This window comes from Hemibagrus wyckioides, linkage group LG06 (assembly GCF_019097595.1).
Source record: "Hemibagrus wyckioides isolate EC202008001 linkage group LG06, SWU_Hwy_1.0, whole genome shotgun sequence".
Classification (NCBI taxonomy): Eukaryota; Metazoa; Chordata; class Actinopteri; order Siluriformes; family Bagridae; genus Hemibagrus; species Hemibagrus wyckioides.
The window spans coordinates 32,236,679-32,308,767 of NC_080715.1; the positions used below are offsets into that span (position 1 = coordinate 32,236,679).

The following is a 72,089-nucleotide window of genomic DNA, read 5'->3' on the forward strand; positions in this document are numbered from 1 at the left end:
ACCGTCCGTGTCCGTGAGTCCGTGTGTATGAGGTGGGGGATTTAACCGATGTTCAGCAGCTTGTTTCCCCCAGAGCTCGACCTTCACGTCCTGTCTCACGTCCTCATTGTTTCCCGTTCACCCCTCCGTCATCTTTTCCTCCTCAAAACGCTCTTTTGTTGTCTATCTCACCCCACTCTGGCATTTCGGGGCCCCATGTTGTCAGGGCCCTAAATGAGTCTTGACTGCCCTGTGGGCCACTGGAGAAGCACAAAGCACAATGTTTCCCTCGCTACACTGGAGCTATTGTGGCTGCCGACAACGCACTAATTGGCGATGACAATTAAGCCAGGCTGACACTCTGGTTCAATTTAGCCTCTCCTCAATAGAAATCACAGACAAATGAGTCAGGCTCAACACACACACACACACACACACACACCCTTATACTTTACACTAAAATAATCAACACTCATATGCACACAATGACTTCTATACACTTCTTTCCCACGTTTGTGTATTATTTGTGTTAAAGAGAGACATTGGTGAAAACTGGACACAGTAGACTGAACCTAAGCTCAGTTTTCTTTTCTCATGTCCACTCGATGTCACCGATTACCAAACAGCACTTCAACAAATTTTTTGAATGTGAAGCCCAAGCAAAAACAAATCCCCATAAGAAGGAACCTATTGTATGTAGACAAAAGGCAAGTGTGTCACTCTCTTGGCATGAAGACGTCATACCACAACATGCAAAAACACACAGTGGGTACAGATGTGTGTGTGCTGCTGTACCTTCAACCATGTCCTGTCAAACACTAAGAACTTAATGGAGCGTGGGATCAGCAGAGTGCCTTATTTCTAAGGAGACGCTGAAAACAACCAACAGCTTTGCCTTATGGAGAGTACACTCACTCACACACACACACACACTAGGCATGTTCCGGCCCATCGGCGGAGGCTACATCCTGGTGGATTACTGTGTCAGAGACAGAGCTTTAGAGCTCTCTCAGGATTGGACAAATTGTTGCTTAAGGGAAAGAAAAAAGGAGAAGATGGTGAAGATGGAGGGGGCAGAGTTAAAATAAACCTGAGGAGAGAGGCGTCTGGGTGGTCAATGGATATATCAAGCCGTGTTTGTGTGGCGCCTCCTGCTTTCCAAATCTGATCAGTCAATAAAAATTCCTTTTCATTAACAGCAGGACAGTTCAGTTCAGGCTGCAAGTCAAATAACAGGTTTGTATTAATGTGTATTAACATGTTGTAGTTTCTAACAACTAAACACAGGGACTGAGCTCCGAAACCAGAGAGGGAGAGGGAGAGAGAGAGAGAGAGACAGACAGACAGACAGACAGACAGACAGACAGACAGACAGACAGAAAGAAAGAAAGAAAGAAAGAAAGAAAGAAAGAAAGAAAGAAAGAAAGAAAGAAAGAATGAATGAATGAATGAATGAATGAATGAATGAATGAATGAATGAATGAAAGAAAGAAAGAGACAGACAGACAAAGAGACAGACAAAGAAAAAGAAAGAAAGAAACGGACAGACAGACAGAAAGAGACAGACAGAGACAGACAAAGAAAAAGAAAGAAAGAAAGAAAGAAAGACAGATAGGCAGAAAGAAAGAAAGAAAGAAAGAAAGAAAGAAAGAAAGAAAGAAAGAAAGAAAGAAAGAAAGAAAGAAAGAAAGAAAGAAAGAAAGAAAGAAAGAAAGAAAGAAAGGTTGATGGTGAAGATTTCTGTAAGATGTTCATTGAACATTTATGGAAGTCGTCAGCGCTTTGTAATGGTCAAGAGGTTTTCAGCTATAGGAAAGTCTTCAAGACAGTGGCCTTTTTTGTGGTCAGTGGCTTCTCTGTGACATTAAAAAGCTGCGTTCCTTCGTTTTTTTTTTGTCTTATTAACTTCAAAAAGAAGAAAAGAGAGGATGGTGAAGGAATGACCGTTTACAGCTACTACTGTATACTCCTAGAGCATTTTATTAGGAACACTACACTAATACTGGGTAGAGCCTCACTTTACACTCAAAACAACCTCAGTTCTTCATGGTCTGGATTCCACAAGATTTTGGAAACATTTCTTTGAGGTTCTGGTCCAAGTTGAGATGATTGCACTACAAATTTCCTGCTGGTTTTAAGATGCTGTGAATCTTTCATTCTACCTCATACCAAAGGTCATCTCCGGGATTCAGATCCAGTGACTTGAAGGAAAGCAGTTTGAGACGACTTTTGCTTTGTGACATGGTGCAACATCAGGCTGGAAGTCAGCATTTGAAGATGAGAAAATTATGGTCATGATGGGAAGCACACGGTCAGCAACAACAATAGTCAATAGTCTGTGGCATTCAGGTGATGACTGATCGGTATTAACAGACCCAAAACTCTACACCATTGCACCACCTCCACCAGACTGGACTGTTACACAAGGCAGGTTGGGTCCATGGATTCATGCTTCTGGTGCCAAATTCTGATCCTACCATCTGTGAGCTTCAGTAGAATTCCAGATTCATCAGACCAGGCTATACCTGTCCAGTTTTGGTGACAGATTGAAGTGGAACCTGGCGTGGTCTTCATGCTGTAGCTCATCCAACTAAAGGTTCAGTATGATCTGAGATGCTTTTCTATTCACCACAAAATGTACAGAGTGATTATCTGAGCTACTGTAGCCTTTCAGTCAGCTCTGTCCAGTCTGGTTGTTCTCTGTTGACCTCTGTGGTATGAGATGTGTGAAATAAAACACTTCAGGATGACAATCATAACTCCATGGCATCAGGCTGCATCACATCACACCACACCATCATGGATGTGGATTATTTTCCAATTACAGCACACCTTCTAATCTATTAATCATTAGGCTATAAACAAAATCTCAATTGCAAGGAACGATATTTACTGACGTAAATATATAAAGAAAACAGGACTTTGAGGCTGAGCTTATTTCTCAGGACCAATATAACCATGAATCCATGTGGAACTGCATCAGTCCCACAATGCAGCGGCTTAAAAAAAAAATTACAAGCCTCATGCTGCGGTCTCTGACAAGTCAAAAACCCAATACAAGCTTGTGGTTTTTAATTTGGGATTAGTGAGTGAGTCAGTATCTGGACCCTTTTCCTGCCAGGGCAGTTTATAAGCTCTGGACGTAGGCAGTGATGCATTTGTTCCATCCAGATACCAAACTCACCTTGGACCCGGATCAGGAAAGAAGCTGAAATCAGAGCCAGTTGTAGTTATTCCACTGAACCTGGACTTGAAAGACAGACAGACAGACAGAACGAGAGGAAGAAATAAAGACAGGTAGGAAGAAAGACAGACAGACAGACAAAGAAAGACAAACAGAAAGACAAACAGACAAGAAGAAAGAAAAACAAACAGAAAGAAAGACAGGAAGAAAGACAGACAGAAAGGCAAAAAAAGAAAGACAGATGAACAGAAAGACAGAGAGACAGAAAAAAAGACAGACAGAAAGCCAAACAGACGGACAGAAAGACAGACAGACAGAAAAAAAGAAGAGAGAGCCAGACAGACAGAAAGACTAACAGAAAGACAGACAGAAAGAGTTTGATGGTGAAGATTTCTGTAAGATATTCACTGAACCTGGACTTGAACCAGCTTCCATTTAAACTCTTCACAGAAAAATAACCCACACTTGTCAGGTAACTTACTTTATTGACGAAAAAAAAGAAGCAACCAACAGGAACATTTTTTTTTTGTAAATTTGCATAATGTTTGTGGTGTCAAGTTTTCAGATGACAGAATGGGAAGAAGAAGCAGAATCAGGCCCAGACACAGAGGAACATAAATAAAACATAAATATAATAAATACTGCTTCAATCAACTGCTGATACGGATCGCTGAACTTCTGTACAACAGAGCAGAGCGGGGTGGAGAAAATCGCCAGGAGATCGTGTTTCACCTGCACTCACCTCTACAAAAAGGTTCTGTGGTACAAAAAAGGCATGAAAGTACATCCACTTCTCAGATCCCTTCTTCTTCTTTCCGTATCACCATATTCAGTGCGTTTAAAATCCCTGAAGATAACTTTACAACAGTGCTAATAAGTTCAATTCCAGACTAATCTATAATACTTACAGGTTCGTACCATGTACAGATACACCTGAAACTACTTGTGGAACATCTTCAAGTCAGGCTACAAGCAAGCATCTATGGTTGGAAATGAAACAAAAAGGAAAAAAAAACTGGAGCTAACAGACCGACAAATCATTTCTGTCCTGATGGGCGTGGTCTCTTGCAGGGTGACTCCACCCACATTTACAGGTCAGAAGAATTTGGTTTGTTGTGGAAATCACAAACCCTAAATCCTACCAGATCTCAACCCAAATAAACACCTGTGCGAGACTTTGGAGTGACATGTTAGATCATCATCAAAACACCAATCACTAAATCGCACCCCAGTACAGTTCCAGTACCAGTCCCAGTACTGGTGGCTTAACAGCTCACCGAGTTGCTTTTTCCTGCAATTTGTCGCCATTGTTGATGATCATGAAAGCTCGATTTTGATGAACTAGTGCATCAGAATATTCACAAAGAAGCAATCTCTCAATCGAAACACATGAACTGGGATGGTGTAAAAGCGCCAGGACAGGCTTCGTGGTACTGCAGGTATTCAAACTGCCAGTGTTTTGTGCAAACCTGCTGAAGAAGTCACCGATTTCTGCAACAGAGGTGGGTCTATTAATCAAAAGCACTGGACCATTAAGGAAGTTTCAGTCCAGTAACTACAGATTAAGACCATTCATCTCCAACAGTAGTACTAATGTACAATACCACACCCTTATCCACAGGCAGATATACTGGGCTTGTAGTTTAAGGCAGGCAAAGTGTGTATGAGAAAGCGGTTTAATTAATAGAGTCAAATTTAGAACGATTATTAAAAAGTGGCAGAAAAACTCTTCCGTCTTTCAGTGTCCGGCTAGTAACCACCCCATTCTATTCAAAGTAAACACATGTATTCTTGGTGCAAATGACCCAAAGGGGGGAAAAAATCACAACAATGAGGAAGAAGCTGCTTTCTGTGAAATACATGATGTAAACATTATTACATACTAGTAAACAAATAAAAATAATTTAATACAAAAAAAAAGTATACTTCTAGGTTGACCTAGCTGCTCTTCTGTAACAGTGGGGAAAACGAACTCCATGTCTAAGTCCTCTAGACGTTATCTATCCATCATCACTACACACAAGCCAGAACAATAAATAATCTTAACCCTTCAGAATCAGGGAAAAAAAACAAACAAAAAACCCAAGAATTACACCGAGAGCTTCTACGTTGCTGGTCCGGTGTCTGGAGAGGAGCTGACCCATCCTGACCTCGCCTCCATGCTGGAAGTAAAGAAAAATGGTGGGAATGTGAAGTTTGTGGGATTTTTTAAAGCACAAGGTCACTTAGCCTAATCTAATTTGCATAGGGGGAAAACAAAAATCCAGGCAAAAGCATATGTCGTTGTGCATTGTCAAAGCATCTTCCCTTTGGAAAAGATGATGAGAACCAAGGGGTCAAATAAGGCAGCAAATAAAAGCAAAATGAGCGAGATATTATTGCCAGTGCTTAGTTCAAGTAGCCGGAAAATGGAGTGTGAACGCACACCCAGAGAGACGAGCGACTGATATCCATCCAGTCCTGTGGTAGGGGTGGACAACGTGAGTAACGAGCCCGTCAGCGGGCGGGTTTACTCCGCCATCCTTGTTGAACTGGGTCTACCAATGCTAAACAAAGCCCCAGTGCACTGGACTGTAATTTGGGAGCTTGTGGCTGAGGGTAGTTTGTAATCAAAAAGCCAGCGGTTGGCAAAGGGACCGTGGCTCAGCTGCATATAGGCAGTGGCACTGAGCAGCGCTAAACTTCAGCTCCAGCTGTACAGGATGAGACGCCAACCTCTCTGAGCGAGCGTCGCCTTCGACTCGAATAAGCCAAGAGTCACTTCATAGGAGTCCAAACCGTTGTGCATGTTTTGGGTGCGTGAGATTGTTTCTTAAATTCCTCTTTAAAAGAAAAAGAAAAAAAAGAGCAGGGGCATCCCCCAAGGCTTAGTCCTCTGTCCAGTGGTAATTATGGCACCAAGCTTTCTCCACTATAGCCAACTTAACAGTGTAAGAAACGTTTTTCATTTCTTTTTCCTGTACTGATAACAGAGGTTGTGCAGGAATGTGCAGAGAGGAAGACAGTCAGGTGTAATGCCGATGTTGGAGTCTATAGGTTGAATAATAACTTCTAAGACTTTTTCATCCTCCTAGATGGGATTTTCATCATCCGATTGTAGCGTGGCCATTAATGGATTAGATGCTCTGTTGTGCAGAGAAAATGATTTGGCCTTGGATTTCCAGAGACTGCATTATTTTGTGTCAGACTGCTAGAGTGTGTTTACACGCTAGTATGAGAGAGTACTCCACTCGGTTCCGCATTTGCCGGTTGGCCCGGCTGTCATTTGGTAGATGAAAGGAGAGGGCAAATTGGTATCATTATGAAACCTCTCCTCTTCAGGGACTGAAGTATTGTCTGCGTGCCCCCTATCTCTCAGGTGAGAGGAGGAGAGAAGGAAAAAAAAAGCTAGAGAGAGAGAGAGAGAGAGAGAGAGAGAAGACTGAAAAACAATAAGACCCTTCTTTTCCTTGTCGACAAACACAGAGCTCTTCTACAGGGCCCACAGAGTGTAGGAACTCGTGGAAGCACACATGCAGAGACTCAGCCGCAGTTGGCTGTTGGTCAGTAAAACAGGCCTGCTGGAGCGGCCCAGGAGGGAGGGAGATTCCCTCGCTCTCTAAACTTTGTCTCAGGTGTCCAGCTCGAAGCAGCAGTCGTCGTCGGGGCTCTCGCTGTGGTTGTGCTTCTTCCAGAATGAAGATGGCTTCTTGTGAAGCTCTCGACGAACGCAGCGTGGACAAGGCTGAGCACGCATCCGGCACTCGGTGTGGAACACCGCTCCGCATCCCTCACACCTGACCAAACACACACACACAGAGGGAGGGTTGAATACCTGACTTCCCACAACACTATTATATAGTAATTAAACACTTCTTAGCATTTTTAGCAGGTACAAGGAAATTTAACATGTTCCAACTTTTCATTTCAATGACCACAAACCAGTGCTCAGCAGAATGTTTTCCGGGTACTACGGAATTTGAAAAATGCTCCTCAGGGTTGTTATACAGCCCAAACAGGTCAAGGTCTATTAAAAATCTGAGCCTTGTGATAACACTCCACAGTTTACTGTAAAGCCCTTGACCAGAAACCCTAAAGTATTCAAATAGCAGGTGGATGCATGCATGATGAACACGGTGTACAGAAGGTGTTTATGAATTTACGACAGGGTGTACAGACACTTTCTTCTGCAGGTGTATTTAGTTCCTTAACACCAACCTCAGTATCGTGACAGCCTGCTATCGAGCATCAAACGGTTATAAACGCACCCATAAAGCCAAGGTTAATGTCAAACTTATTGCACACAACAAACAGGTCTGTAAGTGCACATGCTTGGAGACCAGTGGTCTAACACTTAAATGTGTAACTGATGTTCAAGCCTTACTTTACAGTGATATGGTGTTTAGTCACTGTTAAAATGATGCTGAAGTAAAGCAACCAATTTAAACAGAGAGTACACTATATTTCCAGCAACTAAACAATATCTCCACCATGTCCCTCTCCTTTGATGGAGGAAGTAAACCATAATGGTGTAAATGGGTGTGCATGACTCTAGATGCGTCTCCAGTCAGTAATATACCTATATTTTTAAAGCAGCGCACAACAAATGATCGAAATCTTTAACACGTTTACATTCACAAGATGTGAAACTGCAGTTGTGCCAAATGAGTGAAGAATGTCACACCAGTGGTGTGAAGTGCAGTCTGTATCTTATCAGTAGTTAGCTATAAAGTGGGCTGAGGGTGAAGGCGCTGTGGGGATTAACTGTGCCTTAGCATTGGGTGTCCCTTCACTGATCTGGAGACTGAACACTCCTTCATACCCCTGTCCCATGGGTGTGACTAACACATGACAGGATCAGCTTGACTGTTACGAGATCATATGAGGAACATTCCACTGCAGTGGTGTGGGTGGATCTTACAAGTTTACTTACACTAATAAACTGTCAATAATGAAATTATATGATATGCTGAACTTATGTCATTTATTAGCAAGACTCCTGAGCAGAAATTTTGCCGTTTGATATTTATCCAAATTCCTATGGTTACGAAAAGATTCCTGTGCACTCTAGACAACTTGCACAAATCCATGTATTGGATAATAAAGACAAAGAGAAGTAGAAGAAGAAGAACTGACCTCTTGGTGGCGTTCTCCTGGAACGGGTAGAGAATCTGGCCGTTGTGGCAGAGCTCACAGATGAAGCCCTTCTCTCGGCAAAGACTGCAGCTGTACACATGGGAACTGGCAAACTTGATCACTTTGGAAAGGAAGGGAGCCAGTTTTCCATCTATTACCTGTACAGAGGACAGAGAAAAGGGCAAAAAATGAGTCGAGTGAAGATGCATGGAATAGATGAAGGAAACATGTGACAGGAAGACACAAGCAAGAAATAGGAGCAGATTTCTGTCATGAATCAGACTACTATGATGATGATGATGATGATGATCTATCCTCCACAAACAGAAGAACAACTCACTGGAAATACCAGTCATGTGTGATTATATGGATTTTTAGTGGAAAGACAAACACTTCTTAAAAGCAGAGCCCAGTGGGAACCAAGACAAAGCAGCCAGAGTTCACATCAGGAATCCAGATCAAAACTAATGAATGCTTGTGAGGTTGGAGGGGTGGATGCGGGGGTTAACCGGGGCTCGAGGGTGGGTGGGAGAGTGGGGTAATTCCTTTTAGCAGACCGTTTGCAAAAAATAATATGTGAATGCCATTTACCGGCCGGAGTAGTTAAAAATCGGCACTGGGCTTTGAAAGCGTAGGTCTGAAGAAGGTGTATTGTAGACTGCTGAATGGGCCAGGGGAAGGGGCCCGGACCTCCAGTGCATATTCACCAAGGGGGAAGAGACAAGTGGCTACACCTGGCAGCGCTGTGGCACACCAATTAAAGGGCCTGCCAGCATTCTTCGGCCCTTACACAAGAAGCCAGCCAAAGAATGGCGGGACAGAGATGAGAACGGAGGAAGAGGAGGGGGTGAAGGGCTAGAAAGTTGGGGAGGTGGGGAGAGAGGAAGGAAAGAGAATAAAAGGAGGGACCACCGCAGTCTCCCACGAAGCACGAGCAAGCACACACACACACACACACACACACCCTGAGTGAAGTGAGTGATGTTAAAAAGGGGTTTGTGTGGCCGAGGGGGAGGCTGGGCATTGCAGTTATGGGTATGAGACAGGAACCAAGGGAAAGCACAGCAAGTGCTCGGGCAGTTCTTTACTGAACAAAGTGATTCACTGTGTTAGTGCCTTGTTCCTATCCAGTAGGACTAATTAAATGCTGTATGTGTCATATGACACATATTTGGCCGCCAATGGTATAAATAATAAGAAAAAGAAACTAGATAGCTAAAGTTTAATTTAAAAATCTTATTTTAATGTAAAAAGAAATAATCAGAAATGTTTTTCAACTATCTACAATCATATTATAATTTTATCTCTGCCTGGTAGCTGAGAGGCATTATCTGGAGTTATTAATACGTCAAATGTCAAAAAGTATAACGGGGTGAAACCGCTAGCGAGCAACAGGAGTGCACCTCGCCATCCATTCATCAAGCAGCTTTCATCTCAAACCCTGTTCTCTCCACTTCCCAGAGGTAGCGACCTCACCGTAGCCCCAAGACAGTCTTTCTCTACTGGACACGAGCAGAGAATTACACTGCGGCGTGTCGGGGGACTGCCGCGGCCCAGTAATCAAAGAGGCGAGGGCTTGCACACTCATACTCACCCAAGTAACAATGATATATATGGCCCCTAATAGGTGCTGACAGAAGAAGTAATTAAACATCTCAATAATTTAGCGAGGGCTGAGGAGCAGAGCAGGGTGAGCCCTCTCGAGGAGCTCTGCACCTGGGCCAGCACTGGTGTCGAGAAACAAGGGAGCTGTTAAAACATACTATAAAACTTTCTGATAGAGTCCTGAGGCCAGGAAAGTGTCCCCAAAGTGCTCCTGAATATTAAGAGACTGTGAAAAAACAAGCAAGTAGCTCGATGATTTATACTCCCAAATATTTCAGGCTTGTCACATCCACGTAGTGAAAATGAACTGCCTGCACGGGTGCTGGCTGCCGTTCCAGTCTTGCGACCCCCCACCCTTCAGCTCGGTCCCGCGTGTGCTTTGTTGTCCAGTGCCTAATCCCCTAAAAACTGCTGTTTAACGCGCTCTACTTTATCCCCTCCTCATCCCAGGCCCTAATGTCCTTGCCTGCTCCATTAACCGGCAGAGAAAGGGCCAGGATTAGACAGATAAAAAGAGGGTGAGTTCTGTTTGGATAACACCCTCCCTGCCAGGCCCTGGCAAAACAGGATTATCACCAGAGCACCAGCACGTTAGTAAGTGTGGGCAAGGGAAGGAAGAAGAGAGAAAGGAATCAAGGGGAAAAGAAGGAAATGTACATCTGGGTACATGAGACAAGCTCATGTTTCTGTGGGGAAAAAAATGTATGAAAGCACGGATGGATGACCACACACAGATATGTGAAACATTTGATCACAGTCAGCCACGCAAGGCAAGATATGTCACAATATATCACAATGGAAGAGGTCCAAGGCCCTATTGCTAATGAGCCTTGTCAAAACCGCCCAATTCAGCCTTCACACTAGAGCTGCCATGGGACCACCAGGGTTTTGATGAAATACAGTGACACTTTATTAAGTATACACTAAGTGTACACTTATTGGCCATAGTGTCATATACACCTACAATATAGATCACTTTGTTGGTATACAGTTACTGACAGCAGCTCATCGATTTCAGCCCACAATGTCCTTCATCTAATAACTGAAAAGGACCACCACTGAGAAGAAATTATTTGTGGTCGCCCATATTTTGATGCACAGCACCTCAGTCACACCAGCATCGCTATAAAGGGCTGGATCATTATGCATAGTGACAAATTCAGGGCAGTAACCGCACTGCACTGCATTCTGTATGTGCCTTTCTTTAGTAAATGAATAAATGAGCGAATGAATGAGGAGGGGACGAACTCAGTGGACAGTCCCAAGTAAATTAAACTCAAGGAAAAGTAAAATCCTCAGTGCTGAAACAATGAAAAGCATTGCCAGGAGGCATACCCAGAAGTCCATGAGAGATTCTGCAACTTTGTGCATATGTCAATGATGCCCCAAAGGCACTGAATGCCCCTTTGTGCCTCTCCAGTTGTTTATAGGTCATTGGCAAGGCTAACACTGTTACATCTAATATAATGCATAGAAAACAATTAGCATTTATATGCCACTCTTCATGTGGGCCATCATTGGCCACTCTTTAAACTCTTTCAGTTGTAAAGCTCAACAAAAGCTAATGCCTAAACAAGACCTGTATCTGGGCAGACCTTAGGCAAACAAGTATGACCAATGGACTTGATTTTTTTTTCTTTTAAATAAGCCAGCAATAAACTGGTAGTTGTTTGTTGGAATTGAATAGGCAAGTGCATGTGCTTGCGGTCTATAGAGTTTCTGGTGTCTACTTATTCAGCATTCAGTGACCTCGACACGCAGGGAGAACATTCCCGGGCCACGAAGGACCTGGCATTAGGCAGCCATGCTAAAAGAAAATGGCTCCTTAATAAGGTAAGCCAATTAGCATGCTGAAAGAAAGAGCGATGTGACGAGAATGAGAAATGTCCTCGAAGTCGGACCAAGTCAGTGAGGACAGAAAATAACTTCCAAGGATAAAAAAATGTCACATGGTGAAATAAATGTTGACAAATTGTGAAAAATAATTGTTGTAAAGTACTACAACCCAACTTTCTCAGTTTTACACTAAACTATCAACAATCATTCAGAAAAAACTGGAATGCTCCTCACTGTAAGAACTGATATTAGCCCATCGAAAAGTGCACTATTTGTTAAATTTCACACATGATCAAGAGGAACAAGAATGAAAGACAAAACCAACAGGAGAGAAATAGAGGGTGAAAGAGATGCAGAGGAGAAAAAAATTCAGTGCGGTAGTGTCAGGGAGTGGGATGTTTGGGAAGAATGAAGGCCTGTCACACTTTGTTTTTCTGCCTGTTGCTTCTGAATGCCACTAATTAGTTAGCTGTGTGGGAGGGAACACGGGGTGAAGAAGGAGCAGGCAAAGGGACTCTTACCTCCTGCTAGGAGAGCGAGTAAAAAGGAAAAGAGGGAATGAACACAGTCAAAGTAACAGTTAAGAGGAGGGGCAGGAGGAGGTTCTGAGAAAGAGTGACAAATATTCACACACAATTCCAGTATCTATTATCAAAAATTTTAAACTTTTATACACTGATCAGCCATAACATTCTGAGCACTGATTGATGAAGTGAATAAGACTGATGATCTCCTCATCATGGCACCTGTTAGTGGGTGGGATATATTAGGCAGCAAGTGAACATTTTGTCCTCCAAGTTGATGTTAGAAGCAGGAAAAATAAGGATTTGAGCGACTTTGACCAAAAGGGCCAAATTGTGATGGCTAGACCACTGGATCAGAGCATCTCCAAAACTGCAGCTCTTGTGGGGTGTTCCTGGTCTGCAGTGGTCAGTATCTATCAAAAGTGGTCCAAGAAAGGAACAGTGGTGAACCGGTGACAGGGTCATGAGCGGCCAAGGCTCATTGATAGATGTGGGGAGCGAAGGCTGGACCGTGTGATCCGATCCAACAGACAAGCTACTTTTGATCAAACTGCTGAAGAAGTTAATGCTGGTTCTGATAGAAAGGTGTCAGAATACACAGTGCTGAATGGGTCAGGGCTGTTTTGGCACCAAAAAGGGGGATATTAGGCAGGTGGTCATAATATTATGCCTGATCGGTCTACATTGTAGTAGATCTAATATGGGAACAGGGTTAAATGAAATTTTTAAGATTTTTTTTTTGGAATTTACTGGAATTATTCATGTTTAATAATTCTACAGTTATGATTATTGTTTTCCAAAAAAAAAAAAAAAACTATTCTAGATATTTTCAACTTAACATAGTAATATACTCGTGATTCTGGATCTGAGTCCATATCACTACAATCATATTACCTATCTTTTTAGATATAACTCAGACAAATTGGAGTATATATTACTGAATCTGAAAGATGTGTATAGAGAGTAACGGAGAAACAGAAGCAGATTTTTGTTTTTAGACAAATTGTGTAGAACATTAAAATTTCATAGAAGAGATTTCTTACAGAGAATTTAAAGCAGTCGCCGTTCTCAGGTTGTGTGCCAGCTCCTGGTGCCAGCACGCTGCTTATTTTCAGTGATGTTCTGTTCAAAGGAATTCTATAAGCTGACTGCAGTGACAGAATCACTCTGACGTGGTGATTTACTGTAATCAGGACAATGCAGCATCACTGATTCACCAGCATCATACAGGAAATCAAAAAAGACCAGCCTTTAGACTGTTTTCAACCTTGATCCTAAATTGTGTTTATACAAAAAGATTAAAACAACCAGCACAACCTTCAAGCAATCTGACCAACCACAGCACATCACTGAGCCACACATATGTATATCAGAGCCAAAAGTATACAGACACATGACCATGTGCTTGCTGATCTCATTCCAGACTCAGTCCCAAACTCCTTGCGGTTATAATAAGCTCCAGTAATCTGGGACGGCTATCCACTAGATGTTGGAGAGTGTCTGTGAAGATTTGTCTGTGAAGGCTGGGGTTAAGTCAGTGTTCCAGTTCATCCCAGAGGTGTTCAATGGGGTTGAGGTCAGGACTTGCTGGAGTTTGCTTTGTGCACAGGAACATTGACATGCTGGAACTGGTTTGAGCCTCTGGTTAGATCCAGTGAAAGGAAACCACAATTGGGTGTGATGGTCAGGTGTCCACATACTTTTGTCCAAATTTAGTGCAAGGTATGATGAGTAGTTCTTCTCTCAGTCATGTTTGCGTTTGATGGCAGAGAATATGGTGGCTGCAGTGCATGATGGTGCAAATGTGGGGAATTTGGCATCTCACACTTAAAAGTTGAACTTGAAACTCTCATCCATTTCCATTAGCTCAAAGTCCAGCCTTTATGATTCACCAACAGCCAGCGGAGTGTATCTCTGTTGTTCTGCATCAAAGCTTACTACATACTTCTTGGCCAGCTTAAAATATCTAAAAGTATGTCCACCTTCATTTTCTGCTAGTCAGGGTCACAGAGTGTGGTCACATTCCCAAAACAGCACAAAATCTAATCAAGGTGCTGTAGTTACCATTTAAACTAATCCGATAAAACGTAAGAGGATGAATACTTACACAAGATGGCTAACACTACCTAGCTATCTAACACTAAAATCCAGCTAACAAAAGCGTTTGTAGCTCAGAGCTGAGGCATGCAGTTGCTTAGGGGGCACGGTGAGTTGAAAGGCCGCCACCTACTGAGGGGCAAAATCCCCTTTCTTTTGTCACAAATTGAGGCAGAGTCAAATTGATCTTTGGCATGAATGTGTTTACAGGTCAAAACGTTTTTTAGTTGACCTGAAGTCCTGAAATACTCACACAGAGGTTAACTACTGATTTATAGCCTTGGAGGCCTGGGTGCATCTTTAGAGCAAACCTGCACTATAAGCACTGTAAGGACAGGTGAGTTGACCATATAAACAGAGAGCTTATGGCAATTAACAAATATTGTGTGTGTGTGTAATATAATACATTCTCACCTGCTGGAGGTCGGCCAGAGAGTACAGGTGAATGTGTTGTAACAGGTATTCCCTTGGAAAAATCCTGCAGAAACAGCACCCGAAATAAATCAGACAAATCCTCATGCAATACACCAAAGGGTATTTATTATAAGTGCAGTATTATATATAAATACTGTACTATTACACTGTCACACCACACCGCACTAAGATTAAAAAGGTACATGGACACGTACACCCTTCCCCATCCCAGAACAAACTCTATCCCATCATTATGCTCCGGTATCCATGACAACATGAGTCCAAATAACCGGGGAAATAGGGGTTAATTTAATTGAATTGGAAAAAGCCTGTGGAATAGCCATTTAAAAGCACTCTCCCTTATTACAGGTGAAGTGGGGCAGCTCACTCCTCTCTCTCTCTCTCTCTCTGCCTCTATCTCTTTCGCCGTCTGGCTGGCTATTATGGCCCTCTTCTCCCCTCTCTTCCCTTGAGCGTACTCTGCTCTCCTCGTTCGCTCTCTCTCTCCATCACTACGCCTACGCCTGCTCACATTACAAATCAAGAGCCCGCAGTGGCATCCGGAAAAAAAGAGGGAAAGGGAGACAGCGAGGAGGAGAGGGAGAGATGAATAAAGGCAATCGATAAAGATGATGGGCGAATGAGAGAGAGAGAGAGAAATGAAATGAGACTGACATGGATGGATGGATGGAGAAATGAGTGTGTGTGACAGGGCTAAGTAAAGTGAGTAAGCAGGTTCAACTGGGTGGGAAGAGACAAAGGAAATGGACACTGTGTGAGGAACAGAAACTCAAGAAAAGGTTAAGTGACTAGAGCAGCATTTACATCACGAATTACTTGAACATGTCATGTATTAGACTGTATTAATCAAGAACACAGCTATTAATGCATGAGCATAAAACCTGGCCAATTAGGTAAAAGAAAAAAAAAACATTTATAATGTTTCCAATAAAACTATACAGATTATTTAAAATTGATTTATTAATACAAAAAACCTGAATACTTTCTAAGGGAAGCAAAGAATCGATTTTCACTGCTTGACCATGCCTAATCTTGCTAAAATACACCGAGCAGCTACAACATTGTGAGCAGTGCCAGATGACCAACATGGTCATAATGTTATGCCTGGTCGGTGTACTCTTCCTGTGTTTGTTCAGATGGCATCTGATATTTAGCTTTTAAAATAATGGTGTATTATAGTTATATACTTCACTGTATTTTATCCAGAAGCCTTCTAAATAAACGAGACTCAGAAAATCCATGCTAAACAATAAGTATACTTTTGTCCCAAGCCTTAACCCTGACCCAAGAGGACAATTTATTCTACTGGCAAATCTTTTTGGTCCAACAGTACAGACAGTCCCTTCCCACCTGTAGGATGCTGCACTATCACCTGATGGGAACAGTAAGTTACTCAGCACACACACACACCTTGGATACATGTATTCCTGCTATAGAGCTGTATGCTTGAACAGACTATACTGGCCTTTTCTGCTTCAAGAGCCTGGATAACTGGACTGATTAAGCATGGGTCCTGTGGGAGACGGTAAGGCCTGTCGGTGCATCTCAAGCTTCTCTCAGTTAATAGCTCCCCGCTTCCACTCTGCGGCTGAGCTCTGTCATTAGCAAGGCTGCTGTACAGATGTTGGGGAAGAGAGGACTCATGGTAGAAACTGTGTGTGTGTGTGTGTGTGTGGTGGGGGTTGGCTGGCAGCGCGCGAAAGGGCTCCTAATGACACGGATGGGATGAGAGAGGGGACCGGCTGACAAAATGTGAGCAGCTAGGGAGTAATTTAGTGTAAGTGGTGAGGAGAGGAAGTTGAAATAGCTGAGGATGCATAAAGCCCCCCATTTTATCCAGGCACTGAGGGTATAAACAGTATAAATAGCTGATTAAAGATTTTCCGACATTTAAACCTACCAGATTTTATCTGTTTAATGTAAAGTTGGTGGTCCAGCAACAGCAGGTTGGATTAAACAATCCTGACGTCACATCTGGGTTTCTGGTATCACGCATGCTTCTGCTCGAGCACCAAGGCTTATTATTCGATTATTAGGACAACATCTGGATCAGCTGGTGTTTGAGGCACACCATACATTATCATCTTTTTTTGCCGGATTTTTGCAAAATAACCCTGAAGTCTGGTATCATATAACCAACCACGAGTCATTAGGAATCTGTAATTAGACACATTTCTTACAGTGGGATGTCATTGCTCTCTGTGTAAACTATTCATCATAAAGAGAGGAGTTTTCTTTAAACGTTAATGTTTTTGGAAAAGTATACCATTCACTTCTGGTTATTATGCCTAAAATGTCTGCATGACGTTACTAATGAAAGCAGCAGTAAATTAACAGCTAATGGTAATAGAGCAGGGCATTCGTTCAGAGCTCTGGTCCACTTCTCATTAGCCCCAGCTGCTATTACTGAACTCATCTCAGCCTAAGAGGTGTAATGGACGTAAGAGAGAGAGGCAGCAGTGTGTACAGTACTACAAAGATGAGCAGAGAGTCGGAAATCAGGCTATGCATCGATGGCATATCAGAGAGTAAAGCCGCTTACATAATTTGAGTTGTTTTTTGTTTTATTTGTACTTTGCTGAGAAAAGATAGATTGTATACAATTACATAATAAGCAAGCAATCAGGATGATGGCACTGGAAGCCAAATAGCTTAAGATAAGCTTAAGATACCTAAGCATTGATAAGCTTAAGATACCTAAGCATTGTTGCAGACCATGTACACCCTTTCATGGAAATGGTATTCCCTGATGGCTGTGGCCTCTTTCAGCAGGATAAAAAAATGGTTCAGGAATGGTTTGATGAGCACAACAACCAGTTTGAGGTGTTGACTTGGCCTCCAAATTCCCCAGATCTCAATCCAATCCAGCATCTGTGGGATGTACTGGACAAACAAGTCCAATCCATGGAGGCCCCTCCTCACAACTTACAGGACAAGATGTGCTAACATCTTGGTGCCAGATACCACAGCACACCTTCAGGGATCTAGTGGAGTCTATGCCTCAATGTTTTGGGCTGTTTTGGCAGCAAAAGGGGGACCGACACAATATTAGGCAGGTGGTCATAAATGTTACGGCAGTGTATGTACACTACACTGACAGAATGCATAAGCTGCCCCTTCTGCCCCTAACTTAATCCCCAGACAAGTGTCTGATTAGACTGGACCTGTTTATTGAAAAGAAAGTATGAGGCGTGAAAAAAATTTCAGGTTAGTGTTACAACATTCTTGTTCTCTCACATAAATAATTCTCCCCTCATACCAGTCTGTCATATCATAGCACCAGTGAGTCTCTCATTCTCTCTATATCTCTTTGGGTGTTAATAGTCAATCTCTCTCTCTCGCTCTCTCTTTCTCTCTCACCCACAGAGTAAATATATTCTCTGGGCTGCAGTGTTTGTTGGTGGTTGGTATCCAAGCGATACAGGGCTTGTCGACAATCGTAATGAGTCACAATGCAGGAGCTATTCAGGTAGCACTAACCCTGAGGAATTCTGGGTAAGGTATTTGCTACATGCTCAGCATTTGACTCAGATTTTTACTCACCAAGATCACACACTCACAACATACACACCTGGGATGTTTTTTTCCCGCACTGATGTGTGTATCGGTTTTTCTTCACTCATCCAACAACCTTGAGAAAGAAGGAACACCTACTCCTTTTTCCCTGTTTCATTTTACTTGTATGTTTAAAGGAATACAAAAGCTAAATTAAGTATAATGCATCCTTTTAGACAAGGGCACAAACAGGATATGCTTCCTCACCAGAGACACTGAGAGGACATGATAAAGTCTACAGCTTTATAAAGCCGCTCGACCCATGGATTCAGGTCCTCACCATGTACCCCCGGGCTAGCTAATGAATTTAGGACCCCTGTGTATGGACGAGAGGTTAAATAAATAAAGTTTGTCTATGTTTACGTTTGTTGTATAAAGTAAACTAAATGGATAAAATGCATTAGGGTTAATATGCGAGGTGAAATCAGTGTCCTCGCAATAGAAAGCATGCCGCATGGCTGTGTGTGTGTGTGTGTGGTGTCGTGCGCTCACGGAGGTGCATTATATCAGGCTGTGCGGTGTGCGTTCTGACGGCTCTCTCCGCTCTCTCTACTGCCCAGTGTAAACACTCTCCATCCTCTTCAGAGCCGCTGACGGGTGTCTGGGCTGGGCGATGGATGGCGGGGGTAATATTTTAGTGCCACTTCCCTCATCAATCCTGCACTGTTTAGAAATGCAGAGCATTAGCCCTTGCCAGCACACAGTCTGGCGGTAAACACCGGACCTCGAAGCTGCCTCGAGCCGCGGTCACCGCTGGCGTGGCCTGTGTGTAAACACCCTGGGCCAGATAAAGTCACCTCCTGCTGGTACAGCTGGGATACCTCCACAACTGAGGGATGATGCAGAGCTGGACCTCCAACAGATGGCCAAACCCAGCTCCCCCTTTGTTGAGCGCCTCGTCTGTACTTCAAACAGGCGCCCGCAGCCCAGGTCACCGCGGAGTTCAAAAGCGCCGATGAGGAATAGCGGAGCGTTCAATAATTCAACGATTCAACCTGATGTATTTGCCTGAGCAGAAGAGAGAGAAGCTGTGACTCGGTTCGGAAGTCCCGACTCTAAAACGTCTTTGAAAGTAGTAAACATTCCCCTATTACTGAGTCTACACTTACACTTCCTTTCCACATCCAGGCTTTAAATGCTTCAAGCGCCATTCTTTGCATTCCTTTTTCTTTAAGTAAGACCGACATCTTTCATTAATCAAATCTGAATCAGCGGCGATTATGCATTGTGTAACGCAGAGTTTATTATAGAGTTGCACAGTTTCGTCTCTCGTAGCATGAACATGTGTATGGGGAAGCACAACCGCATGCTCTCTATACATGAAGATGACCTTGAAGAGGGCGCAGAGGATTTGTCATCGAGACAAGCCTTTTAGTGAGGAGCCCTTCACATAAACATAGTCCCCTTATATTTCCACTCAACCTAGGCCTTAGGAATCCACTTAGGCTCCATAATTCTAGCTTACATTTCCTCACATGTACCTTCTGTGTTTCACAGCGTTCTATTGCTCCTGGTGTACGCATGCATTTGAATGGCGTCTCGTCACAAAAATGTTCTGCGTCTGTAGGACCCAGTTGGGATTTTGATCGTGGCTATTCCACTGTCACTATATTTTGACTGATGTCTGCCCCGTTCCCCTGCACATTTGAACCACCTGCCATCTGCCGTGCACTCACCTGCGCCGTAGGTCTTCGGCTACTGTGGCTCGGCAGCTGAATAAGTAAGCCCTGAGAGACTTGAGCTGCTGCCGCAGCCTGAGCACGGCGGCTAGAGGCTCCGAGTGTTCGTACAGACTGGGGTTCAACTGCTGCACATCCAGCAAGGGCTCCTCATATATAAACTCCAGGAACTCCTTAGCCTGCTTGGACACCTGCTCAAAAAGAAGAAATGTTTGATTTACAATTAACTAAACTGATATTATATATAAAAAGGTATAACATACTGCAAAAATACTGGATTGAGTTTACACTAGAGACGCATCAGAACTGGTACTGGTATATGGTATTGATCTAATATAGTGTTTATTAATGTGAGACATTAGCCTAATATACACTAACAAACACACAATGATGCAAAGAGGAGGAACTACAGCATCTTCCTACAATAAAACCTCTTACATAACAGCATGACAGGTTTACTGCTCACAGCACATGCTGGCTAGACAGGAATCGTCTACAGACAGTCCCAAAACGCATATCTCTACATTATTCTACACAATTCTGTAGTATAATAGTGTGAGTAGTGTGTCCACACTTCAAGTGCCTGGACAGATACACTCACTCATCTGAATAACTGAAGTGTGGAATGTTGGACACTTCATACACTCAACACTCACAGCTTTGCTAATATAGTGGAAGAGAGGCGGGGCTACCAGTCTACCTAGACACTGATGTCGGACAAGTAAAAATTTTCTTGATGGTCAACAACACTATGGTGGACAAGATGATTTGTAAATGTCTTTTAAATTAGCTCACGTTATGCAGTTTTGTCTTTCAACGTTTTAAAAAATTCACTGTATTCTGCTGAAGCTAGCGGCGTCGTGTTTGATGTCATTTGCCGTCGACCGGGAAACGGCTTAGATGTCGGATTAGCATAAAGCATTAGCGTTCGTTTGAGATGATACGACCCTTCTACAAGTCAAACACTAGACGCTGGAGTACATAGTGCATAGTGTTAGTGCGTAGTGAGCAGTACGTCATTTGGGACTAATGCTAGGTGAGAAAATCTGGACATCAGTCTCGATCATTGGTCAATCTCTACCAGTCATTGAATAATGAAGGAAAATAAACACAAAAAAAATGAAACAAGGCATTAAGCTAATGCGCGTCATTTAAAATAAGCCCTAAGTACATGAACATGCGCTTCTTATGAACACTTTGTACACCAAGGAAACAAACAGAACTAAATATAAATATAAATCTGCTGTTTTCAGACTGATTCATGATAAGTAGGTTACTCACTTTGGCATCAGTATCTGTATCAGTGTACCAGAAACAGGTACTCATAGTCATACGAGACGTATGGCTAGATTACACTGACTGTTTTTATGCTTTGGCATATTTATATAATTTTTTTCCCCTAACCCATTTAGCTGACTCCTAGTCAAAACTTTGCAGATCTGGTCAAGTTCATCCCTCCGAACCGTCCTCTGTGCAGCACTCGGTGAAAACCCAACCATACTCACATACTGACTGTACACTTTTATTCTGTAAAGGACGTATTTTCAGAACACCTTATGTTTGCCTGTGTCCCAGTTATGCAGCAGTCGAGCAGGAATAAGGAAGAGGTTGTCTTGATGGCAGCTCTGGCAATAATACCATCCACTGTAGCAGCAAACCTTGGCCTTGCCTCGTGACAAACCCACCGGTCTTTGACATCCTGTGGGGGGGGATAAGACTGAGGGTAAGCAACAACACAAAGACATTACAAATATACACAGAAATAAAGAGATAAGCTAGCTTATTAGCTATTGCGACATTGCGTAAAGTCATAACGGTAAACGATAAAGCTCAGTAATGAGCATGTCTCCCCCTGATAATCAATAATAAAGGTTGAGCAGGGTTAATACTAGACAGACTTGGTGTTTGTCTGTTAATATGTCTAGGTTTATGGTGTGTACCTTGGTCAGACAGAGATTTCCTGTGTTTCCGGAAAGATAAAACAGGCTTTGAATCTTTTGAAATCACTTCATCACTGATAAAAAGAGCAAAACTCACAAACTGTATAGCCACAACAACAGCTAAGTGAATACCATACAGTGTCAAATACACATGCCATGGAGATTGCAGTCCTGTTCAGTAATGCTGAGGCCAGCTAAAGCATGTTGTGCTTTGTCTTTCACGCTTCTTTCTTGCCCGTGTTTTCTTCAAACGTTTGGGATTTTACAAACTAAGAGATTCATCCTGACAAACCAAAACAGGTGATTGTTAGCTCGGCAGGTGTCCCCTATCCCAGCCATCTAGGAGATTTTGGGACAAGCGTGGAAGAAGAAAGGGATAGAAAGGTTGTGTGAAAAAAGAGTGGAGGGTCAGGGTACGCAGACAAACACTGCTGCCAGTGAAGCACGGTGTCTGCGGCGTACTTCACAGGCAGTGAGCGAGAGAGAGAGCAAGAGAGAGAGAGAGAGAGAGAGAGAGAGAGAGGGAGATGGTAGATAAGATATGGAGGAACAAAAACAAGGTGGAAAACAAGAAGGGAGGTCTACTGAAGTTTCCCAAGGAGGAGCCAGTGACCAAAGAGAAAACAATTCACTGATTAGTGTCTTGTTATGATTCTGGGATGTAGGAAAGAGGGTACGGAAGACACACTTTACTGAAAATCTGTATTCGTTTAACATCTCTGGAAATATTCTAGCATCATACAAGTTTTACAAGAAATACAGATTTCAGGTTTGGATTAGGGCAAGCTTCATTTTTTTGTCTTATTAACTTCAAGACAAAATAAACACCTGACTGTTTTTGGCTGTTCGTACATCGTCAATGTAAGCAATGACACAAATTAACTTGTTTTGCAGAAAAAGGTAACAATAAGCAAATAAAAAGTGCATCATGTTATAATCTAAATGAGTATCCCTTCTTTTTTGGGGATGTTTTCATCCACCAGGGATTATTTCTCACTCTTAATTTGGCCATAACTTTTACTGTATTTCGGCAAATGGGATGATTTTTGGTGACAAACCTTATTTTGACGTAGATTTCGGAAATATGATTTCAAAATTTTCAATAGGTCAATAATACACTGTGAGCAAATCCACTACCCATTTATTATGCCCGAGATGAAAACATGTTATTGGAAAATATTCAACTTCTGTGTTATAAAGTAATCAGGCATCCATGTCGACGTTTAATTAGGTTCATTTAAAAAGATCTATTTCCACTACACTACACGGCTAATGCTCTGTCTATATTCTGATGTTTAAAATTTTGTGGGATTTTGTGGCTGTTTAATGTGACGGTGTTAAAGTATTAAAACAGACTGGATGACAAGTCATAAGTTCAGCCCACACAATTTGTTTCCTCATTAAACAATTAACGACCCCCCCCCACACACACACACATGCATATATACACAAACACACACACCATTATAACTAGAAACCAAAAAAAAAAGACTATTATTTTAAACATACACATTCCATCAAAAATTGCACTGAGCTCAAACAGCTCACACGAAAATGTACTGGGGTTCCTCGCCGAATCTTCCATTCCTCTACCAGTCCCTAAACCAGTATGTAATGGGTTGTTCTAGCTGGGCTTGAAACCAGGCATCATGTACAGTCCTTCACTGCCAATATAAACCTGAGGTTTTCAGGGGCAGGGACCCCAGACTATAAAAAGTCTGAGTCGGTGTCCCCCTCCTTCTGCTTCACGGCCGATGGGAGCCGGATCGTAGAGCCGAGCCACAGACCACGCGGCGGGGTGTCATGTGTCACGGCTGCCCTGTAATCAGCGTACATGTGCAGCACCAACCCGCAAATACCGCCCTACTCTGAAAATAGCACGTCACTGTGCAACTCACTCCGCGTTCACTCGCTGGGAAAACTATTATTAAGAAAGCTTTTGCGTAAGGCATACGCTCGAAGAATTTTCAGTTGCGCTTTTCTGCAAGAGGCGAAAAACAAATCGGAAAGGGAGAGCGTGTCACCGAGGAGAATCGAACAGTAATGACAGGACAGCGCTTCCAAACTCCAATGGACGGCCATAAAAGCAAATCACTGGCCTTCATGAAGCTTCACAGGCTACAAATCACACGAACTTGGCGTCTTTGATTAAACATCCTCAATCCCAACCGTCAGAGAGTACAGCTTATTAAGCCGAGGTTTTCGCCCGTGTCCCAGAACAGACACCGATTGTATTCACAAATGTTTTTCAGCTTCCACAAGGTCCTTGATGGACACAAGTCCAAGAGATTTGGTGCCCAGAATCAGCGTCATTTCTGGGAAGAAACTTGCCACGGAGAGAGCACGACCTCTGTGTCTACAGATGTATACCGAGTACTGCTCTTCACCAGCTTGTGTATAAATCACATAAACACAGCCTTGTACAGAACAGTGCAGGTTTTTTATAAAGGGTATAATTAGCAAAGTTCATCAAACAGCCCTAATGCCCCCTTCGAAACTCGGACAAACGGAGAAATGGCGCATGTAAAAATGTCCAGGGCAAATCCCGGCGTGTGAGAAAACGATGTGTTTGATGTGCTCACATGGCCACTACACAGCGCAACCCTGAGACGGCCGTCCGGACAAAGCGAAAGAATCAAAAGCACTTCTAGGTGCGTCCTTCACAATGGTCGGTGGTGGAACAGACATGTCTGTTCTACAGGAGGATCTCGGTGGAGACCAGGTCACTCTGTTCCCCTTTTCCACAGAGGTTCCCACTTTTGACGCTTTTAAGTGAGCTCTATGGGAGCACGCCTGAAGAAGCGGTCAGGTTAGGAAGGGGGCGGGGTACTTCTCTGCCACACAAGAGTAAAGACTACCGAGCTGCTGCTTTGATGTCCTTTATTCAAGCGGACACCCACTCCAGAAAAAAGCTGTGTGTGATGGGGTGAGCATGAGGGCTGTGCGTGTGTGGTTTGTGTCTCCGTGAGTGTGTGTGGTTAAGAGAGAGAAGTGCAGTGACCATCTTTTTGATGTAAACAGTAGTCGCTAAGCCCCCCACCTGACCCTGTGCCTCACTCCAGCTTCCAGACTCGCTTCTATTGTCCAATCAACAGCTGTATCCATCCATTTGATCGGTCGTGCTTGGGTCCATCAACAGGGTCCTGCTTTAGAGTTGTGTGAAAAGTTCGAACAGAAAGATCAAGCAAACTGGAGAGAGGGAATGTGGAAACTCTCCAACACTGTAAACACTGCCCAAATGACTTGAAAAAAAAAATCTGGACATCACCTGTTTACATTTTTAAATAAATAAAGAATCTGGACATCGCCTAATGGCCAGGCAGTTCATATCAGTATATTATATTTAAAAACATCTTGGAGCACCGAGCATAATGTTTAGAACAATGTTAGAACCGTGCTAGAACCATGTTAGAACCGTGCTAGAACCGCTTTAGAACAGTTTTAGAACCGTGTTAGAACCATGCTAGAACCGCTTTAGAACAGTGCTAGAACCGATTTAGAACACTTTTAGAACCGTGTTAGAACCACGCTAGAACTGTGCTAGAACTGTGTTAGAACCGTGATAGAACCGCTTTAGAACAGTGTTAGAACTGTGCTAGAACTGTGCTAGAACCGTGATAGAACCGCTTTAGAACAGTGTTAGAACAGTGCTAGAACTGTTAGAACCGTGATAGAACTGCTTTAGAACAGTGTTAGAACAGTGCTAGAACTGTGTTAGAACCGTGATAGAACCGCTTTAGAACAGTGTTAGAACAGTGCTAGAACTGTGTTAGAACCGTGATAGAACTGCTTTAGAACAGTGTTAGAACCGTGATAGAACTGCTTTAGAACAGTGTTAGAACCGTGATAGAACCGCTTTAGAACAGTGTTAGAACCGTGATAGAACCGCTTTAGAACAGTGCTAGAACTGTGTTAGAACCGTGATAGAACTGCTTTAGAACAGTGTTAGAACCGTGATAGAACCGCTTTAGAACAGTGTTAGAACCGTGATAGAACCGCTTTAGAACAGTGTTAGAACCGTGATAGAACCGCTTTAGAACAGTGTTAGAACCGTGATAGAACCGCTTTAGAACAGTGTTAGAACCGTGATAGAACCGCTTTAGAACAGTGTTAGAACCGCTTTAGAACGGTGCTAGAACTGTGTTAGAACCATGCTAGAACCGCTTTAGAACAGTGTTAGAACCATGACCACAGAATTATCCCGATGTGTTTAACGTGAACTGAGGTTCTGTCTCTTTTTTTTTAAGTTACTAATGCTGCAAGTGTTTGTGTTGTGTGTTTGTGTGTGGTATATGTTTGTGTTGTGTTGTGTGTTTGTGTTGTGTTTGTATTGTTTTTTGTGTGTGGTATATGTTTGTGTTGTGTGTTTGTGTTGTGTTTGTATTGTGTTTTGTGTGTGGTATATGTTTGTGTTGTGTGTTTGTGTTGTGTTTGTATTGTGTTTTGTGTGTGGTATATGTTTGTGTTGTGTGTTTGTGTTGTGTGTTTGTATTGTGTTTTGTGTGTGGTATATGTTTGTGTTGTGTGTTTGTGTTGTGTTTGTATTGTGTTTTGTGTGTGGTATATGTTTGTGTTGTGTGTTTGTATTGTGTTTTGTGTGTGGTATATGTTTGTGTTGTGTGTTTGTGTTGTGTTTGTATTGTGTTTTGTGTGTGGTATATGTTTGTGTTGTGTGTTTGTGTTGTGTTTGTATTGTTTTTTGTGTGTGGTATATGTTTGTGTTGTGTGTTTGTGTTGTGTTTGTATTGTGTTTTGTGTGTGGTATATGTTTGTGTTGTGTGTTTGTGTTGTGTTTGTATTGTGTTTTGTGTGTGGTATATGTTTGTGTTGTGTGTTTGTGTTGTGTTTGTATTGTTTTTTGTGTGTGGTATATGTTTGTGTTGTGTGTTTGTGTTGTGTTTGTATTGTGTTTTGTGTGTGGTATATGTTTGTGTTGTGTGTTTGTGTTGTGTTTGTATTGTTTTTTGTGTGTGGTATATGTTTGTGTTGTGTGTTTGTGTTGTGTTTGTATTGTGTTTTGTGTGTGGTATATGTTTGTGTTGTGTGTTTGTGTTGTGTTTGTATTGTGTTTTGTGTGTGGTATATGTTTGTGTTGTGTGTTTGTGTTGTGTTTGTATTGTGTTTTGTGTGTGGTATATGTTTGTGTTGTGTGTTTGTGTTGTGTTTGTATTGTGTTTTGTGTGTGGTATATGTTTGTGTTGTGTGTTTGTGTTGTGTTTGTATTGTGTTTTGTGTGTGGTATATGTTTGTGTTGTGTGTTTGTGTTGTGTTTGTATTGTTTTTTGTGTGTGGTATATGTTTGTGTTGTGTGTTTGTGTTGTGTTTGTATTGTTTTTTGTGTGTGGTATATGTTTGTGTTGTGTGTTTGTGTTGTGTTTGTATTGTTTTTTGTGTGTGGTATATGTTTGTGTTGTGTGTTTGTGTTGTGTTTGTATTGTTTTTTGTGTGTGGTATATGTTTGTGTTGTGTGTTTGTGTTGTGTTTGTATTGTTTTTTGTGTGTGGTATATGTTTGTGTTGTGTGTTTGTGTTGTGTTTGTATTGTGTTTTGTGTGTGGTATATGTTTGTGTTGTGTGTTTGTGTTGTGTTTGTATTGTGTTTTGTGTGTGGTATATGTTTGTGTTGTGTGTTTGTGTTGTGTTTGTATTGTTTTTTGTGTGTGGTATATGTTTGTGTTGTGTGTTTGTGTTGTGTTTGTATTGTTTTTTGTGTGTGGTATATGTTTGTGTTGTGTGTTTGTGTTGTGTTTGTATTGTTTTTTGTGTGTGGTATATGTTTGTGTTGTGTGTTTGTGTTGTGTTTGTATTGTGTTTTGTGTGTGGTATATGTTTGTGTTGTGTGTTTGTGTTGTGTTTGTATTGTGTTTTGTGTGTGGTATATGTTTGTGTTGTGTGTTTGTGTTGTGTTTGTATTGTTTTTTGTGTGTGGTATATGTTTGTGTTGTGTGTTTGTGTTGTTTGTATTGTGTTTTGTGTGTGGTATATGTTTGTGTTGTGTGTTTGTGTTGTGTTTGTATTGTGTTTTGTGTGTGGTATATGTTTGTGTTGTGTGTGGTATATGTTTGTGTTGTGTGTTTGCTGTATTTGTATTGCATATTCAATAAGAACTTCAGTCTGCGCTACACTAAACTCTACACACCACAGTCTACACACTAAACTCTACACACCACAGTCTACACACTAAACTCTACACACCACACTCTACACACTAAACTCTACACACCACAGTCTACACACCACAGTCTACACACTAAACTCTACACACCAGTCTACACACCACACTCTACACACTAAACTCTACACACCAGTCTACACACTAAACTCTACACACCACAGTCTATACACTAAACTCTACACACCACAGTCTACACACTAAACTCTACACACCACAGTCTACACACTAAACTCTACACACCACAGTCTACACACTAAACTCTACACACTAAACTCTACACACCACACTCTACACACTAAACTCTACACACTAAACTCTACACACCACAGTCTACACACCACAGTCTACACACTAAACTCTACACACCACAGTCTAAACTCTACACACCACAGTCTACACACCACAGTCTACACACTAAACTCTACACACCACAGTCTACACACCACAGTCTACACACTAAACTCTACACACTAAACTCTACACACCACAGTCTACACACTAAACTCTACACACCACAGTCTACACACTAAACTCTACACACCACAGTCTACACACTAAACTCTACACACCACAGTCTATACACTAAACTCTACACACTAAACTCTACACACCACAGTCTACACACTAAACTCTACACACCACAGTCTACACACTAAACTCTACACACTAAACTCTACACACCACACTCTACACACCACACTCTACACACCACACTCTACACACTAAACTCTACACACCACAGTCTACACACTAAACTCTACACACCACAGTCTACACACTAAACTCTACACACCACAGTCTAAACTCTACACACCACAGTCTACACACCACAGTCTACACACTAAACTCTACACACCACAGTCTACACACCACAGTCTACACACTAAACTCTACACACTAAACTCTACACACCACAGTCTACACACTAAACTCTACACACCACAGTCTACACACTAAACTCTACACACCACAGTCTACACACTAAACTCTACACACCACAGTCTACACACTAAACTCTACACACCACAGTCTACACACTAAACAGGACGCCTAAATAACAAGGACACCGCGAGTGCACTGAGGGCAGCGTGTGGGTTAGGACAGGGCCCAAACCAGAGGGTGTAATGATCTCCCGAGGTTATCATAATTTCTACAGCATTACAAAGCATTACAAGAATAAAAACCATTGTGTACATCAACATGACATCAACCATCTCCAGTGCTGGGTCAAAGAGCAAAACCAGGTCATGTAGTGGGCTCCACTGGACATCCAAATAAAACACAACACACTGCTGAAGAGGAAAACCTGCTCTGTGTTATGATATGCAGGCATGTGGAGTCACGCAGACACTGCTCTCGCTGTGTCTCTGAGGTCAGTGCTGGAGATACACTATACTGACAAAAGTTTTGGGACACCCCTCCAAATCACTGAGCTCAGATGTTGTTTTTCAGGGGTTGGGCTCAGCCCCTTAGTTCTAGTGAAAGTAACTCTTAATGCTTCAGCATAGCAAGACATTTTGGACAACTTTGTGGGAACAGTTTTGGGATGACCCCTTCCTGTTCCAACATGACTGCACACCAGTGAAAAAAATCAAGATCCATAAAGACATGGATGAGCGAGTTTGATGTGGAGGAACTTGACTGGCCTGCACCTTTTTGACCATTCCTCTAGAAGCGCGTTTGTGAGGTCAGGCACTGATGTTGGACGAGAAGGTCTGTCTCGCGATAATTCATCCCAAAGGTGATCTATGGGGTTCATAGTCCCATAATCACACTCCTAAACCTTGTGGAAAGCTTTCCCAGAAGAGTCGAAGCTGTTATAGCTGCAAAGGGCGGGACAACTCCGTATTACATTCAGTTGCATGTAAAGGCAGACGTACCAGTTTTGGCCTGGCTCACAGTCTCTGGGGTCAACAGGGTCAACAACATCTTAAATATAATATATATTATTATATATAAGCTATTTGAGCTTTTTGGGTTAAATATGTAAAAAATTACAAAAAACAAAAAATGTAATTTTCTGCATAAAATGTTGTGCAGAATTCTTAACAGCCTGAATATTTGCAATCAACAGGACCTGCTAGCACTTAGGCAGAGAAGGTTTTGTTTTGTTACATTTTTGCCATTGTATGTTTCAAACCCTTCAAACCCCACTGAAGCAAATAAAGAGCCCCCAGTCTGTGGCAACAGAGACAGTCGGAGCAACCTTTTGTGGGTGCTAACAAATTGGGGGCAGGGAGGGTTAACCAGGGGAAAAAAGAGGCCAAATGGAGGGGGAAATGGTGCTCAATCAAAGCCCAAGACAGCACGGAGAATGCAACAGTAATAAGACGAACCTCAAGACCCTCCTCCTATTAGAGAAACACCATTACTACCTTTTAATCCCCCTCCCTTAAACCCTCACTGGGTCTATTGTCCTGCAGGTCCAAGCTGAAACAGCAGCTTCACCATGCTCCTCCATCCTATCAACCCTCCAAAGGCAAGTCCTCAGCTTATCCTTCTGACAGGTCACTGGACACTGGGTATAATTGTTTAGGGAAAAGTGATTAAACTGTAAAACCACTGCAGGTCCCCTGACTGCCCTTCTAGAGTGACTGGAAGGGAAAAAAACTCAAAGGAAACTGGGTTCCATTTGAGAGAGAGAGAGAGAGAGAGAGAGCAGCGAGATGGAGAAGGACAAAACAAAAGACAATGAGTGGAGGTGGGGGGGGGGCAAATGAAAATTGCATGCAGTGGTGGAAACTGGGCAGTGAACGTTTGTTGAGAGGGAGAAGGAATAAGGTCCATTTCCCGAGCAAAATCTTTTTCAGAGTGAAGGAATGATAATAGTTATCCCACATTCCACTACAGAGGGCCAACTAGGCAACATGTTTATCACGTATAAAAGCATTTAACAACATGGAAAGAGAAAGGAGAAAACACGATCTAAAAATGACACCAGATCTGTGTGGGTTTCCTCGGGGTTCCTCCCTAAATCACGTGGACTGGTTACTCTAGAATGGTGTAAAAGTGTGTATGTATCATTCCATGATGGACTGGGAGGCATTCCAAGATTGTTCCCACCTTAGCGCCCAGTGTTCCAGGAACAGGCTCCGGACTTACCGAGACACTGACTAGGATAAAGACTTGAGGAAATGAGGAACAAGAAGAGCGCAAAGGAAAAAAAATAATTAATCACAAAGAATAAGAGGAGGGTTTATATTCTAAAAGATAATTTTTTCCTGCTTTATCCGATCATGGCCCGGTGCTCCCTGTGTGTAATAAGGCTTCCAATTAAACTGCTTTAAAAGACCAGTTGTACCAATTGAGGAAGAAGGAAACTCTTTCACAACTTTTTCTGGAGGTTAAACGAATTAAATTACACAAGTCATACTTTGAAAATGTCACCTGCTTCTGAAAAGCTCTCACTATTCTACATTTCATTTGCAATATCTCTATTTATATAACCATTTCAGAATAAAACTCCCAAGTTAAAAAAACGTGCCGTTAAACCATGTTGTCCACCTAAACTTCTGAAGCTGCCACAACAAAGCAAACCACCAGCACAACCAGCACCACCAGCACTGACAGACTGCAGAGGACTATGAATAATACCACGTTGTCATGAAGCAAAACATAAACAAAAACAAAGAGCACATGGAGTCGGGGGATAATGCCCATTTCCAAATTACAGACCAGTGCTGAGGATTCACCGCTGGCTTTTTGTGTGACGGATGCTTGTTTGTTTGAGTAACAGAAAATGATTTTGTGTGGTCTCGGTTAACCAACGTTGAAGAGCAGAACGCTTGATGATCTCACTGGATGAAACAATGGAAAATCTCAGAGGCACATTTCCGTTCAGAAGTAAAAAAAAAAAAATCTCTATGCTACTACAGGGGCATCGCTAGGGCTATTCATCAAGCCCCGGATGATTTTAATCTAGCCCCGAATGTTTTATCCCGGATTTTGCCACCGGAGTGTAAAGGAATTAAGTAAATGTTGATCGTTTTAGTTGAGCACTGTTGCCGTTTACTGTACACGATTTTGACTGACATCTCACACGCCAAAATACCGCAAGTGTGCGCACTGGAATATGCTCTAGAACCGCTCTCGCGGTACTTTAATGTCATACACCTATCGGTCTGCGGCTTTCACACCACGTGACTAAAATACCTTACAGCCCTTGAGTGCGACAGCAATAAAAAAAAAAAAACGGCCAGAAAACACAACAATGTTATTATTCAGATAAAAGTCTAACTTTAAATTTTTAATGTTAACACAGTTTATAAAAGTAGGCTAACAAATGTATCTTCTTCTTCTTTCAGCTTTTCCCTTCAGGGGTGGCCACAGTGAATCATCTCTCTCCACCTATCCCTATCTTCTGCATCCTCAACATTTGCACACACTAGCTTCATATCCTCATTTATTACTTCCATATACCTCCTCGTTGGCCTTCCACTTTGCCTCCTGTCTGGCAGCTCCATGTCCAACATTCTCCTACCGATATACTCACTCTCCCTCCTCTGAACATGTCCAAACCATCTTAATCTGGCCTCCCTAACTTTGTCCCCCAAACGTCCAACATGAGCTGTCCCTCTGATGTACTCGTTCCTAATCCTGTCCAACCTTGTAACTCCCAAAGAGAACCTCAACATCTTCAGCTCTGCTACCTCCAGCTCTGACTCCTGTCTCTTCCTCAGTGTCTCTAAACCATACAGCATGTCCGGTCTCATCAATGTCTTGTACACCTTACCCTTGATTCTCGCTGATATTTTTCTATCACAAGGCTAACAAATGTATGTTGTGTCAAAAAGGAGGCCCACTGTTGATTCTGAAAACCCCTGACATAAAGACCCTTTTGAATATTATTCCATTCCTAAGACGTACAAAAAGCCTAAAGATAGATCTAAATAAAATATAACCTGTTAATGCACTAAGATATTACAGTCTGAACATCATGACTTTCTATTATTCAACTAATGCAGTATTTAAGTTAAAATACATACATGGCCTAGGTGAACAATGGACCAGAACAGACTCCATCATTCGGCTGTTCTGTCAATTGATAAAGGAATTCTCAGCACTATAAATACTAGTACGGTAATTGACCGTTTTGCTCAAGTCAAGTCTCTGAGATACTCACTGATGATTCCACTCTCAAAGAAATAGGATAGAAAAGTCACCAAGAGCATGAAGTAGACAAGATACAAGCAGCAAAACAGGAGAGAGAATGAGAGAACAATAAGAGAAGAGAGGCTGTAAAAAAAAAAGAGAAAAAGAATACTACATACAGTAGTGCCAGCATAAATAAGGAAAGGAAATAAGAGGTGCAAGTATAATATAGATTATTATAAAATAATAATAATAAAAGGATCTACACGACACTGCTCCATACACAAGCTGTAAAAGAGATAATATTGCACGGTATACCTGTGTGAGAGAGAAAATGTAATGAATTTAATGAACTCCTTTTTTAGTAGCAGTACTCTGAAATGATGGAAGGAGTCAGAAAAAAGATTGAATGAAAATTTCTAAAGTTGCATACTGTTTGTGTTCATTTGTGTTTATTATTAAACAATATTACATTAAAATTCCCTCATAAAACGTGTTATTCTTGCTTACCCTCTCTCCCTAATTAGCCCCTGATTTTTCGGGCCTAGCCCCTGATGTTTTCAAATCCTAGAAACACCCCTGTACTACTATAATGGTGCAAATGAACAGCTAACACCAAGTTGCATTTTAATTCATTAGAAAAATGACAACCGTCCACGACATGGTCATGGAAATGTCACATATAACTCAATCTATGGTGTCTATCTGACATTTCTATGGGGTAAAATCTCTGAAAGCAAGATAAACATAATACTTCAATTTCAAAGGAATTTGGGACTAATGTGTATCAATACATTTTAATTAGTGTGAAAATGTGGTACTTGCCTGCACATCTGAAGCTTTGAGCAGTAAGACCTTTCTCTACAGCCAGACAAGTGAGAATGCTCAGGAAGCTTGTTGTAACAGACTGGCGTTTGGCTCTCTGGGCTTCCCTTTGTCGACGTTCGCGGGCTGGTCTGCTCCTCATTAGCACTCCAGATGGCGCTACACGGCCGGTCTCCCCTTGGGGTCTCTGGGCAGCCACGGCTGTGCGCAGGGCCTCCACCCAGTCCTGGGCCTGAGGCTCACTCTCGGCCCGTAGACGCAGCACCTCATCAGGAAAGATGGCCTGGAAGCGGGCGCAGACTCCTCCATCAGCCTCATCCCGCTGCACGGCCAAGCAAGAGGCTAGAGAGTACCGCAGCACGGGCTCGCACACTGGCCCTCTGCCCTCAGTTTGGAATGCCTGCAGTTGGGTGCGGCTGAGCACAAAGGTGAAAGCGCTCCAGTTGTTGAGGTCGCTGAGTTGGTACAGGAGGCCTACTTTGAGCACATCAGCACAGTGCTGAGTGAACAGGGGCAGGGCTTTGGGACGGACTAGTGGACGGGAGGTCGGCAAAGAGACGGCACTGGGATCCAGGTCATGAGGGTTTGGAGAAGCAGCAGAAGACGGTTCGCCTGGACGGGCAACTAGGACACATTCCCAAAGAAGCCGGCGCCACTCCAGAGCCTCCCACTGGCAGGGAGCACGGAGCTGCAACCGAGTGCTGTTAAAGAAAAGGGCCTGTAGCACGCGCCCGTCCTGAGGCTGAGGCGCACCCACGCTCTGGCAGTGGGACAGTGACAGGGCTGTACACAGCTGCCTGTTCCCGCTGCTGTCCAGGCTGTAAACCCGCAGCTCACAGGGGGTGAGTTCCACATGGCAAGTGTTCCAGCGGCCCCAGGGACCCTCCCTGTGCTCCAAAATCCCCTGTTTTACCAGACTAGTGGTGCTCTCCTTATTGCCTGAGAAACCAAAAAAAGTGTGTGAGAATTTTTTTTTTTTTTTTTTTTTTTTTAAAAAGCAACCAACTTATTCACAAACATAAAGCTCATTGGATATTATTCAACACCAAGTGCACCGTTTTCTTGGAAGCATGCTGAAACCTCTTGGAAACTACTGGAAGTAACGCACTGCATTATTGTCTCCTATTTCCTTCCCAATAACCACATCTTCCAGGCTGGTCATTTCCATCAATAACATTGGCGTCACATCAACTGTATGATGTTTAAAAGTTTCCTGGGCAGCTGATGGCATAAAACAGATTCGTTTGTACAGCTAGACATTGGATACGACTATTGAACAAAGACTGTCTCTCTGACGGCTTCTCGAGCCTGCAGTGGGCTGGTTCGGTCAGTCACTGAAATGTAGGATGCTCACACTGGTGAACAATGAATGATATTTCACTATGCTCTGTCGGTCAGTCAAGTCGTTGTGCAAGTCTTTACTCAAGAATTCCTTGTGACCTCATCAGGAAGAATATCATTGTTTGCAAGGCTACTGTGCAAACACAATGGCCAGAGAGCTACCCCTAATCTGTGGCACTCCTTTTCAGCCCTTCCTCTCTCAGCCCATTTTTTCCCTCTCGCTCCTTTCGTTATCTCTATTCACAGCAACCTTCTTCCACACGTTTCCTTGGCTGGGGCAGTACCAGGTTTCCGCTCAAGCCTATGAATCTTGGGTAGATGAGGGGACATTGGAAACAGCACTATATGTTTCAGTATGCTGGAACGTGGCAGAGGTTAAATGGAAGGTTTAAAAGCAATTTCCTAAATGTTGTTCTTAGGTCTTATCTGTGGTTTAACATTCCATAACCCCAATGCACATAATGAACAATCCTGCCCATTCAGTAGCACACTGTGGCCCGAGCTCATATGGGTCAGTTATGGGGTATGCTCTAGCCTTTTGGAAACTCTTTCTTGAGTCTAGAGAGCTTCCTTCATTTTAAGAGCTTCTAAAGAGTACTGAAGATCATATTCAGGGTAAGGGTCATTATTAATTTAACGGTAGTGGCGCATGTGGGCATTACTCAATCAGGAAGTCAGTGCTGTGTCACAGAGTGAGGCAGAGTAAGTGAACTCAGCACTGGGAACAAAGATTAGTCATCTTTACTAGGACTATTCTAAGTAAGAATATTAACTCAGTGCACCAGCTAAGTAAGGTCATGAGCATACCTGGCTGAAACTGGAATATCTTATATGTAAATCATTTTAAGGATGTGGAAACTGATTGATGTTAACCGCTGTTGCACTGGATGTAAAGAACTTATGTTGTCGTAGGATCAATTAACATGCAAATGTGTAGACATGCTTCATTGTGTTTCTGTCACATAGACTTTGTCCAGCCTAAGGCCTGCTAGATCAAAATTAATGGCCTGGGGTGTTTTTTCCAATTACTAATGCCACACTGCACCAAACAAGCACAGGGCGCAACCTACAATCAAAGCTGACTTTCTGTTAAAACCAGCAACACAGCCGCTGCAGTGTCTCCAACATTAGAATGTCAATCTCCCAAAGCTGTAATCAGACTAAGACAGGCACTGCACACATGATGCAATGAAAAACAGCAGTTTCAAATATGGATTATAATCTTCATCATCTTGAGTTTGGGGAACAGGAATACCAGCATGCAGGCGGTCTATGTTACGGCCACAGTGACTCTCGAGTTACACCAAACCAATCATGATGTGGTCAGGCATGTCTAAACTTTGCTCTAGTGGTGGCCACTTGTAGGAGAGACTAAACTGGCTTTTTACAGCCCTGAATAATTAGAAATTAAGCTAATGAAATAAAACGGATGAAGGAAAACAGTTCGGAGATGGCCGCAGTCCCGTTATTGTAGCCGACACATCCGTCAGGATTAGAATCTGAAAAACATTATGCAAATGTCCTCCGTGCATCAGCTCTGAGTTACTATTAAATCAGCATTCTCCCTCGCTCTTCACTCCTGTATCCCTCTTTTCTTTTTGCCACACAATAATTGTGTAATTCTCATTAGGCTAGACGACGTCGAATTTAGGATAAGAAGTGACGGGCACTAGTGGGCAGGTGTAACGAAGCACTCCGAGTCGCACCACTGTGGGTTTAGTCTGAGGGCTGCAATTAATCAATTTTATCTGAATGACTGAGCACAGGATTAGGCTGACGCCATACCTCGAAGAAAAGGTGACATTGATTAGATCAATTTTGAGCTGCTCCATACTGTGCAATTACCTTAATGAAGACTGGTTAGAACAGTTAGCAGGACCGAAAAAAAGGGACTCTTGTGCATTCCCTACAGTCCAGGCTGGCGTTTCGGCTATTCCTCATGCTGACTAATGCCTTTTCACTCGTATGCTAATCCTCTTAATATCAGGGGTAATTGGGACCCACTCTTTCACAGCATTGTGCCCATTTTGTCACAGAATTGCATTATCCCACTATTACCATCTTTGTCGAGGATCTCTTTCAAATTCAGATTTGCGCTTTGCCCAAACAAATGAACACGGCAACAAACAAACAAACACACGCTGACCAAATCCAGGCACTTGTTACCGTAATACTGCTAATGAAATCAAATCAACTCGGCCCCAACCTCTACTCCATCTAATTTTCTTTCTCTATGATAAAAAGGAGACGTAGCTGAACGACTGTTACGAGCAGCAGGTGAGAGAAATGACAAAATGCAGGTGTGTAGTGGGAGATGGTGAATATATGTATATACAAAGTGGACAATAGTAAGAGATAATAAAGATAAATAAAGGAATGAGACACACTGAAATGCACTGAGTGGACACTGTGTACTACCTGAGCAGGTACAAATCATTAGAGTGATGCGTCATGAAACTGATATACGGTAGATGATGTAATAACAATCCTCACCTTCCATTTGGTCATTTAATGCCATGTTCTTGAGGGTGTTCTTGTCAATGGCTGGCACACCGTTATCGGTGTATGTCCGATAGTTGACATCTGACCGTGATCTGTTGTGCCCTTTTTTGAAGCCTCCACTGGATGAACTGGTGGAGTTGGTCTCTTTGGCATGGACTGCCAAGTCATTGGTAGAGCGGGCCCGGTTCCTTTTCCCATTCTTTAGGCCCAGAACACTGAAGGATGTTTGTTTAGCCCAGGCTAGGTTGTGAGACGCTATCTCCGGCTGCTCCCCAGTCAGCAACCCCCATACCCCACTGGAGTTCAACTTGTCCAGAGTGGACACCTCCTTTAGTTTAGGAGGACAAACTTGTCCAGCTTCTGGACCACTGTCCAAGCAGTGCAGATAGTCCTCTGTGGCCTCAAGGGCTGGACTGATGTCCTCCACCTCTGATCCCTCCATCACCTCCGCAGTCTATGCACCAGAGAAGACGTAGAGAGAAGGCAGAGAGATTCTTCGTACTTGGGAGCTTGGGATGGAGAGGATCCACAGGCCTCAAGGCCAAAGGGGTGAACCATCTGCCGTCTAGGCCCAAGACGAAGCCTGGCAAATGTGGCTTTCCTCGAAGGCTAGAATCCCTTCCAGCGACTGTTAAAAAGGCATGGCTTGATGTGCCAACATTTGCTTTGTCTTTGTCGTTTTAAGTAAAGTGGTGTTTGGCTAAGAATGGAATCCCGTCATGGTGCTCGCTGTGTAGCCTAGGTGTTGCATGCGTTCAAGTCAGGAGGCAGCAATATCTCAATAAAAGGGACTGAAATGTGGTGCATGGAGCAATGGTCCACCCAAGGCTTCAACATCCTGCGTTAAAGGAAATTGAACAAAAGCACATTAGATTTTCCAGCTGATCATTATAAACTTCTTCTGTTCTAACATCAAGGTCTAATCTAAGAAGCTCACATTGTTATATAACTGCAGCTAGTGCATCGAACATTGTCGTCTCAACATTTTCTGACTCAGCAACTAAAAAGTCAGCTTCCTGGCCTGGTTTAGTCATTTCGCTTGCCTCGGATTTTCCTAACTGAAACTAGAGATTAAGTACTTTACCTGTGTTTGGATGTGGTCAGATCATCCCTTTGTTCTGGGGTGAGGTTCTCCACTGTCTGTGGCTATTTCTTTCCATGTGATGCTGTGTTCTGCCCAGACACTTGCAGGTTTCCCTCTCTCTCACAGTGACATCGATTTCCTCTGCCTGCGCTTTCTGGCTCATGGTCTTTCACTTTCTTAAGGCCATGCATTATTTAGAGGGTATTACATCACCTCTGGCCAATGCCGGAACAGCGCATTCAGCATCCCTGGGGGTGTGTGTGAGAAAGAGGGATGGATTAATGGATAAGGGATGAGCTCAGGAGCCTGCTGCAGCACATGAGTTCCTGCATTTCTACTGAGCTCAGATGTAACATAATCCACCCATGAAGAAACCAATTGAATCACACTAAACCTTAACTATGAATCTTTGGCTTTAACAAAGTGACACACGAAGCAAGGGCAGCCATCGCAGCTGCTAAATAAGCCTCAGTGAAATTACATCTTGGCCGCAGTCGATAGGTCGCGACAGCACGTTAACAGCATTTGACGACCCTGAGATGTGTTAGACGCTGCAAAACTGACAGGACTGCTAGTGGAGTATGATGTATCGGTGCTGGCACTGAAGCCTCCTGTAGAGATGCAGAGGCACTTTCTGTTTTTAGCTTTTTCACAGCACATCTTCCCACTCATCACAGTTACACCGGCAGAGTAGTGCTCAACGCTACGTATCAGCCTCGTGATTTGAAGAGCAAATCATTATGAGAACTGTGGCCAAAAGTTTGTGGACACCCGGCCCCATTTCACGTTTATAATGAGCTCCACACTTCTGTGAAGGCTTTCCCAAAGACGTTGGAGTGTGGCTATGGCTCTGTGTGTTCAGCTACAAGAGTGCTAATTAGTGAGGTTCATCCACATGGATGTTCACTGGGGTTGAGAAGTTTTGCCACTTTAGCCTTAGTTCCAATGAAGGAAAATCCTAATGCTACAGAATACGAAGACATTCTAGACAATTCTGTGGGAATAGTTTGGGGAAGAACCATGTATGGCTGTGAAGGCAAGGTGTCCACATACCTTACAGTAGATAATATAGATCTAAAGTGTTTAAATTGGACATTTGGACACGACATCCGTAACAGTGGTCTTGTCTTTGTCCTTTTTGTCAGTCACAAATCTACATATTTATGCTTAACCTAAACTAAAAGCATTTTATTAATCAACCTTCAAAGACAAGCATGAGGGCATTCATCTATAAAAATCTGTTATTTTCCCCTTAGAGAGTTTGAGCTTTCCCATCAGTGTTTTTGATCAAATGGAGATGGGAAACCCAGGTGCTTTCCACCATACAGCAATGGCAACTTGCTTAGGGTTGATTACACCATCACCTGATCGATAATATTTGCATTGACAGTTACAGTTTTGCATCAGTTTATTCCCTTACAGCGAATGAAATGCAAAACACTTCAAAAAAAAAAAAAAAAAGACAAGTTAAAGCTCTTAGGTCAATGTGAGAACTAATTTCTTGTTTATACATCAACAAACATTAAAACCACCTGGTACATAGTAGATGCTCGCATGGCGAATCTCAATCATGGAAAAGCAAGCAGAACATTCACTAAATTCTGATTTAATCTAATCCCAAAATCATCTCAAATCTAAACATAACAAACAATTCAAAGTAATCATGAAATATTTACAGTATACAGTGAGGGTTCTGTCCAATTTTGCTCATTCCATTCAATAAATTTTTCCAAACATCAAATGCTTCGGAAGTTCTAGGCACGTTATCACACAATATAGCGTACGTTACTTTTTATGTTAGGAATTTGTTTAAGGTTTTAAGGTCAATCAACATCTCATTCATTTATTTATTCATCTCCAGTAACTTGATCAGTGGTCACAGAGGATCCAGAGCATAAACGGTACAAAGCCTGGAGCTGTGAGGTGGGAACACGACCCAATGGACCACAACGCTACCCACAATAAAAATCTTTTATTGAAAAAGTGTCATTTTATTTTAGTGTCACGTTAACTTTCTGTAACAGTGGCCTAAAATCAAAGACTTTGGTTCTCCTCCACACTGTATACTAGTGGTTCCTCTGCTTTTCCTATGTGTAATTTGTATTCATAATCACTATAATGGGACTATCAGCTTAATGCAGATCATCACATTTCTTCCCCAATGTGTACACACAGTTATATTGGATTCTGGAACTAGGCGAGCTCCATGAAGACTGTGTGTTAAAGTTACTGTGAGCCATTGAGATGAACAGGAACACAGACTGAACAGCAGACCTTCTCACCAAACACCAGTGTCTGGTTTGACTAATGCTCTTATGTCTCAATGCGCAAATCTCCACAACATCTAGCAGAAAGCCTTCCCAGAAGAGTGGAGCTTATGATAACAGCAAAGTAATGGGATGTACAGCGAGCAAATGGGTGTGATGATCAGCTGATAATAAACAGTGTATATGCTTTCTATAGTCTGCTCTACAGAACAGTCTGATTAATACTTATTATGGATGTAAAGGTTTTTCTTAATAATATGTTTCTTAAGAGCATTAGAGGATTTGAGCTTATTATGCTGCTACTTAAAAATAAATAATACATAAATAATAAGTAAAAATAAATAATACATTTTCCTTTTAAATAGTCACATAAAACCATGAAAATTACAGTTAAAACCCTAACACCTTTAGATGGGATGCATATTTTTAGACAAATCATTTATCTGCATTAGCTACACAAAATATTAAAAATTATAATATATACACAAATTATATTAAAAGTTAATTTATAAAAGTCAAGAATGTATTTTATAATAATTATTTTATATTAATTATATACACTCATACAAAATTAATTTTGAAAATAGTCCAGAATTTATTTTATAAAAATTATATATTATATAAATTATATACAAAAAATAATTTACAAAAGTCAAAGAATTTATTTTAGAATAATTGTTTTATAGAAATTAGATGCAGTAATTATTATTAAAAATACATTTAAAAAATAGTCAAGAATTTATTTTAGAATAATTGTTTTATAGAAATTAGATGCAGTAATTATTATTAAAAATTCATTTTAAAAATAGTCAAGAATTTATTTTAGGATAATTATTTTATATAAATTTTATATAAAATTATGTAATTATATTAAAAAATACATTTATTTTTTATAATAATTATATTATATAAATCATATACACAAATTATATTAAAAGTGAATTTTTAAAAAAATCAAGAATTTATTTTCTACATGAAAAGAGGAGGGGGAAAAAAGCATTATTTGAATCATTTAAAAAATTTAAAAAAAAAAAAAAAACAAGCAAGCGAATAAAATAAATGTTTGCTAATGTTTGCTAAGTAGCCAGTTAACAAGAAAGCGCAAAATAATCGATAGAAAACACCAAAATGGTGAAAAAGTAAGACATGATTTAATCCAGATCTGTGTTTTGTAACCAGTCCCTTTTTCTGCTAAAGCTAACGGCTCATCATCAGTGGCCTCTCTACAGTCCAGTCAGAGGGCTAAGCTAGCCGCTCTGTTAGCAAAACAGTACCGAGCTAACAGCTAACTGTCACGTACATCCTTGAACAATGACATTTCCTTTTCATGATCCTGCATTAAACAGAGCACCTGAACACATTTCCCTCCAATCAAACACGCCTAAATTACACCGTGCAGAAAATCAACAAAGTGCAGACATTTCCTGTCCACATCTGGACACTTATATTATAATGACTCACCTGAAGGTGTTTACAAACTGTCATACTCCGCTGTGCTGCACCAAACGGCGCCCCGGAGGAAACTTAACCTGCCGGATAAATGGTTCCGCTCGCCTTACCGTTGCGTCCTGCTACTAATCTTCAGTGAAGAGTCATACTCTGTATGGACAAAACATGTGAACTATCACACCCATATAAACCCCATTCCAGATTAAATACCATTCTGGCTGTTATAATAATCTCCACTCTTTTGTGAAGGCTTTCCACTAGATTTTAGAGCATGTCTGTGGGGATTAGTGAGATCAGACACTGATTATGGGTGAGGAGATCTGGGGTTCGATCGGTGTTCTAGACCATCCCAGGGGTGATGATCAGTCAGGGTTCTGTTCAGGGCACTCAAATTTTTTCCACTACGACCTCTGTCTTCACTTTGGTACAGTAGCATAGTCATTTATATATATATATATATATATATATATATATATATATATATATATATATATATATATATATATATATATATATATATTTATTTATTTATATATGAACCACACTTCAACATCTAGTGGAAAGCCTTCCCAGGTGAGTGGAGCTTATTATAACAGCAAAGAGTTAGGGACTAAATCTGTAATGTGATATCTAACAAGCACATACTCTATAGGTGTGCACAAACTTTTGGTCATATAGTGTACATATTACTGAAACGTATCTATTAACAAAAATATATACTCTCCTTCAGCCTAAACTGTGCAGACCAGACAGTTCTTGTAAAAGCCAGATAAATATCACTTACGCTCTGTGGTTCTGAGCCCTTGAATTACTCTTGGTGGCTGATCTACAAATTTGCCCGGACGTTATTATGAAAGCTTTCTGTCCGTAGAGAGGCCGCAGAGAGGGGAGGAGGTGGTGGTGGGGGGGGGTCAGAAGAGTAGATAGAAGATCGCAGGCTAATAGGCCAAAGCCGGCAGTGCTCGAAGCTAGCCCGGCGTCCATTGTCCAGGTCCCTTGCAGAAAAAGAAACATTATTCGAGTCTCTTTCAGGCCACAGAGGAGAAATACAGTAATTATCATGGGGACTTGTTTAAATCTGTGAACTCCCCTCCCTGCCTGTCTCCCCCTCTGCTCCCCTTTCTGTGTGCTCATTGTCTTGGCTTATTTTAAAAGAGGCTCCTCTAATGAAGGACATGAAGGCCTCGGCTAATGGCCTCAAATAAGTTCCTCTCTGCGCCATTGTGAAGGGATAATAGCGATGCGAGCCCCAGCTGTAAATTCACTGATTCCGTATGGCGCCTGACGCACACCGGGTTGCATGTGAAATCACGCTAAATGCTAATGTGCCCCAGAAAAACGCAGAATCTCTTATTTTTTTTGTCTTCCCGCTCCCCCTTACCCCTTTTTCTGAGAGTCTATTAGGGGAGTCAGCCGGCCCTGTAAGTGACATTCGGAAAGAGAGGGAGGAGTGCAGGAGAGAGAGGACCTTTTCAAACGGCTACGCTATTACAAAGGGTCAAAGCGCTCAATGCTGAAACGGTGAAATTAACGACAAATATGAAATGGTGATCCTTCAGAAAGCCTGTTTGCAGAAATTCAACATTTACATAACATTTGACCCAGGTTCAAGTTAAATGATCATTTTGGAATGGTGTCATTTATTAGGTGATGATAACGGATATGTGACGGTTCAACCTAAAAATTCAGCCTCTACATATTTGCCTTTCACTAATCTCCTGATAACGGTCAGTGTTTATAGTTTCCAGGATTGAGAGCACCTGCTGTTCGGATAAACATTTTGGTACATGAAAAGAAATTTCCTCCCAGACAATATAGATAATTTACTAATCAAATTAATAGGTACAACTTCAATTATAATTACAATAAAAAAAAATTATACTGATAAATAAGTAAAACAATTAAACATAATAATAATAGTAATAATAATTATACTTAGTTGTGCTGCAAAGCATCACTATTACTATAAATTAAATATTATAATAATTTTTTATTATTATTATTATTATTATTGCTGCTGTTACAACAACAATAACTACTACTACTACTACTACTACTACTAATAATAATATAATTCACTACAGAAAGAGAAAAGTTCTTTGCATCATGGTCATTGTAAGTTGTAAGAGCATCCCGTTGCTTTAATGCAGGATTCTCTGAACCCATATTCTTCTTTCATAGCAGCAAGCCTCAGGAAAAAGGTTGAAGCAGAATATGGCTTTACCCACAGTACTGCTTCTTTATCTTTTTGATATTTATTCTCTCTCTCTCTCTCTCTCTCTCTCTCTCTCTCTGATATTTCTTGACCCAGACCCGGCTCCTCTCTTTATTTCCCCTTCCCTGTGTTTGTCTGTATTTTGATTACATCCTCCTGCACTGACGACTAAATTATGATTGGGTTTAAGGATGGCAGGGCTTTCATCTGGCCAGTGTTGTTGCGTGCTCTCTTCTCCAACACAAAAGGGCCCGCTACCTCTGCTCTGCTCTGCTCGCTTTTGAAGAGTAGAGCGCCTCTGCCGTCCCCATGGAAACCACTGCTCCCTTTAAGGACGAGAGACAGAGAGAGAGAGAGAGAGAGAGAGAAAGAGAGAGAGAGAGAGAGAGAGAGAGAGAGAGAGAAAACAAAGCAAAACAAAAATAAATAACAACATAGTTACTGGTGGTGTTTAGGAGCACTGGATATACAGAGATGATAAGTAAATATCTGATGTGTGGCGTGGATCAGACAGCTGGAAATGAATAACTTTCAAACTTGAAAGCCTTTAAATAGAGGGAAGATTGACGTGAAGTATGGAAGATGAGGCCATCTTTTCATCCCAGAAGTTTATATTTATGAAAGCATTACCATGTGGGTGACTCTACTATTAGGTTCCATTTAGCCCTTAAAAATGACTAGTTATAAATAAAAGTCATTTATTTCTTAAAAATAAATTTATTTATTCGTTCATTCATTTTATTTATTTATTTGTTTGTTTATTTATGCATCTTGTTATTCATTCATTTATTTCTTTTATTTATTTCTTAATTTTTATTTTCTAATGAATCAATGATTCTTAGAAAACCTTCGTTTAAACATAAAAAATTCTTTAAAAACATTTTATGCATTTATTTATTTGTTCATTCATTTATTTTAATTTGTTTGTTTGTTTATTTACACATTTTTTATTTTCATTCATTTATTTATTTATTTTCTTTCTTTCTTTTTATTTTCTAATGAAACAATGATTCTAAGAAAACCTGTGTTTAACAATTCTTAAAAATTTATTTTATTTATGTATGTATTTATTTGCTTGCTTATTTATTTATTTATTTATATTCTAATGAAACAATGATTTTAAGAAACCTGCAATTTAAGCATAAAAAATTGCATTCTCTGTTTTGTTTTGAGTCTATTTGTTGATAAATAAAAAATGAGTGACCAGGTATACTGTATCAGGATTTTTTTCTCCTTCATTTTGGCTAATGACACCACGTCCTGTTGTATGAGTCTTGTGAAGTATTCCTGATATTCCATAGCGGTGAATGTTTTCAGGAACTAAAACATACATTTTTCATAACCTGTGATGGATGACTAATAGAAAATGGGTTTTCCTGCATGATATATTCAATGGATTGAAAGAAAATAAATGTAATCATTTTGAATATAATTGTTTCTTAAAACATTTTTGAAGTAGTGGTTTCTATGACAGCTCAGGGCTCGGGACTAAATCTGGAAAGAGATGTTCACCAAGTATGTAGGTGACAGTCAGGTGTCCATGTACTTTTGGCCACATAGTACCGGTATGTATCTTTATTTTTACCTACATACTTCAGAAACGTAATATCATTAGGAGACAGCCGAATTGTGAAATCATGAAAGCTTCAACACATATTGGTAGAACTTTCCATCACAGAGAAGAAAGAGATGCAGCATTTCTATCTACTGACATCACGCTAAACCTGTACACACCTGGAGAGAAATGTGCTGCTCTAACCAGCGCCTCACTAACACACACGTATCCTACTCACACCAGGTGTCTCAGACTTTCCATTTCATCTTAATAACACTCTGCTCAGAGGAGCACAGCAGCAATCTTTATTGCCACCCAGACCTGAGAGCGAGTCTCCTCCGTTCTGATGAACCAAACCCAATTTTCCTGGGGACAATAGCGTCCGTCTGACTTTTCATATCTTTCTTTGACTCCTGTCATTGGTAGCAGCGGTTCTGCTCGCACGTCGGCTCAGGATTACACGGCTGGGCACTATCTAATCACGTCGAGGATCCTTAAAGCGGTATAGTATCCTCACATGTGGGCACAGCAATCAGCAGCAGGCTGTTGTACATTCATGAAGCAAACACCGAACGCGATTCTTTTCTGGAAGGAAATCAATATGTGAGAGACGTTGAAGTATTACACGCTCGGACCGAGCTAGGTTTTTTTTATACGGCGAATAGGCGAAGAGAGAAGAGGTTTATATAAATCTTTAATGTTTGTTACATGTCTTGAAGTGGTCATTCCAGTGCTGCCCTCATTTGGACAAAACAAGTCAACACCACAGAGTTTCTGTTTGTTTGTTTTTTTTTCCAAATTAAAGCTGAAAATTGTGAAAAGTGGGGAAAAAACAATCCTTGAGAATAAGACAAGACACACTTTGTGGTCCCATTATTATTCTTTTTTTTTTTTTTTAATTAGCCAAAGACTAATAACAACACGTTCTTGAAAACACTTACAAAACATGATGGAAATGCATTTTCTCAGAATTTATTCCACTGCTGATTCTAGTTCTGTGTCGCCATGAATGACAAGAAGACACCATACACACACACACACACACACACATAAGGCAACAAGTGTTTGAAAACCCTGTCACGACCTGGCCAGAACATGTCCCGTGTGTTTGTTTGTTATAAATCAAAATAAAACCTTAAAGGTTAAATATATTAAAACAATGGCTAGGATTGAGCAGAAATCGTTTTAAATTAATAAAGTGAGTACAGGATTCCTGACTGTAGCTAAAAGAATAAAAAACAGTTAGGGCTATATGTGTGTACGGCATCTCTAACCCTTTAAAATGGCACTTTCCTTTCTTCCACCTGAAAGTGCCTCTCTCTGGTAGTAGTGGTGTGGTCCTGTGTGTCTTTGCACAGACCAGGAGAAGTGGTTGACCATGCCTGTGGATTGGCACCGGACAAGAGCTTGAGATTTGAGTGTGTCAGCGTGGGTGTGTTGAGTGTAAAGGACGGCTTCACAGTTTGGGTTGGCTCATCAGCTTGAGCTTCAGATTCTCTGCCAGCTTATCCAGGAACTCGAAGGTGTTCAGGTAGTCTGCACGCTGCACGCTGAGAGAGCGAGACAGGAAGAGGTCACAGTTATAAACATGGCTAATTCGAGCAACAATAAAAAACATTGCTAGAAAGTGCCAAAGGGCAAATATACAGGATGTAAAGGCTTCCACTTATCATTTATCTGCAAACACAGACATTCTTCACACCTCATTTAGTATTCTGCTACACATCTGTTACACCCAGGAAGTCACCAACTGTTGTTCGAGCAACATCACAGCTGATCACACTAACTTTCTGATTCTGTTTACAAGAGCTTATGTGAGATCAGTTATGTGCAGAGCGGATCCATTGTACACGATGGTACTGAACTGTTTGGACAGGTTCGCACACATGCACTTGATGTAGTTCTGTCTAGTGGACTCAGTTCTGTGTTTTCTCCTGTACTTCTGCGTATGATGTAGAACCATGGATCTGCACCAGCTCCATGTGGCTGAAATGGCAATAAAAGCTTCTTGACACTTGACTTGAGATTTGTTAGGCAGAGGATTGGTTGAATAACAAGTGGCTGTGGCATTGTCAGGATTTGAATTTGTGGTCTGACCTGAGATTGTTCTTCAGCTATGTTCATGTTATTAACGAATAAAAAAACGAGATGTGGACAATAATGAACTGTGACATAAAGACCATTAGCACACCAGAGCTAATTAGTTTCATATAAAAGCATGTCCTGGACTGTCTATACTTTTTTTTAGCTGTTTATCCAAAACAGGTTAGTCCCTGTTAAAGCAGCTACATACGCTATACTGCCAAAAGTTTTGGGACACCCCTCCACATCATTGAAATCAGATGTTGTTTTTCAGGGGTTTGGCTCGGCCCCAGTGAAAGGAACTCTTAATGCTTCAGCTTCATACCAAGACATTGTGGACAATTTCATGCTCCCAACTTTGTGGGAACAGTTTGGGGATGACCCCTTCCTGTTCCAACATGACTGCACACCAGTGCACAAAGCAAGGTCCATAAAGACATGGATGAGGGAGTCTGGTATGGAGGAACTTGACTGTCCTGCACCTGACCTCAACCTGATAGAACACCTTTGTGATGAATTAGAGCGGAGACTGTAAGCCAGGCAAAAACTGGGACGCCTGCCTTTACATGCACATGAATGTAATATGGAGTTGTCCCGCCCTTTGCAGCTATAACAGCTTCAACTCTTCTGGGAAGACTTTCCACAAGGTTTAGGAGTGTGTTTATGGGAATCTTTGACCATTCCTCTAGAAGTGCATTTGTGAGGTCAGGCACTGATGTTGGACGAGAAGGCCTGGCTCGCAGTCTCCGCTCTAATTCATCCCGAAGGTGTTCTATCAGGTTGAGGTCAGGACTCTTGCTTTGTGTACTGGTGTGCAGTCATGTTGGAACAGGAAGGGGTCATCCCCAAACTGTTCCCTCAAAGTTGGGAGCAATGAAATTATCCAAAATGTCTTGGTATGCTGAAGCATTAAGAGTTCCTTTCACAGGAACTAAGGGGCCGAGCCCAACCCCTGAAAAACAACAAGTGTCCAAGACTCTGTATCCAAGATTAATCACTACCTTCTGATTTCTGTTCTTGAGAATTCCAATATTTGTATCATGTACTAAATCTCTGTCTTCCTTCCTTAAGATTTTCTTTAGTGTTGCCAGAAATCAGTGCAGTACAGTGACCATGCTGGACGGTAAGTGTGAGGTCATGAAGTGAGCGTCTGTGCTCAGTGTGATCCAGTGACAGAGGTGAGACTCACTTGGCCATGCCCTTGATGCAGATGGCCAGATCTTTGGTCATGAAGCCGGCCTCGATGGTCTCGACGCAGACAGCTTCCAGAGCTTGGGCAAAGAGCTGCAGTTCAGTGTTCTTATCTAGAGTGGCCCGATGCAGCAGCCCTCGTGTCCAGGCAAAGATGGAGGCTGAGGAGAATAACAGTTGATATATGACATGATACACTACTGTACAAAAGTTTGGGATCACTTGGAAATGTCTTTGTTCTCCAAAGAAAACCCACGTTTGTCCATTTCAAAGAAAGATCTGTATTTTCACACACAGGCTCATTATCAGCAGTCCTCTGTTTCAATCTCACGTAACGTTTGCTAATCCAAATGAATCATTTTATAAGGCTAATCGATTATTATAAAATTCTTCTGCTAGAAGAAACTGTGCTAGAACAGCTAAAAACTTTTTAAGGACTGATTAAGGGAGCAATAAAAGTGGCCTTCTTGGGTCAGTCTAGTATCTGAAGCATTAAAAATATAAATAAAAATATTCATGGGAAGAACTTATCTAACCATGCTGTTAACTAATCCCTTCAGTGCAAACTGATTCTGGTTTCAATATTTTTTATTGAATTTTCCAATATACATATACATAGCATTTAACAAACCCCCAGCCCTTACCAACAAAACCCTAGAGTAGCGTTCATGCTGTCAAATAATTCCAGCAAGAATTACTGGTGTTATAAAAAAAAATAAAAAAATAATAATAATAATTAAATACAATTAATTAAATTAAATTAAAAATTAAATTAAATTAATAAAAATGAGGAAAGAAGGGAAAAAAACCCTCAATAACAGGGCATTATCTAAAATGGTCAACATAATCAACGAAAGGGAGCCACATCTTAAAGAAGTTTTTTTCCCCTGATCCTCTTAATGAGTACCTAATTTTTTCAAGATAGAGACAAGACGTCATTTCTGTAATCCATTGAATGTGTGGGTGTGAGGGGGCTAACCAGAACAGAAAAGGAGTGTGAGGGAGGTGCGCAACTGGAAAACGAAGACATTTCCAAGTGATCCCAAACTTTTAAACTGTAGTGTAAATATGAGACACAATTATGTTAACAGGTTTACAAACTGATGATGAATACATTCAGAATGGATTTAATAATAAGAAAAGTCCTTATTTGAGTGTGTGTGTGTGTCTCACCGATAGGGTTGGTGGACGTCTCTTTGCCCTGCTGGTGTTGGCGATAGTGACGTGTGACTGTTCCGTGAGCGGCTTCAGCTTCCACTGTGCGACCATCAGGACACACCAGCACGCTGGTCATCATACCCAGAGAGCCGTAACCTGAGAGAAGAGAAACAGCAGTCCATCTTAGAACAACATGTCCAGAACACTATAAAATCTCTTAGACTTTTTTCCTGTAAGGCGTCATTTCCAAATCAAGAGAAAGAAGTTAACACAGAGTATGTGTGTGTGTGTGTGTGTGTGCGCGTGTTTAGACTCACCCTGAGCCACAGCATCGGACTGCACGTCTCCGTCGTAGTTCTTACAGGCCCAGATAAATCCTCCATCAGACTTCATGGCCTGGGCCACCATGTCATCAATCAATCTGTGCTCATACCAGATCCCCTTAGCCTCGAACTGAGACTTGTATTCTCTAAAAACACACACACATGCAGCATTATTTCTTATGCATGAGCAGTTGTAATTAAATAGACACCCAAAAGGCTCTCTTGTGAGGTTGCCTGGGATTTCTTAGAAATTTCTAGAACAAAATGTGGATTGTTGTTTCCAGGACAATGAATTTACAACAATCATCTCTGGGAAATCTTGGGATGTGCTAGCATACTTCTCATAGATCTCCTGAAAGATGTCTTTGAAGCGGCCATCGTATTTCTTGAGGATGGTGTTCTTGGTGCTGAGGTAGAGAGGCCATGCTTTGGACAGCGCCATCTGGAAGGAGCTGTGAGCAAAGTCACGGATGGACTTGTCCGTGTTGTACATGCCCAGAGCCACGCCGCCAGTGCCTGCGGTGGAGCAAACGAGACTGTCTTGCATATTGAAAGCTGTACACGTCCTGCTATTTTACTGGGACTGGGAAATGAACTGAGACTTCATAACTATTACTGCGGGCAATAAGCAACGATTACTCAATCGAACAAAATCACTCTGTTCCTTAAATCTACAGATTGCAGGCAATGCGTTGGCAAAACTCCTATTTCATCAGTGTAGTATTTGCTCATACATGGGTGGGGCGTGATCACAAAGCCCTGTGGACGGAGGACAATATACTGTAATATTGACACAGCAAACATGGAACAGACTTCAGCCTGGTCGCGTGATCTCATGGGGTCGTGAGAGTATAACGTTCTACATTCTCCAGGTTAGATAAGGGGCACATGATGACTGTGAATACAGGGCAATCATTATAAATATATTCTTCAAAACTTCAAAAGTTACCTTCGAAATCATGGACGACAAAGTTGAGAGGTTTCCCTCCATCCTTCGGTGTAAAAGTCATCTCTAGTCTTCCAGGTCCAGGAACGACGAAGTCTGTGGCTTTGTACTGAAGCAGGAGAGGAGGGTGTGTTAGAGAGATGTAGCGAGTGCCGTGTTAAAGGACGTGAAGGACATCTTGTGGATGAAGTCAGAACTACTCAATTACTTCTTTAAAAAAGTCAAATCATTAAAAGGTCAGCGTAATGGTTTTCTATTAATCCATGAATAAAGTCTAATGTTAAATGTTCTGTTTTTTCCCAATCTTTACCTCTTATCTTTAGCTCTTTCTGACACCAGATCACCTCATATATGGACTGGAAAACATGACTATAAGGCTTCTTCAATAACAACTAATCATATTTTACTTATAACGTTTGGGTTTATCTCAGGGGGTCTAACCTGAGGTCTATCTCAGGGGACTGGGCAAAAGATGGGGGACATCCTGGACAGGGTGCATACCCATCGCAGGGCACACACACACACGAGACAACTTAGAGATGTCAATACATGTCTTTGGACTGGAAGAGGAAATTGAAGTACCTGGATGAAACCCCGGGGTAAAGTATGCATGCACAGGGCAAGAAACGAACCCCCAACCCCCAGAGGTGCAAAGCAACCCATGCTCCTGTAGTAACATTGATCTTTTCCTACATTTGCTCCTATTCTGGAGTAATGGCCAGTATAGTGGGTAAAGTTACATGCAAGAAGTGTAGCCTCCAGACGGTGGAATCACTGTGTTCAACGCCCTGAGAGTAGACTGTGAGAATGAACATGAGCTAAAAAAAAAAGTGGCACTCAGAACAGCTGCAGATGTGTTTTGAGCAGGATTCATGATTCAAAGGTCATCCCATACCCCCTAATGATTCACCTGTGCCTGAGAGAAGTCCAGGTTCTTATGTCTCTATATCAGTGAGCAGCTGCTGTGAGGTCAGATGCACAACTAAGCCTGAGTGCTGAAGGTTGAACTCGATATACAGAATGTCCTCTAATGTCCATGTTACACTGAATTCATGGTTTGTGTATTAAAATGAGCACATGCTGATGAAATGTCCTGCATCGGAAACAAGAGCGTGCAGCAAAAGCTTGAGGAGAAACAAGAGAAAAAAAAAAAAATCACTCGCATGTGAAGAAGTAATCGAAGTGATTCTGAAGAACGCAGGAATGTTTGAAAGACCAAACTATTCCATATTAAAGGATGTAACGAGCGCTATAAGAGCGGAGCTGCGTTCATACACACACCAATCCACTTTCTACTGCTGCAGCCTACTGGACTTCCTGTAGAGCCTAAGTGACCGACGTCTCATCCAATCAGAGGGAAGAATTCCATTCACAAACTATACCTGCCTTATCCGCTTTGTCTCTATTGCCCTTGTGTTTTTGGATTTGTTATTGTGTTTTGCACTTTCTATACTTGGAGTATGTCACTGATCTACACGAAATAGCTCAAATAAAGTCTGTAAATTTGTTTACGGGTAAATAAAAATAAAGCAACCGTTGATTGCATAAGTATTCACCTCCTGTTGCTGAAAAAACATTAAATTATTTCTTTCAAGCAGCATCTAACAGAAATCACATAATTAATGGAATGGAATATAAACTGATTTTCCCTCTTTAATATTATTAATATTATTATTAAGTTAATATTATGGGTGATTTTGTGTAAGTTCATGATTTATTACACCAATTAAGTCAGTTTCAGTTTCACACTGCAGTGTGTCAAAGCTCAGATTAGGGGTGGGGGTGAATACTTATGCAACACAACAAAACATTAACGAAAGCATGGCATTACCATCCATTATTGCACCATGCATGAGCTCTCTATAAATAACTATAAGCTGATTAATACCTGTTCCTGGTCTCACCTGGTCTCCGTGGGCGTGTCTGCCAATGATGATGGGTTTGGTCCAGCCGGGCACCAGGCGCGGGATATTCTTGCATATGATAGCTTCGCGGAACACAGTGCCACCTAGGATGTTCCGGATGGTTCCATTGGGCGAGCGCCACATCTGCTTGAGCTTGAACTCCTCCACACGCTTCTCATCAGGCGTGATGGTGGCACACTTGATGCCCACACTGTAGCGACGCACCGCCTCAGCAGCGTCCACTGTCACCTGGTCATTGGTGGCATCACGGTTCTCAATGCCCAGGTCATAGCTGCAACGAGAAACAGAAACCCACATATCCAGAGATCACATATCCCAGCTTGTTAGGAAATTGGAATCAGAAAGCAGGGTCAGTCGTGATACACCACCCTGGAGCAGAGAGGCCTTGCTCAAGGGCCCAACAACGGCAGATTGCCTTTACTGGGGCTTGAACCTCTGACCTTCCCATCAACAACCCAGGGCCTTAACCTCTAAATACCACTGCCCCTCAAATAGTGTAGAGTGGGATAATAATAGCAGATCAACAATATGCACCTCCCTTTCCTGACGAGAAAGAAATACTCTCTAAATCAATATCACATGCACCTTCAACTTTGTCTTTATAAACGTATCTTCAACTCACATCTGCGTTTCTATTTTTCTTTTCTTATTATTTCTTTTCCAGACAAGATCTAAACTCTTCATCAGAATTTTCCATTTCCAAACACTAGCTCTAACTGAACTCCAATATGTAAAAATAAATAAATAAATAGATAGATAGATAGATAGATAGATAGATAGATAGATAGATAGATAGATAGATAGATAGATAGATATGTAAAACAAATAACATATGTAAAAAAAAAAAAAAGATTAAACAAAGAAACTAAGAAAATTGACAAACCTGAAAAATCAGTAAGTAAATAATTTATAAAGCATTATTAAAACAACCAAAATGATGTCTTGTGAAACAAATTTTATAAATAATATATAAATAATAAATAAATAATAATGTAAATGCAGATAATCCGTTCCAGCCACCCAAAAATATTCCCAGTATGAAGTGTATGTAAACTGTATGGCTGCTTACAAAGAACTGACTCAGGCCAAGCATTCTATGTCAAGGCACACAGGAAGTCATGTCACCAAGCTTGGGCTAAAAATAGAACAGACCACCCACACCACCAATCTGTCAACAAAAAACACCCAAAAAATCACCTAGCTTTTGAACACATGCTGAAGGTGACGTTGGTATAAAATCCGTAAAGTCTCTTTGGTTGTCTTCGCTTGGCTTTTCACTGAAACTAACAAGTTTTGAACGGCTCCTGGACGTACTCGTGACTTATCCGGCGTTTGGTTTGGGCTGGTTCATTTGTATGAGTTTCAATTCTTAAGGTGAAAATTCGTAAGGGAGCACATTCATATGCTGAGGTTCCACTGTACCTGCTTCAGTAATTGTCCTTTACATTCACAGCAGTGGTAAAGTTCACTGAGTCTAAAAAAAGAGCTTCCTTTGGGTTCTACACAGTAGGCTGGGGTTCTCTACTTGACCAGGAGAATCTTCACAAAAATGGTTCTACATAGAAGCTTGGAGTGAAATGGATCTTTTACATTAAAAATTATTCTTTAATTAAGGAAGGTGAAATCAGTGGCATTGCTTTTTGCAGTGCACAAAGCAAGGTCCATAAAGACATGGATGAGTGAGTCTGGTGTGGAGGAACTTGACTGACCTGCACAGCGTCCTAAACAATAGAACACCTTCAGGATGAATTAGAGTGGAGACTGCGAGCCAGGCCTTCTAGTCCAACATCAGTGCCTGACCTCACAAATGTGTTTCTAGTGGAATGGCCAAAAATTCCCATAGACACACTCCTAAACCTTGTGGAAACCCTTCTCAGAAGAGTTGAAGCTGTTATAGCTGCAAAGGGCGGAACAACTCCATATTACATTCATGTGCATGTAAAGGCAGACGTACCAGTTTAGGCCAGGCTTACAGTCTAAGCTTTAATTCATTCCAAAGATGTTCTATCAGGTTGAGGTCAGGACTCCAAACACCAAACTCATTCAACCATGTCTTTATGGACCTTGCTTTGTGTACTGGTGTGCAGTCATGTTGGAACAAGAAGGGGTCATCCCCAAACTGTTCCCACAACGTTGAGAGCATGAAATTGTCCAATGGTTTTATATAATGAACTATTTTAAGGTTCTATGTTTGAAGCAAGTGATAAAACCATTCCAGGTTCTATATAAAACCAATTTTTTAAGAGTGCACCATAACGTCCCATAACTTCCCATACCCAGTCTGGCTCTTAGTCCTGGATTATAATGTAAAAAGCTTCACATTCCTACCTACTGGAGAATTAAAAGCAACATCCTCTAGATGCTACTTCTATACCCCAACGTTTCCTGTGTATAATACACATATATAATCTACAGAATCCTCTAACGATCAACAAAATTGACACCGTCACAGTCATGGTGAAGATCTGAATCTGGGAAGAAATGCTGGCTTTTAGTTCAAGCACCAAATCATGATGGACTTACAGAAATATCTGTGTAGTTAATCGTATCATCATCAGCTTTGAAGCTATCTACAAAGAATTGGATTTTGTTCTATCTAACAAAATTATAAACGCAACACTTTTGTTTTTGCCCCCATTTTTCATGAGCTGAACTCAAAGATCTAAGACTTTTTCTATGTAGACAAAAGACCTATTTCTCTCAAATATTGTTCACAAATCTGTCTAAATCTGTGTTAGTGAGCACTTCTCCTTTGCCGAGGTAATCCATCCACCTCACAGGTATGGCATATCAAGATGCTGATTAGACAGCAGGATTATTGCACAGGTGTGCCTTAGACTGGACACAATAAAAGGCCACTCTAAAATGTGCAGTTTTATCACACAGCACAATGCCACAGATGTCACAAATTTTGAGGGAGCGTGCAATTGGCATGATGACTGCAGGAATGTCCACCAGAGCTGTTGCCGTGAATTGAATGTTCACTTCTCTACCATAAGCCGTCTCCAAAGGCGTTTCAGAGAATTTGGCAGTGCATCCAACTGACCTCACAACCGCAGACCACGTGTAACCACACCAGCCCAGGACCTCCACATCCAGCACCTTCACCTCCAAGATCATCTGAGACCAGCCACCCGGACAGCTGCTGCAACAATCGGTTTGCATAACCAAAGAATTTCTGCACAAACTGTCAGAAACTGTCTCAGGGAAGCTCATCTGCACAAACTGTCAGAAACCATCTCAGGGAAGCTCATCTGCATGCTCGTGTTTCTCATCGGGGTCTCGACCTGACTGCAGTTCGTCGTTGTAACCGACTTGAGTGGGCAAATGCTCACATTCGATGGCGTCTGGCACTTTGGAGAGGTGTTCTCTTCATGGATGAATCCCGGTTTTCACTGTACAGGGCAGATGGCAGACAGCGTGTATGGTGTTGTGTGGGTGAGCGGTTTGCTGATGTCAACGTTGTGGATCAAGTGACCCATGGTAGCGGTGGGGTTATGGTATGGGCAGGCGTATGTTATGGACAACGAACACAGGTGCATTTTATTGATGGCATTTTGAATGCACAGAGATACTGTGATGAGATCCTGAGGCCCATTGTTGTGCCATTCATCCACGACCATCACCTCATGTTGCAGCATGATAATGCACGGCCCCGTGTTGCAAGTACACAATTCCTGGGAGCTGAAAACATCCCAGTTCTTGCATGGCCAGCATACTCACCAGACATGTCACCCATTGAGCATGTTTGGGATGCTCTGGATCGGTGTATACGGCAGTGTGTTCCAGTTCCTGACAATATCCAGCAACTTCACAGCCACTGAAGAGGAGTGGACCAACATTCCACAGGCCACAATCAACAACCTGATCTACTCTATGCGAAGGAGATGTGTTGCACTGCGTGAGGCAAATGGTGGTCACACCAGATACTGACTAGTTTTCGGTGGACCTTGGTGGACCTGGGATTCGAACTCACAACCTTCCGGTCAGTAGTCAACCACATCATTAAATAAACTAATTATTAAATAGCCAAATCAAATAAAATATTATCCCTAATATTCACACCAGTACTGTAATGCAGACACGTGCGTGCATGGCTTGTAAATTCCATAATTTCTTCAGAGGCCAAAGTGCTGCAGGCATACAGCACGAAGAAATTGTGTCTTGAACTATCCAGCACAAATCTTGTGTTAAACTTGCCAGAAGATATGCGTCTCTCTACAAGACACTACAGTGTTAGTTCCGGTCCACTAGTCTGACTGGATCGGACGAGCGGCGTTCCGAGCGCTGTAAGAAATCTGTACATCAGGAATGACGGAATATTTTCTGAATACAGAAACCCCAGCGAGAATCTCCACAGCACAAGTCCTATAATAAAGACGTCTAAATGAAAGCTGAGCCTGAATAACAAGATTCGATTTTTCTCTGCATGTGGAAAACCTATATCATTTAAAAGTCTTAGAACACTGATAGAGAAGTAAAATGCCTAGAACATAGCAAGCACAGAAAAGGACATTGTGGCATGAAATCTCTGCCGTGATCGAGTACACAGCTCTAAGGAGGTTTGTGGGCTTGTTTGTCATCTAGCATCTGAGTTCCTGTGTTTCTCAGCTCGCTCTACTGTGCTGAACCTTTGTAGTAACCTTTTACCTATATTCCCTTTCTACATTCCAAACCCTCGAGGAGAGAAGTGTGGCTTCTCTCCAAATCAGTTACTGAATGTCTACATTCATTACATCAGCTTCTTTTAGTCAAATGCAAATAATTATCACCGTTATTTCAGATTTTCCTTTTAAAAGGCAGAAGAATTTTATCCGTACATGCATCTCAGCAGCTTTTCAGCAGTCCTGGGATTTGCTTGAACTTGCAATCTTTTGGTCATTGAACTCAATAACGACTCAAGAGTTCTTGGCTTTCGACATCAACCTTTATAGTTACAGAGCAATCAGGGATGGTGTTAAGCGTAAATGACGGGTTTCTTCATCACAAAAACTGCAGTTATCCTGGAGAATCCCAGAAGATCATAGTGGCCCATGAGTTTGGGTCGGTTTACAAAATTGCTCAATCATAACATCTCAAATCCCCATCTAACGTCCGACAACTGGGTCAGATATAAAAGCGGCCTGATTACTCTCTTTAAATGGCAGAACTCTATCAATTTATAGTGCTTCTTGAACTACATTCACGCGCCCAACTCAAACACGTGCAGAGCGCAAAAAACAAGTTCATAGTGTGCCTGTTGTCATGGCACACAGCAATCGAGCAGTGTCACTCCTGAGGTCCGAAGGTTAGGTGGCGTTAACCAGAGGCGTCACGTAGCGCCCTTAGAGTGCCGCCATCCCGCACATGCCATCCAATAATATTCACCTGATTAAACAGTTACACTATTTAGCAATCAGGTCAAGTTCAGAGCATCTATTTGTTATATAAAGTGCTGTTATGTTCATGAACATTAACTGCCAACAGATGTTGAACAGATGTAGAAATGAGTACAATCAGGTGCCTTTTTCTGAAAAGTAAATTTACTTTCTGAAAAGATGATTACCAAATATGATATTAAGCAACGTGTGTAATAATTGCTTAATAGATTAGCAAAGATCCAGATTATGAATCTACAGTGTTAAAGGTGAAGGATTGTTAAAGGCTAGGATTGAGAAATCCTAGCTAAAAAATAAAAAAAATTCATAAAAAATAAAAAAATATTCTATTCTTCTTCTTCTTATTATTATTCTATTCTTATAAAAAAAATTCAATAAAAAATTCAATCTCAATAAAAGATTGAAGACGGTTTAAATGATATCTTTGTTTAACATATACAGAAAAAAAGGAAAACAGCTTCATTCAACCTGCAGCTAATGTCCGTGCAATCAGACTGTACAATGACATTATACACAAATAAAAGCGTAGTACTTGACTCATTTATGATGAATCAATATGTCATATATGTCATTTTCATTGACACTGGATTCCAGCTGATATTATTTACAAAAACATTGCTGATGATGGTGTGTAACAAAATGAGAAACACTTAATGGACTCCACTCTGAGAACTGCAACCTTACACGGCATTTTTTCGTGTACGTTTTTTTTTAAAGTCATGCTTCATTCAAACACTGATAAAAATCACTGGGGAGTCAGGTTCAACTTGAACATCATCATTACACCCCAGGGAGTCAACAGGAACATTTATATTATAGTGCAATAATAATGGCAGGCCAGATATCCTGCTGTGCTTAATTTCTCTCCCTGTTACACCGTACACACTCTCACTCTCTCACTCTCTCTCTCTCTCTCTCTCTCTCACCTGTGCAGGTCTAACTCCAGGTAAGGAAAGATGAGCTTCTCTTTAATCAGCTCCCAGATCACTCTGGTCATCTCATCTCCCTGCAGCTCCACAACAGATCCAGCTTTGATCTTCTGGGCCATTCTGAAGACCAAAAAACACAGGATCTGGTCAGACACTGCCACACTGCCTGGTCTCTCTCTCACACACACACACACACTCACACACACACTCAGCTCTGAAATGAATGAATCCCATTCAGGAAAAGGCTGCAGGACCTGTGTGTGACTCAGCATTTTGTGACTGACACGGAGTAAAGGAGGAAGCCGGGCAGGTTGCTCAACACCTCAGTGGGGTAAAAATTAAGAGGAGTTCTGTAAAGATTATTTTAATAGCAAACAAAAACACAGCCATGGGCAATATCAAGTGTACCGTAAAGCACTAATTATTGTCGTAAAGCCCTATACCGGCCGTGCATAGGCTTTAACAGAAGTAATAATAAAGAGAAATAATAATTCCTTTCCAGTGAAGAAGAAAAAGAAGAAGAAGAAGAAGAGATGGTAGCCATGACCCGTGACTGCAACCATCTCCGATATCAGTCGCTTGGTAAAGACAGATTAATAAAAATCTTATCAAGTACATAGTTATATATTTCATTTATTAGCTTAATTAGGTTGTGAATTCGACACTCCTCTTTCTTTGTCATTGTTTACAAATATCATCTGTCAAAGGCAGTGAGCAAGAACGATCCTGACCTCAGCCATTTAATCTGTTTGTGTTCCTCAGCACTAGATTTCTACAGGGATCCATTCATTATTAGCAACTCTTCCGGGATATAACACAAGCTCATTTTAGGACACTGCGATACAACAAATACAATCACCTCGAAAGGAAAAAATGTCAACACCTACCTTTACTTCAAAAGATCGAATACAAGAGATCAGGAAAAAAACCGGACTAAACCGAAGATGGACAGAACAGCGGATACTCAGCTTGATATACTTCACACTCAAAGACGACTTGACCAGTGGGCGGGGCCTGTACTGATCTTATCCTTCGATTAGCCAGTACGTCGCGTCTGTCGCGCCACCAGATCAAACCTCCAACCAATCAGAGATAACGCGGAACAAAATTAGACCCGCCCACAGTATCCGCCTTTGGAGTAGAAGGTTACGGCTTTATGTAAACAATGTTAAAGGAGCTGTACAGCCTGATCCTGGGTGATATTTTGTTTATGTGACACTTTAATCGAATAAAAACGTTATTCTATAAAAGCGTATTCTTATAACTTATTAATAATTCATTTATACCATTTACAGTCTATCGATTATGCATTATCAGCGAGCAAATATGACAGAAGTCTGTATAATCTGAGGGAAATGAAGCTGAGCTCCTCCCTAAGACCCGTTCAGATAGACCAGGCATCTCTGTGTCCCATCTCTGTGAAATCTCACCACGCCTAGACCACTGGTTCAGCAGATAATACCAGCTCATAACATGTATATAGGCTTTAAGTAAACCCAGTCTGGTCAAACCCTCACTAGAAGACACAGCAGGGTTCATTATGGTTAGCTTTCCTTTTCCTTTGGAAACCATTTTATAAAGTGCTGGTAAAGTTGTATTTTGGTGAATATTCAGTTAATTTGTTCTACTAAATTACAAGATGATCAGGGTCTTAGTTTGGTATGGAAGATTTCTCCAATTTAGCTTTGGCCATGTTTGTATCGCAGCCTCTTCGAGCCACAGCAGAGAGTTCTCTGTCTGACCGGAAGATGTCGCTGTTTCACAGGTTTTTAACAACAACAACGCACCCAATAAAATGGCCTAAAGCAAGGGTGCAATGAATGCGCGTGGCGCGGGATCTGAACGTCTTTGTGGTGCTCCTCTACCCAACACTCCCGGATAACTGGAGGGTTTAAGGGGGGGAAGAAAAACACATTTTACAAATGCAGTGCCATTATATGAACGACCCCTCCCAAAATCCACAGGTCTGGATGTAATGAGTGCAGTGTATTGTGCTGCATGGTATATGAATAGAGATTCACTGCATAACATGTTTCATATTTCATTGACGAACTGTAAATTCAGTGCAAATAAAAGAGTGTGAAATTAATATGAAATAAAAAAACAAACAAACAAACAAACAAACAAAAGAGGCCAATTGGTTGTCTAGTCTGTGGTTTTGGTCTCTACCTGCGCAGTGCATCATTAAATCTAGCTGAACTTCATGTTATTTCACTCTGTTTAGTGCAAGTAAAAAAAAAAATCATCGTGACCGGTTAAAATAGTAAAATAGCAAAATAAATCCGTTCAAAACGCGGTGTATAAACACCTCCCTATCCTGCCCTCGCGCACAAAAAGCGCCCGCCGCTCCGCCGAGCCTGATCACGTGACTTGACATCTGCTGGCAGTGGCAGCCGATGAAAACCAAGCAACGCACGAGGAGGAGAAGAACAGCGTCCTCCTGCTGCTGCTGCCACTTTCCACCACTGAGACTGTCGGGAGTCGGTACCTACGGCGCGCGCGCGCTGCTTTTTGAACTCCAACCTGCTGCTTTAAAAAAAAAAAAAACAAGCCCTTAAAGAGCTTTAAGGAAACTTGACAATTTTTTGTTTTGCTTTTTGATGCTGGTGAGTTGATGCTCTAAAGGAGCGAGCATGCTTCATTTGTGTTGAGGGGTTGGTATGTGCGCTGCCCCGCCGCCGCCGCCAAACTGGAGGGTCGCGGCTCGCGGATCGGGGCGCTCCTGCAGGGGCTGGGATGCGCGCCCGGTACCTCCCGATTCCTTTCCGGCTTCGGCGCAGAGCAGCAGCAGGAGTCGAGTCGGGCTGCAAGGAGCCGCTCCACACGGAGCAGGATGCCGGTGATGAGGGGACTGCTCGCGCCGCAGAACACCTTCCTCGACACGATCGCCACGCGCTTCGACGGCACCCGTGAGTAGCGCGCAACCGCACGAGCGTTTCAGCTTCCACACACACATACACACACACTGGCCTCGTCTCCAAGCTGTCCGCAGCGTTCACGTTACAAACAAACACGGGATCGAACGCAAACACTGTGTTACGCAACACCTTTAGTCTACACTCCCACAGATAAAGGTACCAAACTGTACTTTTCCAGATGATTGAGATGGTGCCATCAAAGAAAGACACATCTTCTAGAAATGGAGTGTGTGTTCGAGATTTTTGCCTGGAGAAGCATATGAAATGTAGCTTTCATTAACTTTTACTGCAGTGATGTACCTTCATTTATTATTTCAGGTTAAATCATGTTCTTTATTATGGGATCACCCCAGAGACAGGAAAAGTACAGTGTGCTGTCTTTATTTCTGGGTGTTTTTATCTTGTGCCTGTGCTTGGCTTGTTTGTGCCACTTGGGGGAAAAAATAACAATAATAAAAAAAAACAAAAAAACAATAATAAATTATTATTATTATTATCCTTATTAACAACCATAATAACAATAATAATACATGCTAAAAATTGTCACTGATATAGGTCAGTATGTATGACAAAATAGCCTGAAATTTTCTCACTTGTCTTTTTCATGGGTCAAACGCAGAAGTATAAACTGCAGCCCATGCGTCCTATAATGCTGCGTCCATCTCCAGATCTCCAATATAAAGCCCGAATTCCCCTGTGCTGGTGACAAAAGAAGACGTGGCCTCACTTTAAGTGCAGACGCATTATTTTTGCTGTCGCAAGCTGTTCCTCTGTCCTGTGTGTGTGTGTGTACTAAAGAGAAGCAGGTGCATGTGCCAATCAGCTTTAGCAGCTTGATTGTTAATAGCAGCAGCTCTCATTGTTCCTGATTCTTCATTCTTGGGTCTTGCTTGAAGAACCGTTGTTTTTTATCTTTTCTTTACTGGTTTCTCAGGATAGAAGCCCTGCAGGAAAGAAAGGAATATATTTTCTTGTTGAGTAATTTAGTGAGCAGATGGGCTGAGTAACCAGACGGGTGTGTGCGGGGCGGAAGGTGTTGAGAGGGCTCTTCTGAGGGAGAGACTGGCTGCTTCCCAAACCGTGTACTACTGTACTAATTAACACATCTAAGCAGTACACAACCAGTGCTTTGATGACTTTTTAACATATTTCGGCGTTATTTATGTCATGTGCATTTTGGATGCCATTGTAATGCACACCTGCAGTAGCTGCTGTGGTCTGTTTACTATACACTGGAATATATTTGTATGAGGAACAGTTGTGCGTTGGTGCAGCAGGTAGCAGTACTGCCGTTAATGCCTCACAGCTCTAAATCGCCGGTTTGATCTTGAGCTCAGGTTACTGCCTGTGATTCCTCTGTGTTCTCCGTTTTCACAGAGAATGTGAATCGGCTATGATATGATAAATTTCCCCTAGGTGTAAAAGTGTGTATGCATGGTGCCTTGTTAACGGCCTGGCGTCTCATCTAGCATGCATTATCACCTCTTCAGTCACTGTACATATTCTAACAAAAAACCCAAACAAAAACAAAACGCACACAATGTATGGCACACCAAACAGAGTCTTGAAACAGAGTCTAAGTTTTGGAAACCGTGACGCTTTTTTCTTACTGAAAACAAGGAATGATGCACTTTCTGACTAAAGTGAGTCAGTACTTCATGTATTCTTCACTGGACTCTCTGCTCACAAGAGGATGCTGGATTGGTCAGTAGTGTCAAAGGTTTCTAGTTCAATCCATATTTGTCTAACTTTCCCACATGTGAAGCAATGCAGTGTCACTCAAGTTAACAAGCTCGCTAAAACCCACCACACAGGGAACGTAATATGGAAATGAATGGGTATGGTTCATTAGCGTGACAACATTAACGAGTTATCTCACTGATTGGTGAGTTAGGCTGCTTTCTATAGTTCTTCATATTGTCAGAGGTTTCAGAAATAAGTAGTTTGCAGGATTATGGGAACCAGTCATTTGGATGATGGGATTTCCGAACGATCATGTTCCAGCTGAGTTTGCGCAGAGAGTGATGAACACACAGTTCTGTTTGATTTGAAATGATACTCATCGAACACACTGCAGAACATGGCAAAGTGATAGCTCCTGTGAGAACAGCTCCATTTAGCCCTGTTAGTATAATGCATCGTAACTATAGCTGTATATCTGGTGCATTGAGTTTAACCACATTTCAGCTCCATTTTGAAGCTGATTGTTGAGTGAGTGTTCCCTAAACCATTTATGTGGCCCAGTCTGTTGATAAGCGTCCAATAAAGTGGGAAATAACAGACCAAGAGGGAGATCTCATCTCAACCCTGGTCTGGTCTGCGCTTCCTTATCTCTCCGCAAAGATATACTCATCATCTCGGCTTGCTCTGATGTAAATACACAGATCAGCCATAACATTGTGAGCAGTGAGAGGTGAAGTGAGTAACACTGATGATCTCCTCATCATGGCACCTGTTAGTGGGTGGGATATATTAGGCAGCAAGTGAACATTTTGTCCTCAAAGTTGATGTGTTAGAAGCAGGGAAAATGGACAAGCATAAGGATTTGAGCGAGTTTGACCAAAAGGGCAAAACTGTGACGGCTAGACCACTGGATCAGAGCATCTCCAAAACTGCAGCTCTTGTGGGGTGTTCCCAGTCTGCAGTGGTCAGTATCTATCAAAAGTGGTCCAAGGAAGGAACAGTGGTGAACCGGCGACAAGGTCATGGGTGGTCAAGGCTCATTGATGCATGTGGGGAGTGAATGCTGGCCCGTGTGATCCGATCCAACAGACGAGCTACTGTTGCTCAAATTGCTGAAGAAGTTAATGCTGGTTCTGATAGAAAGGTGTCAGGATACCCAGTGCATAACAGGTCAGGGATGTTTTGGCAGTAAAAGGGGGACTAACAATAACAATATTAGACAGGTGGTCATAATGTTATGTCTGGTCGGTATAAGTCAGGACCCAACTATTGGTAACAAATCTTATCAGTACCAAGCTCACGAATTAAATGTGATGCCACACTGATCTGTTATAACAGAGAGGGCACTGTGACATTCAGATACAGGCTTCATCGAGTGCGCTGCACGAAAATACCTTTTGTGTAACTGCAGATCATTATCGGAGGCGATTCTGCTGTGCACAGGGATGCTTGCCAGTTTAGCTCTGGTAGGCCTGCAAGTTTTTTTTGTCACTGATGGGTCTCAGCGTTCTGCCAGCCTCACCCACACATTCACACATTGCCTAAAGCTCTACGAACAAGTTTTCCTACCAAGCAGCCATCTATAACTGTGAGGAATAAAAGATCAGAAAAAGATCATGACCTGTAAAGGGCATGCTGCCACACACACGCACACACACACACACACCAAATTGAGTCCTTCAGATCCACCCTTTGATGGATTGAGAGATTGAAGGCTTTGAAAACCCATTTCTGCCACCGGAGAAGAGTAAGAAGAGCAAAGTGTTGTTCATGTAAGGGGCAGATTAATAATAAGCCTAGTCAGCATGAGAAGATGCATGCAATCGGTTAGTAAAGAGGCGGATGCTGTGTGTTTCAAACTGTCTGAAATCATGTCTCCATTCGTAAAAACAGTCATTAGGAACTAACCGCTGCACACTACAGTTTAAAATAATGTCTGGATTGCAGCTGCAGATCAATAGTGCATGAATGAGCTCAAGGTGGAATTGGTGAAAACCAATCTTTTCATGTATTTCCCTGTGTATTGAGACCAGTCTTCCCAGCTAGAGATATAGCATTCTGCTCCATGTATTTAACCCCCAACTCTGATTCCATTCATCCATCAAGGCAGGATGATTACCATGGAGACAAAATAAAGCAAAAATGTTCACCACCACCACCACCCTCAAGACTGAGGCTCATTCAGAGTGATCAGTATAATTCTGAGTGCATAAACGGAGGCCGCACCCTTTTCGGAGTGCGCACACTCAGCTAATTATACACCTCCAGCAGCTCTCATTGTAATTAACTCCCGCCAGTGTCAAGAAAGCATCGCGGCCTCTTGGCTGTCAGTGCAGAGCGGGAACAACACGTTGCCAGTGCTCAAAAGCTGGAAGTTCTCCAGACGGACTGAAAGGAACAACTCTGAGCAATGATGAGAATGAGTTCAGTTCAGTAAATTAGCTCTGAGTCGCTTTGTGGAATGATAACCATGCACCGGCGTCTCAATTACCAACATTCTTAGCCTTTCTATCACTTATAGACATTATGACACAAAAGATCAGTTGACATTAGTTGGATTAACAGGATATCTGTTTTTTTTAATATACTGAATAGTAAATTGGTGAGGCAATTCCAGTAAAAATATACACTGATCAGACATAAAATTCTGAGTTGATGTGTTAGAAGCAGGAAAAATGGACAAGCGTAAGGATTTGAGTGAGTTTGACAAGGGCCAAATTGTGATGGCTAGACCACTGGATCAGAGCATCTCCAAAACTGCAGCTCTTGTGGGGTGTTCCCGGTCTGCAGTGGTCAGTATCTATCAAAAGTGGTCCATGGAAGGTACAGTGGTGAACCGGCGACAGGGTCATGGGCGGTAAAGGCTCATTGATCCATGTGGGGAGTGAAGGCTGGCCCGTGTGATCCGATCCAACAGACGAGCTACTGTTGCTCAAATTGCTGAAGAAGTTAATGCTGGTTCTGATAGAAAGGTGTCAGAATACACAGTGCATTACAGTTTGTTGCGTATGGGGCTGCATAGCCACAGACCAGTCAGGGTGCCCATTTCCAGAGATCTCAATCCAATCCATCATCTGTGGGATGTTCTTGACAAACAAGTCATATCCATGGAGGCCCCACCTCACCACTTACAGCACTTAAAGGATCGACTGCTAACATCTTGGTGCCACATACCACAGCACACCTTCAGGGATCTAGTGGAGTCCATGCCTCGACGGGTCAGGGCGGTTTTGGCAGCAAAAGGAGGCAAAAGCTTTTAAAATATAATGTTCAGCTCACAGTGTATAAGAATGCAACACAACCTCTGTAGTGACAATTTCACTATCAGATTAATTCCTCTGAGAGCATTTCTTCTTTGCACTTTTGGGATACTTTCCATTACATTGTGTTTCTACCCATTCTACTCCGTGTCACAGAGACTCATTTAAGTGTGTGACAGTGTGACAGTGAAGGAGGTTCACTTTTACTCCTTTACTGTAAATGGCTTTGAACATAGTAATGATATAGAGCTTCAAACAAAGTGGGAATTTTTTGTCTCTTGTCCAGTTTCCATGTGTCCATATTTTCTCTTTTAGAATCTAGCTAGTATAAACACACCAAAAACATAACTAGACCTTGTGTTGCCTTAAGGGTCAAAAAATAAGCCGCCATTTTGTCTAACAAAACAAGACAATCTCATAAATTCTTGTTTGCTAAGTTGAAATTTGAAGACTTTTCTTAGAGTGATTACAATATTGGGAAAAAAGTGAAGCATCGCCTTTGTTCATAATTCCATATTACCACAAAACACACACACACGTTATTGATGTGTCGCATCTTACCTCCTCCACAATTTAATACAAAGCAAAGAGACCTCAGACAAAATAAATATTTCTTGATAGCATTATTTATTAATGAGGAATGCAGGCAGACGCTATAAAGGTGCCACAGATGACAGAACCCCAGTGCCATGACTGCATGTTCAATTGGCCGACAGGTCGTATATCCGATTTTTTTTTTGGTCTGGAAGAACAAGAGAACATTAGTTTAGAAGAGCAGGAGGTATCTGAAGAGGAAGATGTGGATGAATACAACCCAGAGCATATTGCATGTAGAATCATCTTTACATGAAGCAGCTGAAAGTGCAATATTTTTGGTCAAACAACAGGAAAATGACTTGTCACCATATGACAGCCAGGGTTCGGATGGTAGCACAAAGGATGACCCCAGAGCTTCAAGACATGGCATGTCCACAACATCACCTCAGCATGTTCATCACACCATCTACTGAAAAAAACATATTGTCAGAATGGGATATTTTGATAACTACAAGTCAAGAGCTACAAGACATATGAGAGACAAACTGGTGACCATAAGTGAGGTCTGGGAGAAGTGGGTGGACTTTCTGCTATGAAGTAACCTGAAGTAACTGCTGTTTAACTGCTACTTAATTTCACTATGCTGTACTTTAATATCTTTAATTGTTTTCTGTGACACTGGTACTGATAATAATCTCTGTTGTGAAATATCCAGCTTTGTTTGGAAGATGTAAGTCTACACAGGGAAGCTGACCAGTGGAGGCTCAGAGAAGAACAAGGGGATGTGGCATGTGCTTGATGTGGCAGATGGACTGAGTGGGGGGAAAAGGTTGTGTGATAATTTCTGCACTGCTTATGAGGAAAAAGATCACCATGGTTAATACGGTTAGGAAGAATAAGCCTGAGTTCCCTTTTAGCTCACCTCAAAAGTCTTCAGAGTTTGACCACCAGGACAGATTCATACCTCCTTAAAGAGGAACAAGAACGTGGCACACTGCACAAAATGGCTGAGCTCATTGATCTTGAGGACAGGAAGCCTGCCATCATCTTAGACTACAACCACAAGAAATGAGGCATGGAGATCCTGAACAAGGTGACCGCCCGCTGGCCGCTGCTCATCACTTTGTACAGTGATTTGAAATGAGATCTACTTGACCTGGATGTCTGATAAGCAGAGCAACAGGAGGGTGTTCCTGGAGCAGCTGGAAAAAAGGCACTTGTAACCCAACACAGTCAAAGAAATGAGCAACTACATAGCTACGTAGCAGCCTCTGCAGCACTTGGCCAAGATGGTCAGGGTCCGAATCTTCTCCTCATCCACCTGAGGCTACAGCTGGGGCAGCTGAGGCCAGTTTTACCCACCAAAGAAGGCCTGTAAGATAAATACTATGTGCTGAACATGTGAGAAGTCCATGTACACACACTGGCATGCTGTCCTGTGTTAGAGCTGATTGAGTTATGTTCTTCACATCAGTTATCTTCTTTTATTCTTATTTGTTGTTGTTGGTTCAACAAATGGGAGAAGATTAGTGTTTTTGTAGTTCCATTCCTCAGAGAACAGGATATCATTACACTGCCTAAAATTTCAAGACTGTTATTGTTTCTCTTCAATAAAATGCATTCGAAAAATGTCATAATAATAGCAATAATTAAAAAAAAAAAAAGAAAAGATAGATGACGTGTTTTGTAATAAAATTGAATGTGAAGCAATGTGAAGAAGGAAAACCCATGAAGTTCATGAAGTTTGAGATGAAGGACAGGTTAGTTCTTCATGAAAAATAGATCTGGGTTTTAAAATTCAAGGATACTGCTGCCTTATTTTAGGTGCGTAGTGAAGGCAGGTCGTTTTCAACGCTCAGAACAAGGGGAGTGTACATAATGTTAGGGCTATGTACAAGGTACAACTCACTGCAGTACAATAATCCTGGATGGTGAGCATCACTAACAGGTTCAGATTCATGAATAATTCAGAAGCAAAAAACAAAATCACAGAAAATCCTGTTATATTCGGCTTTAATTTCTTCCACGTTCCTCGCTGCGAGTGTCTTCTCAGGATCCTGGGACACCAGATAACGGTGTAGAAAATCCTGATCATACACTATGTGTGTTTTCTTTACTCGCAGATTTCTGATCAAACCTAGCTGGAGATCGTGTGTGCAGATCAGGAGCTGTTGTGAAGAAATGTTTTGGATGCACTTCGCACAGACGGGCTGCTTTTACACACTGCATCACACCCAAGTTTGAATCACAGCATGTTAAACGTGACATTTTCGTACTTAACTGTGTCACGTGACCAACACAACACAATACACAAACACAACAGCTCCATAAGCCTCTCCTCGACTGGCACTAAACAGATATCTTAAATTAACAGATTCTCATGGATTTGGGGGGCGTCCAGGGGTAGGGGCTGGTCATACTGAGCTGTACACACACACACACACAAACACAACAATATTCCAACATAAATGCATGGTTATGGTCGTATTGAGTTCTTAATGGATATAAATCCATTAAGTACAGTAAACACCCCTAACACATAGACAGAAACATCACTAAACACACACACACACACACATTACTAAATATATAGGGAGATTCAGCCACCAGCAAGCACAGGTATGAGAAGTAATCTGGGTTAAAAGAGCTGATTTATACATGGAAGCAGGTGAAGCAGGTGAAAAAGCCATGACGTCTGTCTCCTAACATTACCATGTATATGGATGTGGATTGTCTGTTTGTGTACCAGATGGCCATTTCAAAGGGTTTTGTGTTTGGCTGTATAGATATCCCTGTGTGTGTATGTGTGTGTGTGTGTGTTGTATAAGCACATTTCCCATATACCTTCAAATTCAGCAGTGACCATTTTACCCAGTCACCTCTCACCTGTGTGAACGAATCAGATGCTCTTTTCTTTTTTCTCGATCCCTTTTTCTCCCCATTCTCTCTCTCTCTCTCTCTCTCTCTCTCTCTCTCTCTAAAGCCTATGTTGTATCATTTGTTGCTAAGAGCAGACGATTTGTCCTAATCTCCCTGCACAGCCTCTCGGAGAGGTCCACTTCCCTCTCAGAGGGATTTGAACACAAAGTGCTGTCATGGGGTAAACAGCGGAATGCAGTAATGTAGATCTGAATGTGTTTGACGATTTAAAAAGTATACTTCTTATGAGACACAAAGGCTTGTAATAAGAGGGAGTCTATTTTTCCAAACCACTTTTTTCTAACTCATACACACACACAAAAAGTCAAACAGATACACTTTCATTTGATATTTAATATTTAATTAGCAAAACTATTTACAAATAGAA

At 41.8% G+C, this 72,089-nt stretch overlaps 3 protein-coding genes across 5 annotated transcripts in view; 1 reads left to right on the forward strand and 2 right to left on the reverse strand.

Annotated features, from left to right (window-relative positions):
* Positions 1-3,628: 3,628 nt before the first annotated feature.
* Positions 3,629-43,604, reverse strand: plekhm3 (pleckstrin homology domain containing, family M, member 3). 2 transcript variants are annotated; one of them, XM_058392270.1, is made up of 10 exons: positions 43,467-43,604; positions 42,695-42,832; positions 38,967-39,214; positions 37,874-38,720; positions 34,040-34,978; positions 21,563-21,708; positions 20,007-20,200; positions 14,755-14,818; positions 8,279-8,436; positions 3,629-6,939 (listed from the first exon to the last, which is right to left on the reverse strand). In XM_058392270.1, the coding sequence occupies exons 4-10, from the start codon at positions 38,322-38,324 to the stop codon at positions 6,774-6,776; spliced, it is 2,118 nt and encodes a 705-aa protein (XP_058248253.1). In that variant the 5' UTR covers positions 38,325-38,720; positions 38,967-39,214; positions 42,695-42,832; positions 43,467-43,604; the 3' UTR covers positions 3,629-6,773. The 2 variants fall into 2 exon arrangements, with proteins under 2 accessions (XP_058248253.1, XP_058248254.1); XM_058392271.1 differs by lacking the exon at positions 38,967-39,214 and having other exon boundaries at positions 43,467-43,575.
* Positions 43,605-47,313: 3,709 nt separating this feature from the next.
* idh1 (isocitrate dehydrogenase (NADP(+)) 1) lies at positions 47,314-61,393 on the reverse strand. 2 transcript variants are annotated; one of them, XM_058391452.1, is made up of 9 exons: positions 61,272-61,393; positions 60,382-60,504; positions 54,057-54,348; positions 52,156-52,261; positions 51,545-51,722; positions 51,201-51,352; positions 50,899-51,039; positions 49,724-49,886; positions 47,314-48,002 (listed from the first exon to the last, which is right to left on the reverse strand). In XM_058391452.1, the coding sequence occupies exons 2-9, from the start codon at positions 60,501-60,503 to the stop codon at positions 47,909-47,911; spliced, it is 1,248 nt and encodes a 415-aa protein (XP_058247435.1). In that variant the 5' UTR covers position 60,504; positions 61,272-61,393; the 3' UTR covers positions 47,314-47,908. The 2 variants fall into 2 exon arrangements, with proteins under 2 accessions (XP_058247435.1, XP_058247434.1); XM_058391451.1 differs by lacking the exon at positions 61,272-61,393 and having other exon boundaries at positions 60,382-60,574.
* Positions 61,394-62,787: 1,394 nt separating this feature from the next.
* Positions 62,788-72,089, forward strand: part of kcnh3 (potassium voltage-gated channel, subfamily H (eag-related), member 3) — a 141,761-nt gene continuing 132,459 nt past the window's right edge. Inside the window, exon 1 of the mRNA XM_058391441.1 lies at positions 62,788-63,293. Within this exon, the coding sequence (XP_058247424.1) occupies positions 63,218-63,293 (76 nt within the window). The 5' untranslated portion in view covers positions 62,788-63,217. The remainder of the gene's footprint in view (positions 63,294-72,089) is intronic.

Excerpts from the sequence above, each read along its gene's own strand:
- plekhm3 (XM_058392270.1), bottom strand. The coding sequence starts at position 38,324 with ATGGAGGGATCAGAGGTGGAGGACATCAGTCCAGCCCTTGAGGCCACA. Across the intron at positions 21,709-34,039 it reads TCAAAGCTTCAGATGTGCAG|GATGTCAAAGACCGGTGGGT; the intron begins GCAAGTACCACA and ends CCCCCCCCACAG. Across the intron at positions 6,940-8,278 it reads CAGGAGAACGCCACCAAGAG|GTGTGAGGGATGCGGAGCGG; the intron begins GTCAGTTCTTCT and ends GTGTTTGGTCAG.
- idh1 (XM_058391452.1), bottom strand. The coding sequence starts at position 60,503 with ATGGCCCAGAAGATCAAAGCTGGATCTGTTGTGGAGCTGCAGGGAGAT. Across the intron at positions 52,262-54,056 it reads GACACGCCCACGGAGACCAG|TACAAAGCCACAGACTTCGT; the intron begins GTGAGACCAGGA and ends CTCCTGCTTCAG. Across the intron at positions 51,040-51,200 it reads GTCCGATGCTGTGGCTCAGG|GTTACGGCTCTCTGGGTATG; the intron begins GTGAGTCTAAAC and ends CTCTTCTCTCAG.